The sequence below is a fragment of the Hyla sarda genome, chromosome 2 (genome assembly GCF_029499605.1).
Source record: "Hyla sarda isolate aHylSar1 chromosome 2, aHylSar1.hap1, whole genome shotgun sequence".
Classification (NCBI taxonomy): Eukaryota; Metazoa; Chordata; class Amphibia; order Anura; family Hylidae; genus Hyla; species Hyla sarda.
Genome location: NC_079190.1, coordinates 498,541,269 through 498,613,357, shown reverse-complemented (window position 1 = coordinate 498,613,357; position 72,089 = coordinate 498,541,269). Strand labels below are relative to the sequence as shown.

At 42.4% G+C, this 72,089-nt stretch overlaps 1 protein-coding gene and 1 non-coding gene across 3 annotated transcripts; one reads left to right on the top strand and one right to left on the bottom strand.

The window, feature by feature from the left end:
* The first annotated feature begins 32,702 nt into the window (after positions 1-32,702).
* Positions 32,703-32,895, top strand: LOC130359828 (U2 spliceosomal RNA). The gene has a single exon (XR_008890476.1). It is a non-coding gene; the product is annotated as a U2 spliceosomal RNA (small nuclear RNA).
* Positions 32,896-38,905: 6,010 nt separating this feature from the next.
* Positions 38,906-69,856, bottom strand: LOC130358105 (uncharacterized). Of its 2 annotated transcripts, none has more exons than XM_056560921.1 (6): positions 69,560-69,856; positions 44,777-45,112; positions 42,134-42,181; positions 41,476-41,607; positions 39,984-40,027; positions 38,906-39,328 (listed from the first exon to the last, which is right to left on the bottom strand). In XM_056560921.1, exons 1-6 carry the CDS (start codon positions 69,645-69,647, stop codon positions 39,050-39,052), a joined length of 927 nt encoding a protein of 308 aa, XP_056416896.1. In that variant the 5' UTR covers positions 69,648-69,856; the 3' UTR covers positions 38,906-39,049. The 2 variants fall into 2 exon arrangements, with proteins under 2 accessions (XP_056416896.1, XP_056416897.1); XM_056560922.1 differs by having other exon boundaries at positions 42,134-42,178.
* Between the last annotated feature and the right edge of the window lie 2,233 nt (positions 69,857-72,089).

The following is a 72,089-nucleotide window of genomic DNA, read 5'->3' as shown; positions in this document are numbered from 1 at the left end:
AGCAAGACATCGATCCCAAACATACGGCCAAGGAAACTCAAATGGTTTAACGGAAAGAAAATAAAGCTGCTAGAATGGCCGATCACATTAATTATACCCATTGAAAATCTATGAAGAACTGAAGAGCATGATTCATAGAAAAGACCCACAGAACCTTCAGGATTTTAAGACTGTGTGCAAGAATGGGCCAAGAACCCCACCCAGAGCAAAGCCTGCACTTTTTTCCTTTTGTCATTTCACATTTCCTTGTGTCATTTCTAAACGTATTTGTTGTGGCTCCTTCTTTGCATGTAAGGATTACTTAGATTGTTACCAACATCTGGTGAAAATGTCTTGTCAATAGCACCTGGAAATATATTTTGTGAGAAAAACGGTGACGTGTTCAATACTTATTTCCCCACTGTAGGTCCCCCTATAGGTAGTTTCTCATCCCCATAGAGAGTTACCCCCTGTGTATAGGTCCCCACATAGGTAGCCCCCTCTGTAGGTTGTTTTCCTCTGTATAAAGGTTCCCCTATAGATAGTTTCTACTCCTCACTCACCCTTGCCAAGGTTGACAAACAAAAATAAATCACTCACCAAGACTTCTACTCTCCTTTTTTCCCCCATTTAGTAGGTGCATGCTGATGATGTCATCACGTTGCAGAGCGCAGGTAAAGACATGCTCCAGACCTATAGTGACGGAGGGAGGAGCCAGGGGTTCTTCTATCCATTGGAGCTGACGGAGTGCTGCTGTATTTAGCTAGAAGTGTGTCAAACAGAAGGGCTTATAGATAAACACAATGGTGCTGGGGGCTTTTGGTGTTGCGCTTGGGGTGATTAGGATGAGCTCACCTGTCACACCCTGTGCGCATGCCTATGTGTATATGTTTTGTTAATTGCATTGTAATCTTTGTTGTTTTCATTGAAAACACAGGACAGATCTTAAATGAGTTAACCTTTTCTGGCCCATCGCATATTAAATAAACCCTATAGGTAAGTAACTAGATACAAAATAACTCCCAGTGAGGTTGTCTTCTGCTGGACCTTTGTGGCTGATTTATTGCTGGCCACTTAGTAAACCCCATCCCCCTTCCATTATATGAGAGGGGTTGAAGGTTAAGAAGGTATAGTGGGAGATAGAGTTGACTGAATTCCTGGCTAGACTGCACCACAGGAGATGATAACATAGCAACCTAATACATTGCTTTTTAAATTTGCTGGGTTCCTTTTTGTGAATTTTTCATTATATTGGAGCCTCAAATAATCCAGTTAGAGCAAAATCTGTTCTAATGAAGCCAAATGGCGTTCCTGACAGCAGTTTACAATCACATATGGAGTATTGTCATATTTAAAAAAAACTTGTGTAACTAATTTTGGGGTACTTTCTTTCTTTCCTATTACCCATATTGAAAACATAAAATTGGAGTTAGAGCTACAAAATATTTGACTTTTTTTTTTTTTTTCACAGCAAAGCAAATAAATTCTATGAATCTCCTGTGGAATCAAAAATGTTTACTACAAACCTAAATTTATTCCCTAAGGGATGTTGTTTCCAAAATGCCATATGTTTTGGGGTGTTTCATATTTTATGGAAAGTCAAGGCCTCTGCAAACTTAAAATGGTGCCATGATTATAAAAAGAAGGCCTCCAAATCCTCCGGGTGCACCTTCATGCCTGAGGCCTCGGTGTGAGTCAAGTAGTACACTAGTGACACATATAAAATACTAAAAAACTAAATTAGTTAAATAAATATTGAATTGCATTTCTCTGTTAACACTTGTTTTGATACAGAATAATTAATGAAGACTACATCTGCAAAAATAAGGAAATCTAAAATTTTACTTCCACTTTGCTTTACTTTCTGTGAAACACCTAAAGAATTTGCAAGTTGCTTTAATGTCATTTAGACATTTTTTGAGGGATGCAGTTTTCACAATGGGGTGATTTTATGGGGTTTTCCTCAAATCCACTTTAGAACTGAATAGGTCCCTAAGAAAATCAAATTTGGAATTTTTCTTGGAAATGTTTAAAATCTGTTGCTAAATGTATATGCTGTTTAACATTTTGAAAAAGTAAAAGAATGCTTTTTAAAATGACGACAACGTATGCTAAATCTGAATTATAAATTAAATGAAGAGCTAATGTGTGTGACATGACTGTTAGTCTTACAAGCTGAGAAATAACATTTTGGAAAATGGTAAATGTTTTTATAAGTGTAGCAGCAAAGAGGACATTATAGAGCAGTACTGAGCAGTCTAATATGTGATTCCTGATTCCAGCCCTGGGATAAGTTGTAATACATACTAAAAGCATTAATTGTCTCTGTTTGGTCTCTATTTTCCCCTGTCTCTCCAGCCACTCCCCATACTTTCCTCCTTTCTTCTCCCTTTTCCATAGACTGCTATGGGCAGCTGTTACCTGATCCCTCATTGAACTGATGTTAAATTCGCTCCCTTAAGATAGACCTGATCTGATTTGTACAATAAATCATAACTTTGGGGGAGGATCCTGATGAGAGAAAAAAAGAGGCAGTGTTTTCTTATCAGATACATTCCAATATTTCTTATATTTGCCATAGACTTCTATAAACAGCTGCAATCTGATCCCTTAATGAGATGATGTTATGCCTCCTCTATCAAGAAGGGCTTGAGCTGATAGTGAGCAATGAGCTTGAAGGAGGAGCCTGATAAGAGAAGAAATAGGCCATTTTCTCTGATAAGATACATTACAAAATTTCTAATCTTTGCTTGTACAATTGATTTAAATTTGCAAAGTTTGCAGAAATGATAATGACCATTTAAATATGTGACTTTGTAATAGTTATAACTGGTCTAGAGGCCATGTCTTGTGCTTCAATCACATCCAAAGCTACATTCATAATTCTTTTGGCTGTCACTTGGAAACCGTCAACCATGAGATCACAAACTCATTTTAGAGGAGGAGCAGTTCTTCTACAATCTGGGAGTTTTAAAGGGGTACTCCACTCCTAGACATCTTATCCTCTATCCAAAGGACCCCCGTGATCTCGGCTGCGGCACCCCAGACATCCAGTGCACGGAGAGAACTTTGCTCTGTGCCAGATGACTGGCTATGCGGGGTGGAGAATAGTGACATCACGGCCACGCCGCACTCATGACGTCATGGCCATGCCTCCTCAATGCAAGTCTATGGGAGGGGGAGTGACGGCCGTCGAGAGCGCTGCACTCAACACTCTTAACGAATGCTGGGTGCAGCAGGGAAGATCGCAGAGGTCCCCAGCGGCGGGACCCCCGCGATCAGACATCTTATCCCCTATGCTTTGGATAGGGGATAAGATGTCTAGGGGTGGAGTATCTCTTTAACCCCTTAAGGACCCAGCCATTTTACACCTTAGGACCCGGCCATTTTTTGCACATCTGACCACTGTCACTTTAAACATTAATAACTCTGGAATGCTTTTAGTTATCATTCTGATTCCGAGATTGTTTTTTCGTGACATATTCTACTTTAACTTAGTGGTAAATTTTTTTGGTAACTTGCATCCTTTTTTGGTGAAAAATCCCAAAATTTTATGAAACATTTGAAAATTTTGCATTTTTCGAACTTTGAAGCTCTCTGCTTGTAAGGAAAATGGATATTCCAAATATATTTTTTTTTTATTCACATATACAATATGTCTACTTTATATTTGCATCATAAAATTGATGAGTTTTTACTTTTGGAAGACACCAGAGGGCTTCAAAGTTCAGCAGCAATTTTCCAATTTTTCACAAAATTTCAAAACTCACTATTTTTCAGGGACCAGTTCAGGTTTGAAGTGAATTTGAAGGGTCTTCATCTTAGAAATACCCCACAAATGACCCCATTATAAAAACTGCACCCCCAAAAGTATTCAAAATCACATTCAGTCAGCGTTTTAACCCTTTAGGTGTTTCACAGGAATAGCAGCAAAGTGAAGGAGAAAATTCACAATCTTCATTTTTTACACTCGCATGTTCTTGTAGACCCAATTTTTGCATTTTTACAAGGGGTAAAAGGAGAAAATGTATACTTATATTTGTAGCCCAATTTCTCTCGAGTAAGCACATACCTCATATGTCTATGTAAATTGTTCGGCAGGCGCAGTAGAGGGCTCAGAAGCGAAGGAGCGACAAGGGGATTTTGGAGAGTACGTTTTTCTGAAATGGTTTTTGGGGGGCATATTGCATTTAGGAAGCCCCTATGGTGCCAGAACAGCAAAAACACCCACATGGCATACCATTTTGGAAACTAGACCCCTTGAGGAACGTAACAAGGAATTAAGTGAGCCTTAATACCCCACAGGGGTTTCACGACTTTTCCATATGTACATTTTTTTTATTTTTTTTTTCACTAAAATGTGTGTTTCCCCCCAAATTTCACATTTTTGCAAGGGTTAATAGCAGAAAATACCCCCCAAAATGTGTAAACCCATCTCTTCTGAGTATGGAGGTACCCCATAAGTTCCCCTGAAGTGCACTACGGGCGAACTACAATGCTCAGAAGAGAAGGAGTAATATTTGGCTTTTTGAGAGCAAATTTTGCTAGGGGGGCATGTCGCATTTTGGAAGCCCCTATGGTGCCAGAACAGCAAAATAACCCCACATGGCATACCATTTTGGAAACTAGACCCCTTGAGGAACGTAACAAGGAATTAAGTGAGCCTTTATACCCCACAGGGGTTTCACGACTTTTCCATATGTAACATTTTTTTTTTCACTAAAATGTGTGTTTCCCCCTAAATTTCACATTTTTGAAAGGGTTAATATCAGAAAATACCCCCCAAAATTTGTAACCCCATCTCTTCTGAGTATGGAGGTACCCCATAGGTTCCCCTGAAGTGCACTTCGGGCGAATTACAATGCTCAGAAGAGAAGGAGTAATATTTGGCTTTTTGAGAGCAAATTTTGCTAGGGCGGCATGTCGCATTTAGGAAGCACCTATGGTGCCAGAACAGCAAAATAACCCCACATGGCATACCATTTTGGAAACTAGACCCCTTGAGGAATGTAACAAGGAATTAAGTGAGCCCCACAGGGGTTTCACAACTTTTCCATATGTAACATTTTTTTTTTCACTAAAATGTGTGTTTCCCCCCAAATTTCACATTTTTGCAAGGGTTAATATCAGAAAATACCCACCAAAATTTGTAACCCCATCTCTTCTGAGTATGGAGGTACCCCATAAGTTCCCCTGAAGTGCACTATGGGCGAACTACAATGCTCAGAAGAGGAGTAATATTTGGCTTTTTGAGAGCAAATTTTGCTAGGGGGGCATGTCGCATTTAGGAAGCCCCTATGGTGCCAGAACAGCAAAATAACCCCATATGGCATACCATTTTGGAAACTAGACCCCTTGAGGAAGGAATTAAGTGAGGCTTTGTTACGCTGAGTGCTCCGGGTCCCCGCTCCTCCCCGGAGCGCTCGCAGCATCCTCTCATTTGCAGCGCCCCGGTCAGATCTGCTGACCGGGTGCCCTGCAATATCACTCCCAGCCGGGATGCGATTCGCGACGCGGAAGGTGCCCGCTCGCGATGCGCGTCCCGGCTCCCGTACCTGACCCGTTCCCCGTCTGTCTTGTCCCGGCGCGCGCGACCCCGCTCCTTAGGGCGTGCGCGCGCCGGGTCTCTGCAATTTAAAGGGCCACTGTGCCACTGATTGGCGCAGCAGGCCTAATCAGTGTTATCACCTGTGCACTCCCTATTTATACCTCACTTCCCCTGCACTCCCTCGCCGGATCTTGTTGCCCTTGTGCCAGTGAAAGCGTTCCCTTGTGTGTTCCTAGCCTGTGTTCCAGACCTCCTGCCGTTGCCCCTGACTACGATCCTTGCTGCCTGCCCTGACCTTCTGCTACGTCCGACCTTGCTCTTGTCTACTCCCTTGTACCGCGCCTATCTTCAGCAGTCAGAGAGGTTGAGCCGTTGCTGGTGGATACGACCTGGTTGCTACCGCCGCTGCAAGACCATCCCGCTTTGCGGCGGGCTCTGGTGAATACCAGTAGCAACTTAGAACCGGTCCACCAACACGGTCCACGCCAATCCCTCTCTGGCACAGAGGATCCACCTCCAGCCAGCCGAATCGTGACAGTAGATCCGGCCATGGATCCCGTTGAAGTCCCGCTGCCAGTTGTCGCCGACCTCACTACGGTGGTCGCCCAGCAGTCGCAACAGATAGCGCGACAAGGCCACCAGCTATCTCAACTGACCGTGATGCTACAGCAGCTATTACCACAGCTCCAGCAATCTTCTCCTCCGCCAGCTCCTGCACCTCCTCCGCAGCGAGTGCCGCTTCCAGCCTTCGATTATCCTTGCCAGATAAATTTGATGGGGACTCTAAGTTTTGCCGTGGATTCCTTTTGCAATGTTCCCTGCACTTGGAGATGATGTCGGACCAGTTTCCTACTGAAAGGTCTAAGGTGGCTTTCTTAGTCAGCCTTCTGTCTGGGAAAGCTCTGTCATGGGCCACACCGCTCTGGGACCGCAATGACCCTGTCACTGCCTCTGTACACTCCTTCTTCACGGAGATTCGAAGTGTCTTTGAGGAACCTGCCCGAGCCTCTTCTGCTGAGACTGCCCTGCTGAACCTGGTCCAGGGTAATTCTTCTGTTGGCGAGTACGCCATCCAATTCCGTACTCTTGCCTCCGAGTTATCCTGGAATAACGAGGCCCTCTGCGCGACCTTTAAAAAAGGCCTATCCAGTAACATTAAAGATGTGCTGGCCGCACGAGAAATTCCTGCTAACCTGCATGAACTTATTCATCTTGCCACCCGCATTGACATGCGTTTTTCCGAAAGGCGTCAGGAGCTCCGCCAGGATATGGACTTTGTTCGCACGAGGCAGTTTCTCTCCCCGGCTCCTCCCTCCTCTGGTCCTCTGCAATCCGTTCCTGTGCCTCCCGCCGTGGATGCTATGCAAGTTGACCGGTCTCGCTTGACACCTCAAGAGAGGACACGATGCCGCATGGAGAATCTTTGCCTGTACTGTGCCGGTACCGAACATTTCTTGAAGGATTGTCCTATCCGTCCTCCCCGCCTGGAAAGACGTACGCTGACTCCGCACAAAGGTGAGACAGCTCTTGATGTGAACTCTGCTTCTCCACGCCTTACTGTGCCTGTGCGGATATCTTCTTCTATCTTCTCCTTCTCTGCTATGACCTTCTTGGATTCCGGATCTGCAGGAAATTTTATTTTGGCCTCTCTCATCAACAGGTTCAACATCCCGGTGACCAGTCTCGCCAGACCCCTCTACATCAATTCTGTTAACAATGAAAGATTGGACTGTACCGTGCGTTACCGCACGGAACCTCTCCTAATGTGCATCGGACCCCATCACGAAAAAATTGAATTTTTGGTCCTCTCTAACTGCACTTCAGAAATTCTTCTTGGATTACCGTGGCTTCAACGCCATTCCCCAACCCTTGATTGGTCCACAGGAGAAATCAAGAACTGGGGTACTTCTTGTCACAAGGACTGTCTTAAACCGGTTCCCAGTACTCACAGTCGTGACCCTGTGGTTCCCCCGGTATCTGGTCTTCCTAAGGCCTATCTGGACTATGCTGATGTTTTTTGCAAAAAACAAGCAGAGACTTTGCCTCCTCACAGGCCTTATGACTGTCCTATTGACCTCCTCCCGGGTACTACTCCACCCCGGGGCAGAATCTATCCTCTGTCTGCTCCAGAAACCCAAGCCATGTCGGAGTACATCCAGGGGAATTTAAAAAAAGGGGTTTATCCGCAAGTCCTCCTCTCCTGCCGGAGCTGGATTTTTTTTTTTGTGTCCAAAAAAGATGGCTCCCTACGCCCTTGCATTGATTACCGCGGACTTAATAAAATCACGGTAAAAAACCACTACCCCTTACCTCTTATCTCGGAACTCTTTGATCGCCTACAAGGCGCCCACATCTTTACCAAGCTGGACTTAAGAGGTGCTTATAATCTCATCCGCATCAGGGAGGGGGACGAATGGAAGACTGCATTCAACACCAGAGATGGACACTTTGAGTATCTGGTCATGCCCTTTGGCCTGTGCAACGCCCCTGCCGTCTTCCAAGACTTTGTTAATGAAATTTTTCGTGATCTCCTATATACCTGTGTTGTGGTTTACCTGGACGATATTCAGATTTTTTCTGCCAACTTAGAAGAACACCGCCAGCATGTCCGCATGGTTCTTCAGAGACTTCGGGACAATCAACTTTATGCCAAAATGGAAAAATGTCTCTTTGAATGTCAATCTCTTCCTTTCCTAGGATACTTGGTCTCTGGCCAGGGACTACAAATGGACCCAGATAAACTATCTGCCGTGTTAGATTGGCCACGCCCCTCCGGACTCCGTGCTATCCAACGTTTTTTGGGGTTCGCCAATTATTACAGACAATTCATTCCACACTTCTCCACTATTGTGGCCCCTATCGTGGCTCTAACCAAGAAAAATGCCAATCCTAAGTCCTGGTCTCCCCAAGCGGAAGACGCATTTAAACATCTCAAGTCTGCCTTTTCTTCTGCTCCCGTGCTCTCCAGACCTGACCCATCTAAACCCTTCCTATTGGAGGTAGATGCCTCCTCAGTGGGAGCTGGAGCAGTTCTTCTACAAAAAAATTCTTCCGGGCATGCTGTTACTTGTGGGGTTTTTTCTAGGACCTTCTCTCCAGCGGAGAAAAACTATTCCATTGGTGATCGAGAACTACTGGCCATTAAATTGGCGCTTGAGGAATGGAGGCACCTGCTGGAGGGATCAAAATATCCAGTTATTATATACACTGATCACAAGAATCTCTCCTATCTCCAGTCTGCCCAACGACTGAACCCTCGCCAGGCTAGGTGGTCGTTGTTCTTTGCCCGTTTTAACTTTGAAATCCATTTTCACCCTGCTGACAAGAACATTAGGGCCGATGCCCTCTCTCGTTCTTCTGATGCCTCTGAAGTAGAGGTCTCTCCGCAACACATCATTCCTCCGGACTGTCTGATCTCCACTTCTCCAGCTTCCATCAGGCAAACTCCTCCAGGGAAGACCTTCGTTTCTCCACGCCAGCGTCTCGGGATTCTCAAGTGGGGACACTCCTCCCACCTCGCAGGCCATGCGGGCATCAAAAAATCCTTTCAACTCATCTCTCGATTTTATTGGTGGCCGACTCTGGAGACTGATGTTGTTGATTTCGTGCGGGCCTGTACTGTCTGTGCCCGGGATAAGACTCCTCGCCAGAAGCCTGCTGGTCTCCTTCATCCTCTGCCTGTTCCTGAACAGCCTTGGTCACAGATTGGTATGGACTTTATTACGGACTTGCCCTCATCCCGTGGCAACACAGTTGTTTGGGTGGTCGTTGATCGATTTTCCAAGATGGCACATTTTATTCCTCTTCCTGGCCTTCCTTCAGCGCCTCAGTTGGCAAAGCAATTTTTTATACACATTTTTCGCCTTCACGGTTTGCCCACGCATATCGTCTCGGATCGAGGCGTCCAATTCGTGTCTAAATTCTGGAGGGCCCTCTGTAAACAGCTCAAGATCAAATTAAACTTCTCTTCTTCTTATCATCCCCAATCCAATGGGCAAGTAGAAAGAATTAATCAGGTCCTGGGTGACTATTTACGGCATTTTGTTTCCTCCCGCCAGGATGACTGGGCAGATCTTCTACCATGGGCCGAATTCTCATACAACTTCAGAGTCTCCGCATCTTCTGCTAAATCCCCATTTTTCGTGGTGTACGGCCGTCACCCTCTTCCTCCCCTCCCTACTCCCTTGCCCTCTGGTTTGCCCGCTGTGGATGAAGTGACTCGTGATCTTTCCACCATATGGAAAGAGACCCAAAATTCTCTTTTACAGGCTTCATCCCGGATGAAAAAATTTGCTGATAAAAAAAGAAGAACTCCCCCCATTTTTGCTCCCGGAGACAAGGTATGGCTCTCCGCTAAGTATGTCCGCTTTCGTGTCCCCAGTTACAAACTGGGACCACGCTATCTTGGTCCTTTCAAAATCTTGTGCCAGATTAACCCTGTCTCTTACAAACTCCTTCTTCCTCCTTCTCTCCGTATTCCCAATGCCTTCCATGTCTCTCTCCTTAAACCACTCATCCTTAACCGCTTCTCTCCCAAAGTTGTTTCTCCTACTCCTGTTTCCGGTTCGTCTGACGTCTTCTCTGTGAAGGAGATTCTAGCCTCCAAAATTGTCAGAGGTAAAAAAAAAATTTTGGTTGGACTGGGAGAACTGTGGCCCAGAGGAGAGACAAAACATCCTAGACAAAAGTCTTGTCCTCAGGTTCTCAGGCTCTAAGAAGAGGGGGAGACCCAAGGGGGGGGGTACTGTTACGCAGAGCGCTCCGGGTCCCCGATCCTCCCCGGAGCGCTCGCAGCATCCTCTCATTCGCAGCGCCTCGGTCAGATCTGCTGACCGGGTGCGCTGCAATATCACTCCCAGCCGGGATGCGATTCGCGACGCGGGAGGCGCCCGCTTGCGATGCGCGTCCCGGCTCCCGTACCTGACCCGTTCCCCGTCTGTCTTGTCCCGGCACGCGCGGCCCCGCTCCTTAGGGCGCCCGCGCGCCGGGTCTCTGCAATTTAAAGGGCCACTGTGCTACTGATTGGCGCAGCAGGCCTAATCAGTGTTATCACCTGTGCACTCCCTACTTATACCTCACTTTCCCTGCACTCCCTCGCCGGATCTTGTTGCCCTTGTGCCAGTGAAAGCATTCCCTTGTGTGTTCCTAGCCTGTGTTCCAGACCTCCTGCCGTTGACTACGATCCTTGCTGCCTGCCCTGACCTTCTGCTACGTCCGACCTTGCTCTTGTCTACTCCCTTGTACCGCGCCTATCTTCAGCAGTCAGAGAGGTTGAGCTGTTGCTGGTGGATACGACCTGGTTGCTACCGCCGCTGCAAGACCATCCCGCTTTGCGGCGGGCTCTGGTGAATACCAGTAGCAACTTAGAACCGGTCCACCAACACGGTCCACGCCAATCCCTCTCTGGCACAGAGGATCCACCTTCAGCCAGCCGAATCGTGACAGCCTTTATACCCCACAGGGGTTTCACGACTTTTCCATATGTAAATTTTTTTTATTTTTTTTTCACTAAAATGTGTGTTTCCCCCCAAATTTCACATTTTTCCAAGGGTTAATATCAGAAAATACCCCCCAAAATTTGTAATCCCATCTCTTCTGAGTATGGAGGTACCCCATAAGTGGACGTCAAGTGCACTGCAGGAGCGCCACAATGCTCAGAAGAGAAGGAGTTACATTTGCAAACTTTGCTGAAATGTGGGGGAACTTGTCGCATTTGGGAAGCCCCTATGGTGCCAGGACAGCAAAAAAAAAACACATGGCATCACATTTTGGAAACTAGACCCCTTGAGGAACGTAACAAGGGGTAAAGTAAGCCTTAATACCCCACAGGGGTTTCACGACTTTTGCATATGTAAAATAAAAAAATAAAAATTTCACTAAAATGTGTGTTTTCCCCAAAATTTTACATTTTTACAAGGGTTAATAGCAGAAAAGACACCCCAAAATTTGTAAATACATTTCTTTGGAATAAGGACATACCTTAATTTTTTATGATTTTCGCTCCGCGGGTGCACACCAGGTCTTGGAGTGGGAAGTCAGTCAGGGGTCTTGAGCTTATTATAGCAGCCAGGATGTAGGACCCCCCCTCAAGGAGCATTAATGGGGGGAACACTGAGCCCTAAAATAGGGGAACACTATGGGGGACAACGGGCCTTAACTGGGGTAGACAGGTGGGGTACAGAGGCCTGTAATATGGGGTACAGTGGGCCAGAAAACTATAAATCATAAAATAATAAAACAGGATATGTTCCCAGGATGATGACCCAGAGCATAGCCAAAACAAAAAAAAATATGCCCGCCCCAAACCCTATGCTCTGAGTCATCATTCTGGGAACGTGATGTGTGTGGCCGTCCCTAACCTGTTGCCTCAAATGCGCACCTGCTCAGGTGGAGAGAGAGCGCTGCACATTTGAGGCACCATAAAAAAAGTCCCTGATGATAGTGACTCAGTGACCTATGACCCATTTCTGAAAAAAACACCCCCAGAGGTCTTATCAGGTTTTTTTTTTTTTAGTTTTTTTGGGCAATTTAGTGGTTTATGGGGGTTAAAATTTGGAATGTACTCTGGACTTTGTACATTGGTCAAATTATGGAAAATTTTAATTTAAAGGGAAAATTTATTGCTCCATGGAAGTGTGATACTCCCTGAAGCAGCCTATGCAGAGGCCCGGATTATCTGGGCAAGTGTCACACTGATACGTGGTGTCCTTCCGTCTCCCCCTCCTGTTACACACTCTGCATCTTTTCTGGGATCGTCCCGACTTTCCACTGTGGGGGATCACACCTGGAAAGTGCTGGCCTGGGACGATCCTGGCGCCTACAACTCCAGACCCTTGGGAAGTCCGGCCTGCTCTTTCCCGGTCAGCAAAGATCAGGAACCTTAGGACTTCTTCTTGGTACTGGAGGAATGTCCCTGTGTTGCCAGCGTAATGGGATAGTACAAAAGCGTTGTACATGGCAACCTGTACCATGTAGACCGCAACTTTTTTATACCATGCCCGTGTTTTCCGCATGGCGTTGTATGGCTTGAGGACTTGATCTGAGAGATCAACTCCCCCCATATACCGATTGTAGTCCAGAATACAATCGGGCTTGAGGACCGGTCCCACGGTACCTCGCACAGGGACAGGGGTGCTGCCATTCCCATGAATAGTGGTGAGCATACGGACATCCCTCTTGTCCTTATACCGGACCAACAACAGGTTATCATGGTTGAGGGTACGGGACTCACCCTTGGGGATAGGCGTCTTAACAAAATTTAGAGGGAGGCCTCTCTGGTTCCTCCGCACGGTCCCACAAGCGGACGTGGATCTGGCGGCAAGGGATGTGAAGAGAGGGATGCTGGTATAAAAGTTGTCCACGTACAAGTGGTAACCCTTATCCAGCAATGGGTGCATAAGGTCCCAAACGATTTTCCCGCTAACACCCAGAGTGGGGGAACAATCTGGGGGTTCAATACGGGAATCTCGTCCCTCATACACTCTAAACTTGAGAGTGTACCCGGAGTGAGCGCGGAGACCAGGAAAAGACCATGACGTATGCATACGTCATGGGTCCTTAAGACCCAGGGTGTGATGACGTATGCATACGTCATGGGTCCTGAAGAGGTTAAGGAAACCAGCAGAACTGTGAAAGATGCCCTAGATACTTGTAGAGTATAGGACCCCATGTAACTCCAGATCAGTGCCCGAAACATACAGTAAATGGTTTAATACCACATTATACAAAAAGGTGACTTATTCAGAGAAACATAACATAAGTGTCATTGTGGGTGATAGATACAATATGATAACAGACATTGATGTGGTAAGTACCATCCTGGGGTAGTGGTGTGTATTTCAGCTTGTCTTTGTTAACTGCAGTGAGCACAGGTAACAGGAAGTCTATGTGGTTCATAAAGTTCCATTTACGTGCAAACTTTAACTTTTCCCTTAATTGTTCCCTTTGTTTAAGGTCAAATGATATTCTATCAACCATTTCTAAGTCACCACCACATGGTTTTGTGGTAAGCTGTAGGAGTGTAGGGTGAACAGGGGTGTTGCAGAGTAGTGATGCAGGGTGCGGGCTTCCTCGATGTATATGTCCTACCGCCACCCGTCCCAGGAACGATAGGGAGGAATAAAGGATTGTCCACAGCAGGGGTTATAGTAAACCAAGAACGAACTTTACTGCAGATTTTATGCAAGTGCAGATAATACACAGTCTATAAGAGGACCGTAATACAGGCTCCTCACAGGTTTGCCGGGACTTTGTAGTTAAATGAGGTTTGACTTTGCTGTCCGCTATGCCACTGAATTTAGGGGTAGTTTTAGGTTCAGTAATTATGCAGGATTTGTAGGTTTTTGAGCTGGATTAACTCACGCTTTAGATGGCTGCTGAAGTGGAAGGCTTCAGGCCTAGCTTGTCTTGAAGCTGTAATAACAGATCTGCTTTCTTTCATATCCAGGATACAAGAGATGTTACTGCTTTTGAGTTCAGCAGGAAGAGAGACAGAGATTAGTGGCAGCAGCCCCTTATATATTAAGGGGGCAGGCTCATTGGTTTGGCAAACCTGTCAGTCCTGACCTAAAGCATTATGGGCATGTCACATGACCCATCACATGACCCAAAGGTCCTTGAACCTTAGCCTAACACAATTATCAACGAGCACATGACCTAAGGTCCTGTACATTATTACACTATGACAAAATATATTAAATATATACAATACCATTGTGACTTCAAAAGTCCTAGGTCCTCAACCAGTGTTATGTGTCCCACCAGATGGTACATATCATGCCTCTAGGGATACTAGCAGTGCCCTTGTGGTCATTTTGGGTAGCAATGCACGCCTTAAAGGGGTACTCCAGTGGAAAACTTCAAATCAACTGGTGCCAGAAAATTAAACAGATTTGTAAATTACTTCTATTAAAAATTCTTAATCCTTCCAGTACTTATTAGCGGCTGTATGATACAGAGGAAATTATTTTCTTTTTGCATTTCTTTTCTGTCTGACCACAGTGCTCTCTGCTGACACCTCTGTCTGTGTCAGGATCTGTCCAGAGCAGGAGGAAATCCCCGTAGCAAACATATGCTGCACTGGACAAAAAAGAAAATAATTTCCTCTGTAGTATTCAGTAGCTGATAAGTGCTGGAAGGATTAAGATTTTTTAATGGAAGTAATTTACAAATCTGTTTAACTTTTTGGCACCAGTTGATTTAAAAAAAAAAAAAAAATGTTTTCCACCAGAGTACCCCTTTAAGCATTTCTTTAATTTGCACTTGGCTTAGACGCATTAAGGCCCAGTGCCCTGAGCTCCTGTAGTCACCATTGTCACCGCCTACATGTCACCAGTACATCCTGTGGGAAAAACGAAGTCTGCTGGTGGCTCATTGGCTTCCTGTGCTGGTATCTCACTGCTGTTATAAATAGACTCTCGTCTTACTTTTAGATTCTTAGCTTTCTTGGTTCTGTTAAATTTCTACCATTTTTTTGCATATTTTACTGTCTATTGTTTTGCGGCATATTTGGACAGAAGATATATATATATATATATATATATATATATATATATATATATATATAAACAGTGTGTAATATATATATATATATATATATATATATATATATATATATATATATAGTTATTTTATTTTAAATTACTATTCCTGAAAGATGTTTCTTTGTTTTTTAGAAAAGAAAAAAAAAAACTATTAAAGAAATCATAGAAGAGCGGCTGCAAAGTGTGTATCTGTCTGGAGGATCCAACATGTCCAGAAATTAGATGGACAGTCCATTGTTTAGGTTGGAATTGTGGAATGCTTAATTTCTCCTGTGGAGGCGCTGCAGGGAAATTGATCACTATTCAGCTGATCACTAATGGTCCCAGAAATGGTCATTTTCACACACATATATATATATATATATATATATATATATATATCAGTCATGGCCATAAATGTTGTCACCCCTGAATTTTTTCAATTAAAATGAAGTATTTCTCACAGAAAAGGATTGCAGTAACACATGTTTTGCTATACACATGTTTACTCCCTTTGTGTGTATTGGAGCTAAACCAAAAAAGGGAGGAAAAAAAGCAAATTGGACATAATGTCACCAAACTCCAAAAATGGTCTGGACAAAATTATTGGCACCCTTTCAAAATTGTGGAAAAATAAGATTGTCTCAAGCATGTGATGCTCCTTTAAACCTGGGGCAAGAAACAGGTGTAAGCTGTTTAAAAATCACATCTGAAAGCAGATAAAAAGGAGAGAAGTTCACTTAGTCTTTGCATTGTGTGTCTGTGTGTGCCACACTATGCATGGACAACAGAAAGAGGAGAAGAGAACTGTCTGAGGACTTGAGAACCAATATTGTGGAAAAATATCAACAATCTCAAGGTTACAAGTCCATCTCCAGAGATCTAGATTTGCCTTTGTCCACAGTGCGAAACATTATCAAGAAGTTTGCAATCCATGGCCCTGTAGCTAATCTCCCTGGGGTGGACGGAAGAGAAGAGTTGATGAAAGGTGTCAACGCAGGATAGTCCGGATGGTGGATATGCAGCCCCAAACAAGTTCCAAAGATATTCAAGTTGTCCTGCAGGCTCAGGGAGCATCAGTGTCAGCGCGGACTATCTGTCGAAATTTAAATTAAATGCTACGGAGGAGACCCAGGAGGACCCCACTGCTGACACAGAGACATAAAAAACCAAGACTACATTTTACCAAAATGAACTTGAGTAAGCCAAAATCCTTGTGGGAAAATGTTTTTGTGGACAGATGAGACCAAGATAGAGCTTTTTGGTAAAGCGCATCATTCTACTGTTTACCGAAAAAGGAATGAGTCCTACAAAGAAGAGAACACAGTACCTACAGTGAAATATGGGGGAGGGTCAATGATATTTTGGGTTGTTTTGCTGCCTCTGGCACTGGGGGCCTTGAATGTGTACAAGGCATCATGAAATCTGAGGATTACCAATGGATTTTGGGTCGCACTGTACAGCCCAGTGTCAGAAAGCTAGGTTTGCGTCCGAGATCTTGGGCCTTCCAGCAGGACAATGACCCCAAACATACGTCAAAAAGCCCCCAGAAATGGAGGGCAACAAAGCGCTGGAGAGTTCTGAAGTGGCAGCAATGAGTCCAGATCTAAATCCCATTGATCACCTGTGGAGAGATCTTATAATTACTGTTGGGAAAAGGCGCCTTCCAATAAGAGACCTGGAGCAGTTTATAAAGGAAGAGTGGTCCAACATTCCGGCTGAGAGGTGTAAGAAGCTTATTGATGGTTATAGGAAGCCACTGATTCCAGTTATTTTTTACAAAGGGTGTGCAACCAAATATTAAGTTAAGGGTGTCAATAATTATGTCCAGACCATTTTTGGAGTTTGGTGACATTATGTCCAATTTGCTTTTTTTCCTCCTTTTTTTTTGTTTTAGTTCCAATACACACAAAGGGAATAAACATGTGTATAGCAAAACATGTGTTACTGCAATCCTTTCCTGTGAGAAATACTTCATTTTCTAGAAACATTTCAGGGGTGCCAACATTTACGGCCACGACTATATATATTTTTAATACAACAGCGACGTTTCAGTCAGCTCAACCTGACCTTTCTCAAGCATCACACAACCAGTGCTAACCGTATCTTTATAGAGGCACCAATTACAAATGGTACCAATAAATGTGCAAAATCAATCATTAATAGTGTTGAGCGGCATAGGCCATATTCGAATTCGCGAATATTCGCGAATATATGGACGAATATTTGTCATATTCGCGAATATTCGCATATTCGTAATAGTCTCGTTTTATTTTCGCATATGCGAACATTCGCGAATGCGAAAATTAACATACACGAAAATTTGTACATACAAAAATTAACATATGCGCAAATTCGCATATGCGAAAATTAGCATATGCAAATGTTCGCATATGCGAATATTCGCACACCAGTCTCACACAGTAGTATTAGAGCCTTCTTACACCACACAAGCTGGAAGCAGAGAGGGATGATCACTGTGATGTGTACTGTGAAAAAAAAATAAAAATAATAAAAAAAAAAAAAAACGAATATTCGTAATTACGAATATATAGCGCTATATTCGCGAATATTCGCGAATTCGCGAATATGCGATATTCGCGAATAGAATTCGAACTGCGAATATTCGCGAGCAACACTAATCATTAAATAAAGTGCAAATGCATAGTGTAAAACAGTACAAAAATATATAAACATAAGTAGCAAAGTACAAAACCAAGAAAAATACATAAGTGAGACTTATACACAATATAGTGCAATAAATACATTAGGATAAACACTAATTGTGTTTAATTAATAAAGTGACACACATGTGTAGTAAAACATACAGGGTTAAAAAGGTGGGGGGAACACACACTCACCGGATGACAAAGTATATCCACGCTATTACAGTATTCGGCATCAGGAAGTAACAACAGCGCCTGCGCGCCTCGTTCTCAGAGTGTCTCGTGTGGCAAGTAGATCTAGGCCAATCAGCGGATGGCGTCCAGGTGTCCATGGCGACGCGCAGCGAAATCTAACGCATGCGTACATCACCACGAGACAACCTGCGCCATCTTGAGTGTGGGAAACAAGCCTCTACATATATCCAAGAGGACAAACTAAAAAAAGAATAATAAATCTCTATCCAGTACGACTACCAGGTAGCAATATAAGGTCCTAGTCCCCTACATCCATCGTACCATACAGACTCAGGGGGTCCGCATTCATGTGCATCGCCAGCATCCGGCTTTCGGAGGCTAGCAACGCACAGTGTGCACGCGACCCACATCCCCACACATCGTATGAAGGTGTGTGGTCACAGCACACAGTTTCACCGGCCACCCTAGGACCCTCTTGGTCCATAAACCACACACAGGATCACACAGTCAAGGACATTTGGACCAACCTGGAGTCTAGTATCAAAAATTACAATAACCAAAATGAACAGAACAAAAATATAAACAAAAATGGAAAATGAAAAATATAAAAATAAAAAATAAAAGTACAATAAAGAAAAATAAAAAATAATAATAATAACAAAAAATATATAAAAAGAAATTAAAATTTCAGGGTGGCCAGCAAAACTGTGTGCTGTGACCACACACCTTCATACGATGTGTGGGGATGTGGGTCGCGTGCACACTGTGCGTTGCTAGCCTCCGAAAGCCGGATGCTGGCGATGCACATGAATGCGGACCCCCTGAGTCTGTATGGTACGATGGATGTAGGGGACTAGGACCTTATATTGCTACCTGGTAGTCGTACTGGATAGAGATTTATTATTCTTTTTTTAGTTTGTCCTCTTGGATATATGTAGAGGCTTGTTTCCCACACTCAAGATGGCGCAGGCTGTCTCGTGGTGATGTACGCATGCGTTAGATTTCGCTGCGCGTCGCCATGGACACCTGGACGCCATCCGCTGATTGGCCTAGATCTACTTGCCACACGAGACACTCTGAGAACGAGGCGCGCAGGCGCTGTTGTTACTTCCTGATGCCGAATACTGTAATAGCGTGGATATACTTTGTCATCCGGTGAGTGTGTGTTCCCCCACCTTTTTAACCCTGTATGTTTTACTACACATGTGTGTCACTTTATTAATTAAACACAATTAGTGTTTATCCTAATGTATTTATTGCACTATATTGTGTATAAGTCTCACTCATGTATTTTTCTTGGTTTTGTACTTTGCTACTTATGTTTATATATTTTTTGTACTGTTTACACTATGCATTTGCACTTTATTTAATGATTGATTTTGCACATTTATTGGTACCATTTGTAATTGGTGCCTCTATAAAGATATGGTTAGCACTGGTTGTGTGATGCTTGAGAAAGGTCAGGTTGAGCTGACTGAAACGTCGCTGTTGTATTGACACCTTTTATGGAATAAAAACACACATTTTTTCATGAACTTTGGTGCTGTGGACAAGATTTTTTCTTCTGTTTGAAAGATGATCCCCTAACCAAGGATCCAGGAGCTGCGTGCACCCCCCTACAATAATTTTTTTTCTTCCATTGGCTGTGCTGTTCTTCTTCTACTACTATATATATTTTTATATATACATATATATATATATATATATATATATATATATATATATATATATATGAGACGGCACATTTTAGGACAGTCCTAGAGCGACATGTTATGCCGGCGCTCTGCATTCAAAGAACTACACAACTTCCTCTGGAGAATATAGCAGCTGATAAGTACTAGAAGGATTAAGATTTTTTTTATTGATTAATGAATTAGTTAATAAATATTAAGTAATTTACAAATTTGTTTAACTTTCTGGAGCCAGTTGATATATATATTTCCCTCTGGAGTACCCCTTTAAAACTGATGACTGGAAGTTAAACAGATTTGTAAATTACTTCTATTAAAAAATAAGTACTGGAAGGATTAAGATTTCTGCATAGAAGTAATTTACAAATCTGTTTAACTTTCTGGCAACAGTTGATTTAAAAAAAAAAATAATAATAATGTTTTCCAGCAGAGTAACCCTTTAAGTCCTGTATGAAACTCTACATAAATATACACATTTTCCATCAAGACGTGACCTGAATACTTGCACTTGCGTTGCCCTTACACATCAAAGGAATCTGTATTCGTTCAGTAGGTGTGAAGTGAGAGTTCTCTAAGATAAGGCGGATCGCTCCTTTACACCTCAGCCAGGGACGCCCATATGGAAGTTCTCATGTATTATGAATCATAATGTTTAGACTGTTCGTGCATCCTCCGCCCACCTACATTTACATCACAGGCATAACCTTAATACACTTTTGTTTTTTTAACATCACTCCTCTGCTTCCTATTAAGTGGCCATAGACATAACAAGTCCAAAAATGCTCTGATACATTGTAACTATCAGGACGTGGGAGAGTTTCGTGGTGAGTGTCAGACCCTACTGATCCATCATTAAAGGGGTACTCTGCCCCTAGACATCTTATCCCCTATCCGATCATGGGGGGCCGCCTCTGGGGACCCCAAGAACTCCCTGCTGCACCCAGCGTTCATTAAGAGTGTCAGGGGCAGCGCTGGAGGCTCGCGATGTCATGGCCACGAGCCCTCAATGCAAGTCTATGGGAGGGGGCACTCCGCTTTCACTATATATTGGGGAACTCTGCTGTCACTATAAACAGGTGTCATGTCCCGCGCTCCGGTCGGACACTCTGACTGGAAGCATTCTTTCCTGTCCCCCTCTGTCCCGCATGCGAACCCCGGACTCACCATTCTCTTCCTCCTCCTGTCATGTCCCTCGGTCCTATGCGGGGCGCGCTCGCTTGCAAGCCCTGCTTTCCTCCTGCCCATTCCTGTCGGCGCACGTCCCCACCTCCTAGGGCAAGCTTCATCAACACTTCTAAATTTAAAGGGCCAGTGCACCGATACAGTAATTGGTGCTTTGCAGAATCAGTCCCTATTTAGTTCCGGCACTTCTTTGTGCCCTAGTTGCCAAGAGAAAGCGTATTTTGTGTCTAGTCTTGCTGTGTATCTGATCCCCTGCTAGGTATACTGACCTTGCTCCTGTGCCAACTGCCTTCTGACCTCCTGCTTCGTGACCTGACCTTGCTCCTGTGCCGCCTGTCCTGACCTCCTGCCTGTCCTGACTACGTCTGAGTCTCATCCTACCTGCGCCACATTATACCTCGGCTGTCTGTGGGGACGAGTCGTATCAGGGGTAGTGACCTGGGTGCTGCCTGCCGCAGCAAGTCCATCCCGCTTTACGGGCCCTTAGATTCCATTCCCTGGTATGGCCGGCTTGGGCCTCAGCAGGTCAGTGGATCCCCCTACCACAGCCATTACAACAGGGTATTGTAATAGTACTTTAAATGGGGGGGGGGGGGGGGATTTGCTTACAAGGAGGGGGAGGGCACTCTTTGATTTAATGGGGCACTCTAATGACAATATTAAGGGGGAAACTATGATAACACTATAAATTGGGGACATTCTACTGTAATTATAAATGGGGTAAATTTGCTTATGATGGGACACTCTGGTGACAGTAATAGTGCTGACAATATTATCTATGGAGGAAGTGTGCTGACAACATTCATGGGGACACTTTGCGGACTCTATAAATATTGGGTACTTTGCTGTCTCTATAAATATGGAGCATTCTGTTGTCACTATAAATAGGGTAAGATAATGGCACTTTAATTTGCCTATGGTCGGAGCCCTCTGATCACAATAATGGTGCTGACAATATTTTTCATGGGCCTCTCTTCTGATAATGTCGATGGGGGCACTCCGCTGACACTATAATTGGAGTGCTACAATGGCACTATAAATAGGGACCATTCTGCTGGTATTTTCAATAGGTCATCTGTTATAACTCCAGTCCTCTAATGGTGCTTAGATGACTCTGCTAACACTGTCCCAGTCTGTACAGTAAAGCTACAGAAAATGTCATCCTCTTATGTGTGTCCCCGAAACACATTTAATTTTACTTTTTTTTTTTTCCTCACCCGTATATTGTGAATTAGATGAGAAGCTCTGATGACAATTGACAAGGATCCCCCCCCCCCTTAACATATACAGTCAAGTGAATAGGTTGAGTTGTATTAATTGTATGTCCTGTTTGTTGCTTTGAACCCCTAAAAAAAATGCCTGCCAGCAGCTGATACTCCCCTCTATAGCAATAACAATTTTGGTTATGTAATGTGTAATGTGTATGGCCAGCTTTAGGGGAAGCAGAGGAGTGGTGTTAGAGGGGTACTCCGGGGGGGGGGGGAGGGGTGTCAAATGAACTGGTGCCAGAAAGTTATACAGATTTGTAAATTACTTCTATTAAAGATCTTAATCCTTCCAGTACTTATCAGCTGCTGTATGCTCCAGAGGAAGTTGTGTAGTTCTTTTTTAGTCTGACCACATTGCTCTCTGCTGACACCTCTGTCCATATCAGGAACTGTCTAGAGGAGGAGGGGATTGCTATGGGGATTTGCTTCTACTCTGGACAGTTCCTAACACAGACAGAGGTGTCAGCAGAGAGCACTGTGGTCAGACAGAAAAGAACTACACAACTTCCTCTGGAGCGTACAGCAGCTGATAAGTACTGGAAGGATTAAGATTTTTTAATAGAAGTAATTTACAAATCTGTTTAACTTTCTGGCACCAGTTGATTAAAAAAGAAAAAAAAATGTTTTCTACCGGAGTACCCCTTTAAAAAAAAATGTAAGAAGATGTAGTGCCATCCATGTGATGTAAACGTAGGTCGACCTACTGCCCTGTGTCCTCAAGATGTGGCATTAACGTCAGCTCGGTAGACGTCCGATGCTCGTGTGTGTAGGGGGGGAGGATTCCCCTTTAGATAGGGAATATAATGTCTAGGGGTGGAGTACTCCTTTAAGGAATGGGCAATCTGACAGATAAACACTAAAGTGTGAAGTGATTTTATAATAGATGAAGCTTGTGGTGTCTGAGTTTCGCCATTATTCATGTATTTATGTCGTCTATGGCAGAAGCGATTGCAATGATGTCACAGAAATCTCCACAAACTCTACCGAAAAGCAAATATTTTCTCATAAAGTCGTGCCAAATTTTCAACTTGGGAAAGTCTACATTTACAAAAATAGCCAATGATTCATTTTTTATTTTATTTATTTTATTACTAAGATTGCTTTTATAGGGTCTATGAAATCTTTTTCCCTTAAAGGGGTACTCCGGTGAAAAACGTTTTTTTTTTTTTCTAAATCAACTGGTGCCACAAAGTTAAACAGATTTGTAAATTACTTCTATAAAAAAAAATCTTAATCCTTCCTGTACTTATTAGCTGCTGAATACTACAGAGGAAGTTCTTTCCTTTTTGAAACACAGAGCTCTCTGCTGACATCACGAGCACCGTGCGCTCTGCTGACATCTCTGTCCATTTTAGGAACTGTCCAGAGCAGCATATGTTTGCTATGGGGATTTCCTTTCACTCTGGACAGTTCCTAAAATGGACAGAGATGTCAGCAGAGAGCACTGTGCTCGTGATGTCAGCAGAAAGCTCTGTGTTTCAAACGGAAAATAATTTCCACTGTAGTATTCAGCAGCTAATAAGTACAGGAAGGATTAAGATTTTTTTTTTTTTTTTTATAGAAGTCATTTACAAATCTGTTTAACTTTGTGGCACCAGTTTTTCACCGGAGTACCCCTTTAATATTCAGTGGTTATGATTTTGTGAGCGTTCTTAAAGAAGCAAATTGTGTTTTATTTTTTTGTCTGTATAATGCAGCACAGGTTATTATGAGACAATAATGTAGAACAGTGGTCTTCAACCTGCGGACCTCCAGATGTTGCAAAACTACAACTCCCAGCATGCACGGACAGCCGTTGGCTGTCCGTGCATGCTGGGAGTTGTAGTTTTGCAACATCTGGAGGTCCGCAGGTTGAAGACCACTGATGTAGAACTTCTTGTACATGATTTTTGCCTACCTGTTTTTGCAGATGTGGCAGGCATGGGATAGGATCCATTTGGGATAGGCTCCATGGGAGAGATTTATCATTGATGGTGTGTGTTAGAAATCTTTTAAACCCTGTTAGTGGCTTCTATTTTAAGCACTGCGCAAAGTTTTACAGCGCAAACAAACAAAGTGCAGTTAAAGGGGTACTCCGGTGGAAAAGTTTTTTTTTTTTTTAAATCAACTGGTGCCAGAAAGTTAAACAGATTTGTAAATGACTTCTATTAAAAAATCTTAATCCTTCCAGTACTTATTAGCTGCTGAATACTACAGGGGAAATTATTTTCTTTTTGGATCACAGAGCTCTCTGCTGACATCACGATCACAGTGCTCTCTGCTGACATCTCTGTCCATTTTAGGAACTGTCCAGAGCATCATATGTTTTCTATGGGGATTTTCTCCTTCTCTGGACAGTTCTTAAAATGGGCAGAGATGTGAGAAGAGAGCTCTGTGGGTAATGATGTCAGCAGAGAGCTCTGTGTACCAAAAAGAAAATAATTTCCTCTGTAGTATTCAGCAGCTAATAAGTACTGGATGGATTAAGATTTTTTTTAAATAGAAGTAATTTACAAATCTAGTTGTTTCCGGCTCCAGTGACGTCACTATGGAGTGTGCTGAGGACCATAAAGCAATCCAACGCGTTTCTGATACATCGGTCTGCTTCATCGGGGGAAGCCGGAACCTGGAGCCGGAAACAACTGGCAAAAAAACTTTCAAGCTGGAGACGCTGCGGTAGAGACACCACCGGCCGGGGTGCACTCCCGCAATCTCCCCACTTTCTCTCTGTGCCTCTTACTAAGGTGAACACAGCGGAACTACAGGACGTATCCATCACGCTATAGCCACTACAGGACGGGACACGGACACCGATGTGGTGCATCGTGTAAAATGATAGTGGCTTAGCTTACTGTATACTGCTGCACATGCCATTGAATTGAGTTAAAGGACATCTGCAGCGTGATTAACACTTATCCCCCCACAGGATAGGGGATAAGTGTTTGATCGCGGGGGGTCCAACCGCTGGGACCCCCTGTGATCTCCTGTACGGGCCGTAGCTGTCCCATGCAGGGGGCGATCCGGCCGCAGCATGACGTTGCAGCCGACACGCCTCCTCCATACATCTCTATGGGAGAGGCGAGGAGGCAGCCTTCGTGCCTCCCCCATAGAACTGTATGGGGACGGGAGGAGACGGGGCGTCAACGTCGACCTCTAGGTTGACGCTACGCGCCTTAGCGCTCACCATGAGCGCTAATGCCGGCGCCCCGTTAGGGAGATCTCCGGGGGTCCCAGCGGTCAGACCCCCCGCGATCAAACACTTATCCCCTATCCTGTGGATAGGGGATAAGTGTCATACCGCTGCAGTCGTCCTTTAAGATATCACGCGCCGCATACACAGGGCTCCGCTGTAAACTTTAAACGGGACTCTGTGTGTATATTCCAGTTTATGCTGCGTCTAGAAATATAACAATTGAAACCTACAGTTTTTTTTACCTTGTAGGTTCAGGCAGCCTATCCCTACGCCTATTATACAGCAGCATACCGTGCACTTTATATGCCAGCTCTGCATTTATAATCATTATATAGGGGGAGATTTATCAAAACCTGTCCAGAGGAAAAGTTGCCCAGTTGCCCATAGCAACCAATCAGATCGCTGCTTTCATTTTCAACAAGGCCTCTGCAAAATGAAAGAAGCGATCTGATTGGTTGCTATGGGCAACTGGGCAACTTTTCCTATGGACAGGTTTTGATAAATCTCCGCCATAGTATATGCATATGTTTTAATTAACCCCTGTTTTCAGACTATATGGTCATTTCATATATACTTTTTCAGAAAGAGATCAAGATTTACATGCACCTTCTCTCCCCTTCTTGTTACACAGCTCAATATCCCTCTCAGGTGCGTTTTCATTGATACTTTATTTGCACCATAGGTTATAACCTCAACTATGAGAGACCGAATGAGAAAATCATCCATAAAATCACATTGTCTGATTTTTAAAGAATTTATTTGAAAATTATGGTGGAAAATAAGTATTTGGTCAATAAGAAAAGTTCATCTCAATACTTTGTTATATCCCCTTTGTTGGCAATGACAGAGGTCAAACGTTTTCTGTAAGTCTTCTCTAGTGTTGAGCGCGAATATTCGAAATGCTGTGTACTGGGTAAAAGAAAAAGTGATCATCCCTCCCGCCTTCCAGCTTGTGGTCCAAAGAAGGCTCCAATATTATTTAGTGTGTGAGTCGGTGTGGAGCGCAAATATTTTGTATATATGGGAATATTCACGAATATCGAAACTTCCAGAGGACACTGATATCTCCCTTCTTTTAGCTTGTGGGCCAATCAAATTATATAGTGAATTGATAGTGTTATATAGGGTAGATTAGTTTAGCGCATAGGTTCTAGTGTAGGGTATAGTGTTAGCTAGTTGAAAGATATAATCGCACATGCGCACTATACAAATTTCGTTACGATTTTTGCATGGAAAAACATATGAACATAGGGAATATGCGAATTTCGTGAACATTGGACAAATATTTGTCCATATATTCGCGAAATATTGTGAATTCGAATATGGCCCCTGCCACTCATCACTAGTCACACACTGTTTCTGGTATTTTGGCCCATTCCTCCACGAAGATCTCCTCTAGAGCAGTGATGTTTTGGGACTGTCGCTGGGCAACACGGACTCCAAAGGTTTTCTATAGGGGTTGAGATCTGGCGACTGGCTAGGCCACTCCAGGACCTTGAAATGCTTCTTACGAAGCCACTCCTTCGTTGCCCGGCAGTGTGTTTGGGATCATTGTCATTCTGAAAGACCCAGCCACGTTTCATCTTCAATGCCCTTGCTGATGGAAGGTTTTCACTTAAAATCTCACTATACATGGCCCCATTCATTCTTTCCTTTTACAAGGATCAGTCATCCTGGTCCCTTGGCAGAAAAACAGCCCCAAAGCATGATGTTTCCACCCCCATGCTTCACAGTAGGTATGGTGTTTTTTGGATGCACCCCAGAAATCTTCCTCCTCCAAACACTACAAGTTGAGTTTTTACCAAAAAGTTCTACTTTGGTTTCATCTGACCATATGACATTCTCCCAATCATCTTCTGGATCATCCAAATGCTCTCTAGCAAACTTCAGACAGGCCCGGACATGTACTGGCTTAAGCAGGGGAACACGTCTGGCACTGCATGATTTGAGTCCCTTGCGTCGTAGTGTGTTACTGTTGGTAGCCTTTGTTACTTTGATCCCAGCTCTCTGCAGGTCATTCACTAGGTCCCCATGTGTGGTTCTGGGATTTTTGCTCACCGTTCTTGTGATCATTTTGACACCACAGGGTGAGATCTTGCGTGGAGCCCCAGATCAAGGGAGATTATCAGTGGTCTTGTATGTCTTTCATATGATTGCTAATAAGTGCACCCACAGTTGATTTCTTCACACAAAGCTGCTTGCCTATTGCAGATTCCCAGCCTGATGCAGGTCTACAATTTTGTTTCTGGTGTCCCTCGACAGCTCTTTGGTCTTGGCCATAGTGGAGTTTGGAGTGTGATTGTTTGAGGTTGTGGACAGGTGTCTTTTATACTAATAACAAGTTCAAACAGGAGCCATTAATACAGGTAACGAGAAGGACAGAGGAGACTCTTAAAGAAGAAGTTACAGGTCTGTGAGAGCCAGAAATCTTGCTTGTTTGTCGGTGACCAAATAATTATTTTACCGAGGAATTTACCAATTAATTCATTTGAAATCCTACAATTTGATTTCATGTATTCTTTCCCCCCATTCTGTCTCTCGTAGTAGAGGTATATCTATAATGAAAATTACAGGCCTCTCTCATATTTTTAAGTGGGAGAACTTGCACAATTGGTGACTGACTAAATACTTTTTTTCCCTACTGTATGAACATTTAACATCTTTAGGCTATGTTCACATGTTGGATTTTTTACTGCATTTTAGCAGTTTTTGCAGCAATTTAGCAAAAAACTATTGTAGTACAATGCCCCTGATTTACTATTGAAAACCTTACTGCTTTTTTTTGGGGTTGTGCGCCAAAATGTTGCACAGTTCGCCACAAATTGTGTCTGCTCTAGATTTTTTGGTGTCTTTTGCCAAAAGAAACATTACAATCGCGAAAAAAGGGGTGTGGACGGTCGGAAAAGGGGAGCAGTCGGATGAAAAACTTTCCCAACTTGCAAGTCTTTGAATCTTCATAGTAAATAGAGAGAAATCCTATATGTCTGAATTTTTGTTTTACACTAGTAAAAATCCAACACTCTTAGTAAATCAGGACTTATATCTTAAATTCTTGCCATGATTTGGGAAAGTCACAGCAAAAAAAAAAAACAGAAAAAAGCCGCAACTATTGTATACCCTGATCTATAGAGATAGCAGCAGTATACAGATAGAGCTGGAGGGGAGGAGTATAACTACTATATATTCCGATCCCATAGAGATAGCTGCAGCAGTATACAGATAGAGCCGGAGTGGAAATATATAACTACTACATATTCTGATCTCATAGAGATAGCAGTAACATACAGATAGAGGTGGTGGAGACGTGTATAACTAGAATATACCCTGCTCCCATAGAAATAGCAGCAGAAGTATACAGATAGAGCTGGAGGGGAGGTGCATAACTACTATATATCCTGCTCCCATAGAGATAGCAGCAGCAGTATACAGATAGAGGGGGAGGGCAGGTGTGTACCTAGTATATAGATCCTGACCCTATACAGATAGCAGTAGCAGTATACAGATAGAGCTGGAGGAGAGGTGTATAACTGCTATGTATCCTGATACCATAGAGACAGCAGCAGTATACAGATAGAGCTGGAGGGGAGTTATATAACTGCTATATATCCTGATCCCATAGAGTTAGCAGCAGCAGCAGTATACAGCTACAGCTGGAGGGTAGGTGTGTAACTACAATGGATCCTGACCTCATACAGATAGCAGCAGCAGTATAAAGATAGAGCTGAAGGGGAGGGGTATGACTTCTCTATATTCTGATCCCATAGAGATAGCAGCAGAAGTATACAGACAGAGCTGGAGGGGAGGTGTATAACTTCTAAATTTCCTGATTGAATAGAGTTAGCAACAGCAGTATACAGCTAGAGCTGGAGGGGAGGTGTGTAACTACTATAGATCCTGACCCCACACAGATAGCAGTAGCAGTATACAGATAGAGCTGGAGGGGTATAACTACTATATATTTCCTGATCCCATAGAGATAGCAGCAGCAGTAGACAGATAGAGCTGGAGGGGAGTTATATAACTGCTATATATCCTGATCCCATAGAGCTAGCAGCAGCAGTATACAGCTAGAGCTGGAGGGCCGGTGTGTAACTACTAAAGATCCTGGAAAATAGAAGAATGTCCAGCACAAAAGCACGATGCAAGATGATAATTTATTGTGAATTCACACAGCAAATAGCAACACGGATCATGGAGTAAGGTGACGCGTTTCAGCAACCTTAGTCGCCTTAGTCATACCAAGGTATACTCGGATCCATCTGGCCCTTATAATGGCCAGCACCGCCCTCCCCCACCAGGTGAAAACACCTGAGTGGACCAGGGCGGCGCATATCCATACACAAGGACCAGACTGACGCCTCTGTTCACACTAGACAAAGAAGAACACTATAAACAAGGTTGATCACAAATAAAAACTAACTGTGGGAAATCACAGACAGACCAAAATACAATTAATATACCAAGGGATAAAGAATGACAAGCTTGTGTAAAAAACATAATAATAAATCAATGACTTAAAATTACACAGTAATATACATTGTCAGTCACACCCTTTATGTGTTCAAGTTTATCAATGCTGGACACAGTATAGAACCGATACCAGCATTAATAAAACATTATGGCAAGTCACCAAATACTTATAAATGATGTTAGTGTATTAGAAAAGAGGAGGGACTTGACACAAATAGGCTGGTAAGAATACTAAAAATTGTATGAATTAATTAAAAACTAATCCCGTGGATTTGGCCCACATCCAAAAAAGATAAATAAAAGAAAAATTCATGAGCTGATATTGATCTAAATGTAGATAGTAACAATCGGTATGAACGGGTGTGGGACAATCCATTAAAAAATATTTAGGTTCTATAGAAAAACATAATGGAGGAAAAGGCGAGGGCCAATAATCCAAAGTCTATATATCACAAAACCACATGTTATTAGATATGATACATTTATAATATTAAATTAAAAAACATATGTTGTGGTAGATATAAAACTAAGGAATATACCAACTAAGAGGACGAGAGGACTATTAGCTATAGAGAACTACATTTTTAAGCCTAATATGTAGGGGGGAACATCAGAGATTGCTATATTATATAATATAAGGAGCAGTAACGTCCTTATGTGTATAGGTTTAGCAAGGGGATAAGAACGGGGGCAGGACATCAAGTAACAAATTCAAAAATAAGATGAACTGTTAATACTTATGCCTTATCATGTATGAATCTAATAGTATAACATAGTGTCCTGCCTTTTGTTCAGACCCCTCGGAGACCTAGTATCAAGTTTTAAAATCCAAAAGACCTCGCGGTCAAGTAACTTTTTTCTATGGTCTCCGCCGCGCAAAGGCAGAGTAACTTTTTCTATGCCCTGAACATATAGGCTGCGAATTGACCCAGAGTGTTTCTCTGCACAGTGTCGGCTCACCATGGGGGATGTCCGACAGGTGCCTCCGAATTCTCACTTTCAGGGCACCCGTCGTGCACCCCACATATTGGATGTTACACTCCCGGCACGTGATGAGATATATGACATGGTGCGTATTGCAATTGACAAATTGTGTCATATTAAATTGCTCTCCATTGGATGCTGACACAAAGCTCGTGCTGTTGAACTACTAAAGATCCTGACCCCATACAGATAGCAGTAGCAGTAAAAAGATAGAGCTGAAGGGGAGGGGTATGACTTCTCTATATTCTGATCCCATAGAGATAGCAGCAGCAGCAGTATACAGACAGAGTTGGAGGGAAGGGGTATAAATACTATATATCCTTATCTCATAAAGATAGAGCTGGAGGGGGTGGGGTATAACTACTATATATCCTGATCCTATAGAGAGAGCAGCAGCAGTATACAGATAGAGCTGGAGGGGAGGTGTATAACTACTATATATCCCGATCCCATAGAGATAGCAGCAGCAGTATACAGACAGAGCTGGAGGGGAAGTGTTTAACTACTACATATCCTGATCCCATAGAGAGAGCAGCAGCAGTATACAGATAGAGCTGGAGGGGAGGTGTTTAACTACTATATATCCCGATCCCATAGAGATAGCAGCAGCAGCATACAGACAGAGCTGGAGGGGAAGTGTTTAACTACTACATATCCTGATCCCATAGAGATAGAAGCAGTATACAGATAGAGCTGGAGGGGAGGTGTTTAACTACTATATATCCTGATCCCATAGAGATAGCAGCAGTATACAGATAGAACTGGAGGGGAGGTGTTTAACTACTATATATCCTGATCCCATAGAGATAGCAGCAGTATACAGATAGAACTGGAGGGGAGGTGTTTAACTACTACATATCCTGATCCCATAGAGATAGCAGCAGTATACATTATTCAGCTGATGGGCATAGGTCCTCGGCATCAGACCTCCCAACGATTATTGATGTCCTATCCTAAGGACAAGAAAACTCTCTAATGTTTTATCTGCCGTTTCAATAGTGCAAACCAAAACAAGAAAAATAATGGAGTCCCTGAATAAACCATAAAAATATATTATTTTATTGATATACGTTAAAATAACACACTAAAAAAGGAAGAGACAGCATCAAAAATACAGCATCATCACAAATGTTTGGGAAATAAACTAATACACTCTGCACTTTAGTGGGTATTGTATAATAAATATCATGTACTGGGGTAAATTGCACTTTATTTTGCTTAGTGGCACTTTATACATGTGACACTTTATTCTACTGTGTACTGATGACTACATATGTTTAGTGTTGAGCGCGAATATTTGAAAAATGCAAAATTTTACCACGAATTTCGGCACTTCGCGATTTTGCGAATATTTTGAATATAGTGACATATATTCATAATGACGAATATATGCAAATATGCAAATATTCACGGATATTGGCACTTCCAGTCAGAAGACACTGTTCCTCCCTTCTTTTAGGTGAAAGATATAATTGCGCAGTCGCAATATACGAATTTCGCATTTTCGCATGAAATAAAAAGAGAACGAACATAGCGAATTTCACAAACATAGGTCTACATATTCACAAAATATTGTGAATTTGAATATGGCCCGTGCCACTCATCACTACTTATGTTATATCACGTGCCATCTTGCTGCCCTTCCATACATCACTATAGATTTATGTAATTACGACCCACGCACCATTATCTATTTCCCAAGCATTTGTGCAGGTGATGACGCTGTATTTTCGATACTGTCTCTCCCTTTTTTGTTGTGTTATTTTAACTTATGTCAAAAAAATTATATATTTTTATGGTTTATTGAGTGACTCCATTATTTTTCTTGTTTTGGTTTGTTTGGTTGTTGGAGCTCACACAGTACTATGCCCATATATACGGGGGTCAATATTACTATTGGTACTTCATTACGCACTTGCATTACCTTATAATATACCCCTGAGGTAAGTGTTCTTGTATTTTGGGTTAATGTCTTCAATAGTGATAGATTCTAAAACAATTCTACAAGGCTAGCATTGAAAGTCCAATCGCTTCTCGGCCTTTTGGCTAAGATCAAGTGTAGTATCTGTTCTTATCAGTGGTTTAGTCTCTGCCATTGATGTAGGATGGATGCTGCATGGAGGAGCAGGTGTACCGGGGCGTTCCGGGGCTGGTGCCACACAACCAGCTCAACGGCTGTCCTGATGTGACCTGTTTCCTCCGGGTCTCGCCATGAGGTAGAGGGGTGTAGAGCCGAGGTACTTCTGTGCCTCGGGGAGTGGTGACCCTGAGGTGCCGAAACTCACTGGGTGTTATAACTCACTGAGTTAAAGCTCTGCACCATTACTCTTCACCTTTGGCACTCACCCTTGGTATCCCGCCATTCTGGCTAGGATCCGGGAAATTTTTATAGATCCGGCTGGATGACCGGGCAGTATATCTGTACTTATCCACTTATTTATTTTTTGTGTTTTGTCACTGTGCCACTTTTACATGTTGTTTTGTACACAGGATTGGCAGCATGCGGTAGCCCTTCTGGGTGTCCCTCCTGGCGGTTTAGAGGAGGTGTGTGTGGCCATTAGGTTCCTCACCTCCCTGCAACCCCTGGGCATCTTGGCTTTGGTCAAGATGCTATCAGTATACGACTCCTCGGCTGATACCTTGGTTAACGCCTAGGTTGAAGCCAGGTGCATTTTCGGCCCCTTAGTAGCTTTGGCGAAAAGGGGCATCGAACCTGGATCCTTGCAGGTGCCTTTTGGCCCGGAGGTGAAGGGTAGGTTTGTTGGGGGGCCTCTCTCCTGTTGGATAAGGGCTTAGCGATAGACTGCATCTTTTGTGCATGTTTTTTTAGTGTCACACGTTTGCACTTTTTCTTGCACTTTGGGTGATAGAGAGCACTTGCCTCGGCTCTTAAAAAAAAAAAATAATAATAATAATTGAAAGTCCAACCATAAAATGGCTACCGACGGCTTTATTTCCTTAAAGGGGTACTCCACTGCTCAGCGTTTGGAACGAACTATTCCGAACGCTGGAGCCGGCGCCGGGAGCTCGTGACGTCATAGCTCCACCCCCTCATGATGTCATGCCCCGTCCCCTCAATGCATGTCTATGGGAGGGGGCGTGACGGCTGTCACGCCCCCTCCCATAGACTTACATTGAGGGGGCGGGGCGTGACATCAGGAGGGGGTGGGGCTATGATGTCACGAGCTCCCGGCACCAGCTCCAGCGATTGGAACAGTTTGTTCCAAACGCTGAGCAGCGGAGTACCCCTTTAAATATGAAGGATGACTGATTTATTTCTATTAAGATTTGAGAGTCCCTTGAAGAATTTCAAAACAACTCTTGGTCACAATAAAAATGACAAAAAGCAGTCATATTTTTAATGGATCTGAACATAATTCTGAATTATTTTATTCAATTCACATTAAGTTACAATCATTCGCCATCTCATTGATTATAGTTCACATAAAGAAATTATTTTATATATATATATATATATATATATATATATATATATATATATATAACAGTAATATGTGGTACCTCTAATCTCAGGATACAGCTGGACAATGAGGTCTATTGGCAACACTATATGGATGATACTGAGCAGCATACAGAAAATTTGACCAGCAGGTATCCGGTCATGGCTGAATTATAGAAAGGGAAAAGTGGAAAACTTCCTGGGACCTTCTCTATGCAATCCATGTGCAGGACTGGATCAAGAGGCCAGATAGTGGACCTCAACCATAGAGACACAATAGTAGACCTCAACCATAGAGACCCGATAGTGGACCTCAACCATAGAGACCGGATGGTGGACCTCAACCATAGAGACCCGATAGTAGACCTCAACCATAGAGACCGGATGGTGGACCTCAACCATAGAGACCCGATAGTAGACTTCAACCATAGAGACCCGATAGTAGACCTCAACCATAGAGACCGGATGGTGGACCTCAACCATAGAGACACAATAGTAGACCTCAACCATAGAGACCCGATAGTGGACCTCAACCATAGAGACCGGATGGTGGACCTCAACCATAGAGACCGGATGGTGGACCTCAACCATAGAGACCCGATAGTAGACTTCAACCATAGAGACCCGATAGTAGACCTCAACCATAGAGACCGGATGGTGGACCTCAACCATCGAGACCCGATAGTAGACCTCAACCATAGAAACCGGATGGTGGACCTCAACCATAGAGACCCGATAGTAGACTTCAACCATAGAGACCAGATAGTAGACCTCAACCATAGAGACCCGATAGTGGACCTCAACCATAGAGACCGGATGGTGGACCTCAACCATAGAGACCCGATAGTAGACTTCAACCATAGAGACCAGATAGTAGACCTCAACCATAGAGACCCGATAGTAGACTTCAACCATAGAGACACGATAGTAGAGCTCAACCATAGAGACCCGATAGTGGACCTCAACCATAGAGACACGATAGTAGACCTCAACCATAGAGACCCGATAGTAGACCTTAACCATAGAGACCCGATAGTAGACCTCAACCATAGAGACACGATAGTAGACTTTAACTATAGAGACCCGATAGTAGACCTCAACCATAGAGACCCGATAGTAGACCTCAACCATAGAGACCCGATAGTAGACCTCAACCATAGAAACACGATAGTAGACCTCAACCATAGAGACCCGATAGTTGACCTCAACCATAGAGACCGGATGGTGGACCTCAACCATAGAGACCCGATAGTAGACCTCAACCATAGAGACCGGATGGTGGACCTCAACCATAGAGACCAAATAGTAGACTTCAACCATAGAGACCCAATAGTTGACCTCAACCATAGAAACCCGATAGTAGACCTCAACTATAGAGACCCGATAGTTGACCTCAACCATAGAAACCCGATAGTGGACCTCAACCATAGCGACACAATAATGGACCTCAACCATACAGACCGGATAGTGGACCTCAACCATAGAGATCGGATGGTGGACCTTAACCATAGAGACCGGATAGCGAACCTCAACCGTAGAGACCAATGAGGCAAACTTCCATGTCACTTTGAATCATGATAAAATTATTTGGGGGCACCATAGTGATGATATCCCAGGCACTGGAATTAGGTTATCGCCTAATGGCTGGACACCTTGTCAATTGCCACCATCTGTCTCCAGCAATTTTTAGTAAAACTAAATCTCAGATCTCCAAAGTATCACCCAAAGTAGTACAAACAGTATGATAATGTCAAATGTAAACATTGTTTTCATGAGATGAGTCCGTACTCATATTTTTTCCCCTGGAGCCTCCACAGTCCTTGATCTGGTGTGGTCCAAGGTGTTCCTTCCTTGAACAATATATGTCAGGTAGACGTTGACTTTATCATTTCGAGGTGAATCTGAAATAGCTCATTTGATTGTTATGTACTGAACGTCTAACACTAGAGATCATTCTTGCACAGTTGGTGTACCTCTTTATGTCTTGATATGAACCTTCAGCAAAATATTTGTACTCCACGTGTTATAAAACATTTACATTCACTGTCTGTATTTCGATAAAGAAAGAAACGCTTTTAGAAACTTTTAGACAAGTTTAGAAATTTCTAGGACAGGACAGAGAAGAACATTGGTTTAATCCATGAGCGAGCATTTAAATAAAAAATATTGGTAGGATCAATGATGGAACCTCCAACCCAACATTAGTAGTTTCATGAGCTATGAGCATATAAGTTGGCTCCATAAGTTGGCGGGAACACTAAACTAAGATAACAGTAGTAGGGTTCATGAGCTGTAACCTCAAGCAAAGATAGTAATAGTTGGATCCATGAGCTAAAGCCTTATCCTATTTGAAGGGGTACTCCTGCCCTAAGTCCTCTTATCCCCTATCCGCCGCTAGGGACCTCCGCAATCTAGCATGCAGCACCCACCGGTGAGCACTTGTGGAAGCGCTGGAGGCTCCAAGTCTTATGCCTCCCAACTACGGGGACGGAGTATCGTGACGTCACGACTCCGCCCCAGTGTGACGTCCCCGCCCCCTCAATGCAAGGCCATTATGCCCCCTCCCATAGACTTGCATTCAGGGGGCGGGGCATGACGTCACACAGGGGCAGTGTCGTGACATCACGATACTCCGTCCCCTTGGCCTGGAGGCATGAGATTTGGATCCTCCAGCGCTTCCTGAAGTGCTCACAGGTGGGTGCTGCATGCTAGATTGCCGGGGTCCCCAGCAACGGGCCCCCCGCGATCAGACATCTCATCCCCTATCCTTTGGAAAGGTGATAAGATGTCTAAGGGTGGAGTACCCCTTTAAGCCACCAGGGTCACCCCCAGGGGCTTCTCCCTGCCCAACTACACTCGAGCGTTGGCCATCTTCCAAATAGGGACATTCAAGTCTGATAGGGCAGGGAGGAGAAGCCATTGTTCCTCACTGGTTTTAAAGCTTCATCATTTCACAGTAAATTATAGTTAATTCTAATAATAATAATATGAACAATAATAATGATAATTCTTTATGTAGAACACACAGATTCCGCAGGGTAAAAAGGAAGTCTGTCTCTGTTTTATGCTGCCAATGGTTTGGACAGAGGGAAATTTCTGATCACTTCCTTTTAATGGGGAAAGCTTTGTTTTTAGTTTTATTAGATGTGGTTCCCATTTACTATGTATATATCACTTCTCTGTTTACTGAGTCAGCCATGTGATGTTTTTAAATCTACTGAATAATATATATATAGATAGATATACAGTGGTCCCTCAACATATGATATTAATTGGTTCCAGGAGAACCATCATATGTTGAAACCATCATATGTCGAGTACATATGTCTATGTAAAAATGGTAATTGGTTCTGGGGCCTTGGAACCATTGTATGTTGAATACATATCTCTATGGGAAACTGCTAATTGGTTCTGGGATGACCATTGTATGTGGAGTGTATGGGGAGTGTTTAACAAACCAGGGTGCCTCCAGCTGTTGCACAACTACAACTCCCAGCATGCATGTACAGCCATTGACTGTCTGGGCATGCTGGGAGTTATAGTTTTGCAACAGCTGGAGGCACACTGATAGGGAAACATTGATGTATGGGGTGTATTGTGTGTATATGTATTGTATGTGATGTGTGACATCGCATACAGTACTGTACAGTTCTTTAAATACCTTCAGGGGGGACAGAATGTCCTCCATTACGATCCTGCCGACTACAGCTCTATAGGAAAGGAAGGGGAGGGCAGCCAGCAGCTCATTGGATGCCTGCAGCAAGATGCTTCAGGCTATTGGCTATGGCTGCACTGGGGGGCGGGGCTTACACGGAGCTCACAGTGGAAGCCTGCGTGAGTTAGCAGGACAGCATGTGAGTAACAGGAGGCAGAACGGGGCACACGGGGCACATTATACAACTATCTGTCAGTTGCTGAAGTTGTCAGCGCTGTCAGATAGCTGTTTGTACGATGGCCCCGACACACAGCAGCATCATATGTTGATGCTGCCTTCAACATACGATGGGCTCTGAGAGGCCATCATATGTTGAAATGATCATATGTCGGGGCCATCATAAGTCGGGGGTCACTGTATAGGCTTTTTAGTTGCAGGGATACTTTACAATTATAGAGGGAACACCTAGCAGCCCCAAAGGGGGAAAAGTCACAGGGACACCTTGTTTTGGTTATTGGTGAGGGCCTCGAGTTACAGCAACGCTACCCCCACCAAAGGAAACACTAGATGTCTGGGGTGCCGCAGCCGATCCTTTGGATAGGGGATAAGATGTCTTGAGGCGGAGTACCCCTTTAAGTCTTATGTAGGTGTTGAGAGTCGAATGCTCAATGCAAAATTAGAACACAATTTGGTACACTACGGCCTTGTTCTACCTCACCAAGAAAGCTTTTAGAAGGTCCGAGAGATGACCTGCCCTCATTTGTCCATGTACAATCGTTTAATAGTTGATTATTTTAGTTGCAAAACCAGGAACTTGTCATAACCATGGACATCTGTAGAATTTCACCAGGTCCAACAGTAGTGTAGGTCAAGGGAGGCCTTGTCATGTCTGAGGAGGTCATGTCTCACAGTAGACATCTTACAGGAGTATCATGAGTACTGGTAGACCAGAGCGATGGATGATCATTGATGGTAGACTCAGTAGAACAATTACAACACAAGGTGGGAGATTTATCGAAACCCGTCCAGAGGAAAAGTTGCTGAGTTGCCCTTAGCAACCAATCAGATCGCTGCTTTCATTTTTGAAAAGGCCTCTGAAAAATGAAAGCAGCGATCTGATTGGTTGCTATGGGCAACTCAACAACTTTTCCTCTGGACAGGTTGTGATAAATCTCCCCCAACATGTCTAACCTCATTGTCTAAAAATATAGGTGGTAGAGAAGCAAGGACGTCTGTAACACGTATAACAGTCCTCATCTCATTGGTTACATGTTATTTTATCATTCAGATGGACTGTGGCGTATTCCACCTCCCAGTTGTCCTCAAAATTAAAACCGGTCTGTTTGGCGTTGTAGTTTAGATCAGCGTAGACAATGGAGTCTTCTTCTTCTGTAACGGAATCTTTCTGCGTGGTGGGCTTGTGACCCAAATGGGCATTGTCATATGTGACCTCAATATTTGAATATGTGTCCATTGGAATTTGAGTGCCCCCTTCTATCTTGCACTTCGGACTTCCTGGCACGGCTACAAATTGAAGCTGGAGAAATAAGAAGAACACTTTTAGAACTAAATTTAGTGAACAGTAAAACATGATAAAGTGGCTCTCTATCAATATCATTGGGTCCTGCACCATGCAGCCCTGAGGGGGTGGGGCATTTTTAAGCTCCTCCCCCTCAGTCCCTGCACTGGGCACAATGTAACACTTTTGTCTATGCTCCTTTAAAGGGGTACTCCAGTGCCTAGACATCTTATCCCCTATCCAAAGGATAGGGGATAAGATGCCTGATCGCGGGTGTCCCGCAGCTGGGGACCCCCGGGATCATGCACGCGGCACCCCGTTTGTAATCAGTCCCCGGAGCGTGTTCGCTCCGGGATTGATTACGCTCGACCGCAGGGTCGGCGGCGTGTGACATCACGCCTCCACCCCATGTAACGTCAGGCTCCCCCTCAATGCAAGCCTACGGGAGGGGGACTGATTACAAGCGGGGTGCCGCGTGCATGATCCCGGGGGTCCCCAGCGGCAGGACTCCCGCGATCAGGCATCTTATCCCCTATCCCATGAATAGGGGATAAGATGTTTAGGCACCGGAGTACCCCTTTAAATTAAATGTTCAGTACCTTATACACTGTATATTTAACTGGACATTACATTACAGTATGTATGAAAAAGTGGTAAAATGGCATTCACTTACCTCTTCAGTAGGCGCAGGTTCTTGGTGGGATGAACTCTGCTTTGCTATAGATAAATAGAAGAAAATACAGTTTTGCGATATTATGCATTATCTTTTCCCCTTTTCTAATTAATGGATTATAGGAATACCATTGTAAAACACTATACAACAAATGCAACATATCTCAATAGTCATTGTACTCTGCAGTTTTAAATTATAGGAGTATATAGATCAGGCAACTAGGATTGTATTTATATGCTGTGTTTGGGTTTTGCTATTTTTCTTGATTATTTTGTAAATATTTTAGTATAATAACATATCAAGTAGACACTTGGGGTACAGGAAGATAACACATGGGGTACAGGATGATAACACTTGGGGTACAGGATGATATCACTTGGGGTACAGGATGATATCACTTGGGGTACAGGATGATATCACTTGGGGTACAGGATGATATCACTTGGGGTACAGGATGATATCACTTGGGGTACAGGATGATATCACTTGGGGTACAGGATGATGACACTTGGGGTACAGGATAATAACACTTGGGGTACAGGATAATAACACTTGGGGTACAGGATGATAACACTTGGGGTACAGGATAATGACACTTTGTGTATAGGCTGATGACACTTGGGGTACAGGATGATAACACTTGGGGTACAGGATAATAACACTTGGAGTACAGGATGATAACACTTGGGGTACAGGATGATAACACTTGGGGTACAGGATAATGACACTTTGTGTACAGGATGATGACACTTGGGGTACAGGATGATAACACTTGGGGTACAGGATAATAACACTTGGAGTACAGGATGATAACACTTGGGGTACAGGATAATAACACTTGGGGTACAGGATGATAACACTTGAGGTACAGGATGATAACACTTAGGGTACAGGATGATAACACTTGGGGTACAGGATAATAACACTTGGAGTACAGGATGATAACACTTGGGGTACAGGATAATAACACTTGGGGTACAGGATAATAACACTTTGTGTACAGGATGATGACACTTGGGGTACAGGATGATAACACTTGGGGTACAGGATAATAACACTTGGGGTACAGGATGATAACACTTGGGGTACAGGATGATGACACTTGGGGTACAGGATGATGACACTTGGGGTACAGGATAATAACACTTGGGGTACAGGATAATAACACTTGGGGTACAGGATGATAACACTTGGGGTACAGGATAATAACACTTGGGGTACAGGATGATGACACTTGGGGTACAGGATGATGACACTTGGGGTACAGGATGATAACACTTGGGGTACAGGATAATAACACGGGGTACAGGATGATGACACTTGGGGTACAGGATGATGACACTTGGGGTACAGGATGATAACACTTGGGGTACAGGATGATAACACTTGGGGTACAGGATGATGACACTTGGTGTACAGGACAATAACACTTGGGGTACAGGATAAGGACATGCTGGCGATAGGGGTGCAGAGTGCTTACAAGACAACTTACCTTTCAAATGTTTTTGACAGTAAATTACCAATGAGACGATGATAATAAGAATACAGACTCCTCCCATGGACGGTATAATATATAACAGCCACTTAAAAATCGGAAACGTATCAGTAGAACCTGTAGTATTGTCTGAAAAGCAGAATAACATTATTACTTACTACTACGAGTAATAGTATCCATATTATTATGTGAGACCCATTTTATCTTATAGTGCAGTGTTTCCCAACCAAGGTGGCTCCAGCTGTTGCAAAACTGCAACTTCCAGCATGCCCGGACAGCCTTCGGCTGTCCGGGCATGCTGGGAGTTGTAGTTTTGCAACAGCTGGTTGGGAAAATCACATCATCTTATAACTAAAAGATCTAGAAGGGCATAATAATAATAACATTAATATTTTATTATTATTATATTTTATTATATTTTATTATTATTTATTATTTTTTTATTTATTTATTCATTTATGGATATAGGATCTTCGTAATTTGCAGCTTTTTACAAAACAGAGAATTGAAGTTGAGAACTTCATTTTATTTTTTTTTTTATTTTTTTTTGGTACTTAAAAAAGAATATCCGCTTAAAGGGAATTTCCAAAATAATAACAAAAATCACCCCAAAATTACCTGCAGGTATTTCTGATAAAAAAAAAAAAGGATTTACCTGTTTTTGTGTTGTTTACCGCGGTCACATTTTCAACCACATTTTCTGCTGGAAACGAAGTGAAAAACAGAAGAAATGTATCACATCCTTTTTACCGAGCTCAAAGCATTACTGTCATCTAAAGAAATAATGCTGCACAGACATCTCAAAAGTTTAGATGGGTCGGGAGCTTAGTGCTGAGACCCAACCCCCCCCCCCCCACTGATCATTAGATATATCAAAACCGGGTGAAGCGCTGAGCTGTGAGCTTCACTCCCCAGCTTAGTCCATCTCATTGCGGAATACTATAGTTATATTGGTGCCCACCTCCTGCTCAATGATTGAGCACTGAGCTGGGGAGTGAAGCGCACGGCCACACGCTTCACCCTGCTATATCTAATGGAGACCATGACCAATCGAAACTTTTGACATGTCTGTGTAAAAAATGTGATGCTGCTGCAGCAGAATTTGAAAGCGCGATTACCTTGCCAGGCTTTGCCCGTTGCTCTCTGGTCAGGTAAGAGTTACAGTCTTGGACAATCGGCAGCTAGGAGGGGGTATTAAAGGCCTCCAGAGCCTTACAGCCCATGGCTTATTAGTTTGGTCTTGTTTAGCTTTTACTATGTTCTGTTTCTCAAGTTATTTCTCAGTACTCGTCTAAATTTGTATCTGTATTAGTAACTTGTTCCTTGTATTTTGGCTTGTGTTCGCACCTGTTTTAGAGAATCCTGAATTTTGACCCGTTTTTGACCTGTTTTGTGTTTTGTATTCCTTCATGTTTTGAGTTTTGAAGTTTATTCTGTTTCTCTTATATGGTTAGTTTTGTTCTTGAGCTTTGTTATGTTTCTAACCTAGAAATCAGTTTGGTCCGTGTTCAGACCTGTTGGTCTTTGTGCATTTTTGTATCTGTTCTTGTTATCCAGTATTTGCTTATCCTTGATACTGTCTGACTTCAGTTATTGTGTCCATCCCCTGCATTTCTGGTTATTCCTGCCAATATCATTTTTGGTTTCCAGTCTTGTTGATATATATATTTTAGCCTGCTTTGTTTTAAAACATTTGTTGGGTTTTACTTTTGTATTGTTCGTTCTCCATTTACCTTGATATATCTTAGTCCGTGTTCACACTGTGCGTTATATCAGTCCTGTTTCTACCTTGTTCATTCCTGCTACTCCTGGGATAGAATCCTGTTCTGAGCCTTGTGCTATCCGTATCTCTAGGAGTGAGGAGTCTTGTACCTTTACCCGTGTTTGCTTGTATTTAGGATTATTGTTTCCTCCTAGGCCAGTGTCATGATCACTCGGTGGAGAGTGCCCGCTGGCTAGGAGTCTATTTGGCTTTGGTATTGATGTCCCTTCATGCTTGGAGTGGGATGTCTAGTGTGTTCTTTGTTCTGAGTCCAGTGTGAGCAGTGCCCTTGATTTCCTGACCCGTTTTATGTTAGTATGTTATATCCTGCCTTGTTTGTATTTATATATCTGTAAGTTGGTTATTTAATTCTGTTATGTCCTTGACCTGTTCCCCGACTTTGTACAGCTCCGTTTGTATTGTTGACTTCGACGCCCATGCACTTTGGCCCTAGGAAGGGACCGTCTCCTAGTTGTTGATCCGTCATTTAGGGCTCATGGGCAAGTAGGCAGGGAGAGTGGTTTTAGGGACAGCTTAGGGCTCACTTCTCTCTGCCCACACTTTCCTTGTTAGCTTGTTACCTTTTGTATCCTGACTTACTACCCTAACCTCATACAGTTTCTGTTCATTATTTTGACCATGATGTCCCTGCGCTTTAGTTAGTGTATGGACTGTCTCCAGGTTGTAGAGCCACTATTTAATGCGGCTATGCAAGTAGGCAGAGAAAGGTGTTCTGGGATATGCTCAGGGCGCACTCTTCCCTGCCCTTCGTGGGAATGGGCCCTAACCCCAAAGAACTTTGAAACATTTATGGAATGTACAGTACTTCTTAGACAATTGTCTTTTTTTTCTTTAGCTACTTTGTAATTGTATTAAAGAAGCAAAATGTAAAGAAAAATAATAATATGTACATAGTGTGTGTATGTATATACAATTTTTTTGTGTATATTTATATATAATATTTATTGTATGTGTGTGTGTATGTGTATATATATATATATATATATATAATAATTTATTGTATATATGTGTGTGTGTATATGTGTATATATATATGTGTATATATATATATATATATTATATATATACACACACACATATTGCGCAATACCTGAGGTCACCCTTCACTTCTAGAAGTCAATCCAAAAAATTTTGTGAAAATAAAAAGCAAAAGGATAAGGGGAGGAGTTAAATCAAATCCTAAAAAGACTAAATTAGCATTTATGTAAATTGATCTATTTTTATGTATTTATGTCAGTTTTGAATGTTTGTTAAATATGCAGCACATAACAAAGGCATTTGAACTCACAGGGGAGGGTTGGCTCATATATTTTTGCTGCCAAACAACGAATATAAATGCATAAAACATAAAATGATTATAAAGTATATAAACTTTTAGTGAAATCACGGGTAAGGCCACGTGTACCAGACAATGCACTGTAACTCCCATACCAGTATTAAATGTAAAGTAAGTAAAAACACATCTTTAAAAAAAATTATATAAAAAAAATAAAATCAGAATAATCCAAGACTCACCAGATATAACAACCTGTACGGTGCTGCCCACTATCTGCATCTTGTCCTCAGTGATGGCTTTACATTGATAATATCCAGTGTCGTTCATTTGTATGGACACAAACTCCAGGACATACACAGCTCGGCCTTCTCCCTGTTCCTCCATAGCAGAATGGATCCCTTCTCCGGATCTCACAGAATCACACTGATCTCCGCTTATTTTACACCAAGTAACATTGGGTAATCCCGCTCGACAAAGCCGCACCTGGCACTTCAAGATAAGATATTGTCCTAGTGGAGTGCCAATGTTTTGTTGTCCTGCCATGTCTATTTTAGGTGTACATGATGAACTGTCTCCTAGGGGAAAGACCAAAAAGGACATTGGTTACCATACTGGTGACAAGAAACTACTTTCATACCTACCAAGATGGACATTGTGAGAGTGATTGGAAGGAACAACATGTCTAGTATCTGGTGTTATCAGTGGGTAACACCAGGGCCACTAAGATGGAATTGATCTACAGACGGAGTGAAAGCTTCTGGTAACAGTTGACCTGAAGACTACCCAAAGGTGGGACCAAACCCACCTGATCTGGCCATTAGATGCAGGTATGGAGAGAGCTTGGAGTGCAGAGGTGCCCTGGGAGTGGTGACCCTGGGGTGCAAGAACTCACTGGGGGCAGGATGGTACCTTCCATGCCCTTCACTTTCACCCTTCTGAGCCCACACCTCTAACTGCCTGACCTGGCTGCTGGCTATTATAAGGAAACTCCACAGATTCAGAAAGATGTCCGGGGTGTCAGGACCCAGCGCACTTTTGTAGGCCTGCTGGAGGTGTTTGTGGCCATCAGGTTCCTCACCTCCTTGCATCCATTGCTCCCCTTTTGGAGGAAGTAATCAGTTTTTAGGACTTCATGGTGGATCCTGGTTTGGAAGTCCAGGTGGGAGTTTGGAGCAAGTTGGGCTTTCCCTGAGCTTTATAAATGGGTGACCATAGGTCCTAGACCTTTGTGGCCTGAGGGAGGAGGGAATACTGGTTTCTTGGGAGGTCGCTCTCTTTTTAGAGCTTGTCTGCGATAGACCCCATCCTTGTGCACTTTTTTATGTAACACTTTTGCCTTTTTATGAACATACTTTGCGCGCATTAAAACCTTTAAAGGGATACTCCGCCCCTAAACATCTTATCCCCTATCCAAAGCATAGGGGATAAAATGTCTGATCGCAGGGGTCCTTCCGCTGGGGACCTCCACTATCTTGGCTGCGGCACCCCAGACATCCAGTGCACGGAGCGAACTTCCCTGCATGCGGGTTGACTGGCGATGCTGGGCGGAGGCTAGTGATGTCACGGTGATGCCCCGCTCGTGATGTCACGGCCACGCCCCCTCAAGGCAAGTCTATGGGAGGGGGCGTGACTAACCCTCCCATAGACTTGCATGGAGGGGCATGGCCATGACGTCACGAGCTTGGCTGTGACATCACTAGCCTCCGGCGCTGCACCCGATGCTCAAAACTAATGCCGGGTGCAGCAGAGAGATCGCAGGGGTCCCGAGCGGCAGGACCCCCAACGATCAGATATCTCATCCCTTTTCCCTTGGATAAGGGATAAGATGTCTAGGGGCGGAGTAGCCCTTTAAGGACACAGCCAGGTTTAAGTTTTGCGCTTTTGTTTTTTCCTCCTTGCCTTTTAAGAGCAACAACCATTTTATTTTTCCAACCACAAAGAAATATGAGGGCATTTTTTGTGGGACCAATTGCTCTTTGTAATGACACCTTTAATTTTAATATAAAATGTAAGGCAAAGCAAAAATCGTATTGCATTTTATTCATTTTACATCCAACATGTGACCAAAAATCTGCAGCAATTTCCGTGTTTAGTATTATTTTACGTTTATGCCGTTCACTGTGTGGGATCATAAACATAGTATACATTTTCACATGTGACAATGCTTAATATGTGGTGTGTTTTAAAAAAAAATCTAAATTTTTTTTCAACTTTTTTTATTTATTTATTATTAACCCCTTAAGGACTCAGCCCATTTTGGCATTAAGGACTCAGACAATTAAATTTTTACGTTTTCATTTTTTCCTCCTCGCCTTCTAAAAATCATAACTCTTTTATATTTTCATCCACAGACTAGTATGAGGGCTTGTTTTTTGCGCGACCAGTTGTCCTTTGTAATGACATCACTCATTATATCATAAAATGTATGGCGCAACCAAAAAACACTATTTTTGTGGGGAAATTAAAACGAAAAACGCAATTTTGCTAATTTTGGAAGGTTTCGTTTTCACGCCGTACAATTTATGGTAAAAATGACATGTGTTCTTTATTCTGAGGGTCAATACGATTAAAATGATACCCATTATTACATACTTTTATATTATTGTTGCGCTTAAAAAAAATCACAAACTTTTTAACCAAATTAGTGCGTTTATAATCCCTTTATTTTGATGACCTATAACTTTTTTATTTTTCCGTATAAGCGGCGGTATGGGGGCTAATTTTTTGCGCCATGATCTGTACTTTTTTTTGATACCACATTTGCATATAAAAAACTTTTAATAAATTTTTTATAATTTTTTTTAATAAAATGTATTAAAAAAGTAGGAATTTTGGCCTTTTTTTTTTTTTCGTTCACGCCGTTAACCGTACGGGATCATTAACATTTTATTTTAATAGTTCGGACATTAACACACGCGGTGATACCAAATATGTCTATAAAAAAAAATTTTTACACTTTTTGGGGGTAAAATAGGAAAAAACTAACGTTTTACTTTTTTATTGGAGGAGGGGATTTTTCACTTTTTTTTTACTTTTAAATTTTTTTACATTTTTTTTTACACTTCGCGGGCGTCGGCCATTGCCGGCGGGTCCCTGGCTGCGATCAGCAGCCGGGATCAGCCGCGCATGACACGGGCATCGCTCCGATGCCCGCGGTTATGCTTAGGACGTAAATGTACGTCCTGGTGCGTTAAGTACCACCGCACCATGACGTACATTTACGTCCTGCGTCCTTAAGGGGTTAAGAGAGGGTATTTTTATATTAAAAAAAACGAAACTTTTTAATACATTTATTTTACACTTTTTAAGTCCCCATAGGGTATTATTAATAGCAATCATTCGATTATGTACTTTTAAAGGACATCTGCAGCGTTACAAACACTTATCCCCTATCCTCAAGATAGGTGATAAGTGTTTGATCGCAGGGGGTCCGAACGCTGGGGCCCCGGGCGATCTCCTGTACGGGGCTGCGGCTCTCCCATGCAGGGGGTGTGCCAGCCGCAGCATGATGTTGAGGCCGGCACACCTCCTCCATACATCTCCATAGAACTGGATGGGGACGGGGAGGAGATGGAGCATCACCGTCGACCTCTAGGTCGATGCTATACGCCTTAGCGCTCACCAAAAGCGCTTATGGCGGCCCCCTGTTAGGGAGATCGGGGGGGGTCCCAGCCGTCAGACCACCCGCGATCAAACACTTATCCCCTATCCTGTGGATAGGGGATAAGTGTAATGCCGCTGCATTAGTACTGATTAGTACTTTCAACAATCTTCTTGTACAGCCTGGCTCTGCAGGCTGCACAACAAGATCACCCATCCTGCACACTTGAGGCTGGTAACAGAACTCCAGCAGCCATTTGCGATCATTGGACCCCCCGAGAATGCACCTTAGGGATCCGATGAGCTCACATGAACCCACCTGCATCTTTATTTTCTCTTTAGGTGCTGTGATCGGCATTGATCACAGCATCTATAGGGTTAATGAGCATGATCATTGATGCCGTTATTGGTGATTCCCCGGCTGCGGAAAGCAACTGGTCCTCACCTGCTATGAAGTGACCATGTCTCATAGACTTTTATAGGCTCATAGTCTATAAATTGGGGTTAGGGAAGAAAAAATAAATAAGTAAAAGAAATATCTGCACAAAAAAATACATTAAAGGGGTTATCCAGGAAAAAACTTTTTTATATATATCAACTGGCTCCAGAAAATTAAACAGATTTGTAAATTACTTCCATTAAAAAATCTTAATCCTTTCAGTACTTATGAGCTTCTGAAGTTAAGGCTGTTCTTTTCTGTCTAAGTGCTCTCTGATGACACCTGTCTTGGGAAACGCCCAGTTTAGAAGAGGTTTGCTATGGGGATTTGCTTCTAAACTGGGCGGCTCCCGACACATGTGTCATCAGAGAGCACTTAAACAGAAAAGAACAACCTTAACTTCAGAAGCTCATAAGTACTGAAAGGATTAAGATTTTTTAATAGAAGTAATTTACAAATCTGTTTAACTTTCTGGAGCCAGTTGAGATATATATATATATATATATATATATATATATATATATATATATATATAAAAAAATTTCCTGGATAATCCCTTTAAAGAATTTCAGGTCAATAAATGCTCTGTTTTATTTAATCTGACAGAAAAATTCTAAAATAATTCATAGGACAAACCCTTTCAGTTATCACTTACTAGAATATAAAATTAAATCAATTAGATTTTTGACTGTTTCTACAGTACTTATAGGGGGAGATTTATCCAAACTCATCCAGAGGAATAGTTGCTCAATTTGAATATTCATATTGAGCCGGCGTGCCCACCTCCAGAGCGCAATTCACTGAAGATGGAAGAAGAAAGGAAGGACAGATCTCCGGAGTGCAGGTACGTATTTAACCCATTAACCCCTCATCGGTCTCCTGTTCACCCACAATTTAACACCGTGTATTAGGTTTGGTGTGGATGAACAGATGACCGCTTTCCTTTTAAAGGGGTACTCCGCTGCTCAGCGTTTGGAACAAACTGTTCCGAACGCTGGAGCCGACACAGAGCTTGTGACGTCATAGCCCTGCCCCCTCATGACATCATGTCACGCCCCCACAATGCAAGTCTATGGGAGGGGGCGTGACAGCCGGCACGCCCCCTCCCATAGACTCGCATTGAGGGGGCGGGGCGTGACACCGTGAGGGGGTGGAGCTATGACATCACGAGCTCCCGGCTCCAGCGTTCGGAACAGTTTGTTAGTACCCCTTTAACTTCTTCATCCCGTACTCACCTTGAAAAGACTCTGCTGACCCTTTTCCAGTCTATACAACAAAGCAGAAGAGTAAACTGCAGATGACAAAAACTGTCACAGTATTCTGACTGCCCCAGGACCCAGTGCGAAAACTGCTAAACTTCAGGATTTTTTTTTTAATGTATATTACAGCTGTAAAGTTTACTATTTTACCCCGTGTCTTGCTGACATCATTTGTGGTTTTACATACTGTAGTAAACATATAAACTTGATGTAAACAGTAAAAAGTGAAATGTAAAATTCCGCTGTAAATTCCACATAAAGTTCAGGGAGTTCCTCATAATTCCAGAGTGACTCACCGTCCTACAGTACAGTATGTTGTGCACAGTATTTCGGTAGCTTTGTCTACTTTTGTTTCTTTTGTAAAGAACATATTTGACCCATTTTTTTTGTTAGCATTTTTGTTTTAGGTGGGAAATTTTCCAACCGCAGCATCCTCCCCATATACTTGGTACTGTCAGGGCTGCACACTTACCCTCGTATGTTTTACCATCATTTCTCAATGTCACCATTTGATGCAGTAAATAAACTCCCTTATTAAAATTCTGTAATTTTTTTTTAATGAAATTTTTTGTTTATCTGGGCCAAACAGATATGGGTCATGTCTTAAAGAGGCGGCGTGTGTAATCTACTGATGGGGTGAGAGGGATGAACTTTTGGCCCGAGTATAAGCTAAAGAATAGTGTTGCTCGCGAATATTCGCAATGCGAATTTTATTCGCGAATATCGCATATTCGCGAATATTCGCCAATATAGCGCTATATATTCGTAATTACGAATATTCTTTTTTTTTTTTTTATCACAGTGATCACCCCTCTCTGCTTCCAGCTTGTGTGGTGTAAAGAAGGCTCTAATACTACTGTGTGAGACTGGCGTGCGAATTTTCGCTTATGCTAATTATTGTGTGTTCGAATTTTCGCATAAGCGAATTTTCGCATATGCGAAAAGAAAATGCGAATATTACGAATATGCGAATTTAGCGACTATATGACGAATATTCGTCCATATATTTGCGAAATATCGCGAATTCGAATATGGCCTATGCCGCTCAACACTACTAAAGAACGGAGCTTTTGTAGGTTATAGGCCACATTCACATTCAAGCTACACAAAATATTAACCCTATGCTATTCTATGCTGTATAGTTACTGTCCTATGCTGTATCTATAACAAGGGGGCATTCTCTACGTCTAGAGGAAAGAAGGTTTCTACACCAGCACAGACAGGGGTTCCTTACTGTAAGAGCAGTGGGACTGTGGAATTCTCTCCCGGAGGAGGTGGTCATGGGGAACTCTGTAAAATAGTTCAAAAAGGGGTCTGGATGTATTTTTGGAGAATAATAAAAATCGCTGGTTATGTATACTAGATTTATAGGGGCAGAACGTTGATCCAGGGATTTATTCTGATGCCATATTTGGAGTCAGGAAGGAATTCTTACCTCTAGTATGAGGTTTTTTTGCCTTCCTCTGGATCAACTCAACTCAGTAGGGTCTCATTAAGGTTATAGGTTGAACTTGATGGACTCTGGTCTTTTTTCAACCGTATAAACTATTTTACTATGTTACTATAAACAGGAATGCATTAATGGGAAATTATGTATATTTACGTCATGTCACGTAAAATGTTTATAAAGCAAGTGCTCACTCAGACGGTGAGAAACGGCTGCTTTCAGCAGCCGTTTCTCACCGTCTAAGTGAACACTTGCTTTGGGTCCCACAATCAAAGTCCATTGCGAGATCTAAAAGTGAAAATTACTCGGGCCAATGGGTTTCAGAGGGCTAATCGGGACCTCTGTGGGATGATTGCAGGGTCCCGATCAGGTGGGATGACGGCAGTAGGGTACCTACCTGCCTTCATGCTGTCTGATTGGCAATCAAAGTTTACAAGCAGCCTCAGCAGCCTGTACAAATGGAGTGCCGATAACACTGATCAATGCTATGCCTATGGCAGAGCAATGAACAGTGTATGCAATCAAAAGATTATGTGTAATAGTCCCCTATGGTGACAAAAAAAATAGTAAATAAATAGTAGATAAATAATACCGTATTTATGGGGGTATACCACGCACCGTGCAGCGCATAGCAACGACGCAGGGGACGCACGCTGGAGGCCTGCAGCAGCGCGGAACCGACCCAGGCAACAGGTAATTATGCCACCGGGGATGGGGGGAAGCAACGGGGCAGCGGCGCCGGCAATGGGTGCCGCTGCCCCTTCTCTCCCCCTGGCTGTCGGCGCCACTTCTCTCCCCCTGGCTATCGGCGCCGGCAATGGGGCGCTGGCACCGATAGTCAGGGGGACAGAACGGACAGCAGCGCCGATAGCCAGGGGAGAGAAGGGCCGGCAGCAGGACTCTAGACCCCAGGAAAGGCAGGGGCAGCGACGGCCTCTCTCCCCCTGCCTTTCCTGGGGTTGTATCGGGATATAACACGCACATAGACTTTAGGCTAAAAATTTTAGCCTAAAAAGTGCGTGTTATACGCCGATAAATACGGTACATGCAGGAAAATTAATACGTTTAAAATTGTCATCTTCTGACCCCTATAACTTTTTTATTTTTCCGTGTATGGGGTGGTATGAGGGCTCATTTTTTGCGCCGTGATCTGAAGTTTTTAACGGTACCATTTTTGCATTGATAGGACTTATTGATCGCTTTTTATTCATTTTGAAATGATATAAAAAGTGACCAAAAATGCACTATTTTGGACTTTGGAATTTTTTTGCGCGCACGCCATTGACCGAGCGGTTTAATTAATGATATATTTTTATAATTCGGACATTTCTGCACGCAGTGATACCATATATGTTTATTTTTATTTTTATTTACACTGTGTTTTTTTTTTTATTGGAAAAGGGGGGTGATTCAAACTTTTAATAGGGGAGGAGTTAAATGATCTTTATTCACTTTTTTTTTCACTTTTTTTTTGCAGTGTTATAGGTCCCAAAGGGACCTATAACACTGCACACAATGATCTCTTATACTGATCATTGTTATCCCATAGGGACCTATAACACTGCACACACTGATCATTGTTATCCCATAGGGACCTATAACACTGCACACACTGATCATTGTTATCCCATAAGGACCTATAACACTGCACACACTGATCATTGTTATCCCATAGGGACCTATAACACTGCACACACTGATCATTGTTATCCCATAGGGACCTATAACACTGCACACACTGATCTTCATCATTGATCACTGGTTTCTCATAAAAAAACAGTTAAAAAATGTATCAAATAATCCCCTCTACTAATAAAAGTTTAAATCACCCCCCGTTATTCCCATTTTTTCAAATAAAATAATCTTAATAAACATAAACGTATTTAGCATTTGACGTTCAGAAACGTCTGATTTATTAAAGGGGTACTCCACTGGAAAACATTCGTTTTTTTTTTTTTTTTAAATCAACTGGTGCCAGAAAGTTAAACAGATTTGTAAATGACTTCTATTAAAAAATCTTAATCCTTCCAGTACTTATCAGCTGCTGTTATGATCCACAGGAAGTTCTTTTCTTTTTGAATTTCCTTTCTGCCTGACCACAGTGCTCTCTGCTGACACCCCTGTCCATTTTAGGAACTGTCCAGAGCAGGAGAGGTTTTCTATGGGGATTTACTCCTACTCTTGACAATTCCTAAAATGGACAGAGGTGTCAGCAGAGAGCACTGTGGTCAGGCAGAGAGGAAATTCAAAAAGATAAAAACTTCCTGTGGATCATACAGCAGCTGATAAATACTGGATTAAGATTTTGTAATAGAAGTAATTTACAAATCTCTTTAAATTTCTGGCACCAGTTGATTTAAGTAAAAATGTTTTCCAGTGGAGTACCCCTTTAAAATATAAGGTTAGTGAAACCACACGGTAAATGGTGTTAACGTAAAAAAAGAACTAAAGTTCAGAATTGCTGATTTTTGGTCACTTCATATTGCAAAAAAAAAAAAAAAAGAATAAAAAGTGATCAAAAAGTCTAAAAAAAATGGTACCGATAAAAACTACAGATCATAGTGCAAAGAATGAACCCCATATAGCCCCGTATACAGAAAAATAATAAAATTATAGGAGTCGGAATAGGAAAACTTAAAGGGGTACTCCGCCCCTAGACATCTTATCCCCTATCCAAAGGATAGGGGATAAGATGTCAGATCGCCGGGGTCCCGCTGCTGGGGACCCCTGGGATCGCTGCTGCAGCACCCCGCTATCATTACTGCACAGAACGAGTTCGCTCTGTGCGTAATGACGGGCGATACAGGGGACGGAGCCGCGTGACGTCATGGCTCCGCCCCTCATGACATCATGGCCCATCCCCTTAATGCAAGTCTATGGCAGGGGGCGTGACGACCGCCACGCCCCCTCCCATAGACTTGTATTGACGGGGCGGGCCATAACATAACGAGGGGTGGAGCCCTGATGTAACGATGCTCCGGCCCCTGTATTGCCCGTCATTACGTGCAGAGTGATCTCGCTCTGCGCAGTAATGATAGCGGGGTGCTGCAGCAGCGATCCCAGGGGTCCACAGCAGCGGGACCCTGGCGATCTGACATCTTATCCCCTATCCTTTGGATAGGGGATAAGATGTCTAGGGGCGGAGTACCCCTTTAAAGCATACTTAATTTGATAAAAGGTTTTTAACTAACAAACGTGTAACCATGGGTATCATTTTAATCATATTGGCCCACAGAATAATGGACTGCAGTTTTCTTTTCAATGTCCTGCCGCAAAAAATATTTTTTGGGTAAATTAAAAGGTGTCATCAATAAGTAAAATTGGTTGCATAAATATGGGTCTGGAGATGGAAAAATTAAAGAGATATGTCTTTTAAAAGGGGAGGAGGCAAAATACAAAATGTAAAAATGTTAATTGTCCCAGTCATTAACCCCTGAAAGACACAGGGTTTTTTCATGTTTGCACTTTGTTTTTTTCCACCTCACCTTTTAAAAATCATAACGCTTTACATTTTCCACCTACAGACCTACATGATTATTCTTTGCGTCACCGATTTTACTTTGTAATAACATCAATCATTTCACCACAAAATGTACTATGAAACAAAAAAAAATAAAAAAATTTGTGGGGCAAAAAAAAATTTAATAAATAAAAAACGCCATTTTGTAAATTTTGGGGGCTCCTGCTTCTACGCAGTACACTTTTCAGTAACAATTACATCTTATCTTTATTTTGTAGGTCCATACGATTAAAATGATACCATTATATAGGTTTATTACATAAATTACGGTAGGTGCATTACTGTGGTAGATGTAAACACGCTGGCTGTGAGCGCTCTCTTGTCATGCGCCCGGATGCGAATCCCAGCCCGTCACTCGCCTCCCTGGTCTTCCTGTTCTCACAGCCCCAGCGCACATGCCCCCTCTTACATTTAAAGGGACAGTACTCATTTAATTAAGTGTTTACACCTGCTCCCTGTCTTTAAGTATCAGCTCCTCCCTTTGTTCTCTGCCGGATCTTTGTTGCCTTGTGCCCTAGTGAAAGCTACTGTGTTCTTGATATCCTTGTTCCGTTACCTGACCCTGCACCTGTGCCACCTGCCCTGACCTACTGCTTCCTTGACCTCGTCTTGCCAGTTTCCTTTTGTGCCACGCCACATACCAGCAACCTGTGTGGATGAGTCGTGCCAGGGGTAGCAACCTGGGTGCCGCCTACTGCAGCAAGACCCTCCCGCTTTACGGCGGGCTCTGGTGAAAACTAGTGGCACCTTAGACTCTGCTCCCTGGTTCGGCTCACGTCATCATCCACACAGGCCCATAGGATCCACCACCTGCCGTGACCCTAACACAGTGACATATGACTAACCCTCAAACTGATGTTAAAATTGAGACATTCGCCAGTATATGCTTATATGAAGGACATACCTGAACCCGCACACCAATGCCAAGGTTTCTCAAGTGGCACGGGACATAACACTAAACCTACCTGTGCCGTATGGGCAATACCAGGGGCCAATGGGCAATTAGAGTGGCATTAGGTCCGACTCACAGCCTGCTCCCAGTTCACTCCAGTGTGGCTGAGCACACATACAACGAGAGGAGGAGTGAAGAAGGCTATGAGCCCCACCCAAGTACACTGATATGTTGCCGGCCTCACAGGTGAACTTAATTGCTGCCTATAATAGTGATTATGGCACATTAGGTTCACCTGTGAGGCTGGCAGCATATCAGTGTACTTGGGTGGGGCTCATAGCCTTCCTCCCTCCTCCCATTGTATGTGTGCTTAGCCACACTGGAGTGAACTGGGAGCAGGCTGTGAGTCGGACCTAATGCCGCTGTAATTGCCCACTGGCCCCTGGTATTGCCTATACGGCACAGGTAGAGTTAGTGTTAGGTTCCGTGCCACTTGAGAAACCTTGGCATTGGTGTTCGGGCTCTGGTGTGTCCTTCATCTAAGGATATACTGGCGAATGTCTCAATTTTAACATCAGTGTTGAGGGATAGCCAACGTCATTGTTACATCTACCAAAGTAGTGCACCTAAATGTATGTATTATTCCCATTGTGACACTGCTGCAAGCATCCCCCATTGTATGCATTTTATGCTGGGGATCACCCATAGCAACAGACCACAAGCGCAGGATCTGCTCCCCCAACATAAATGCACAACTGCATATGGGGTTGAGCATTATATAGGTTTGATTTTGTTTTACTTCTTTTCAAAAATTATAACTTTTTGTATGAAAATTAGCATGTTTGAAAGATGTGTGATGGTTCATTTTTTGCACCGTGTTCTGTAGTTTTTATCGGTACCATTTTTGTTTTGACCGCTTTTTGATCGCTTTTTATTAAAAAAATTATGGTAAACAAAGTGGGAAAAAAAACGGTTATATTTTATTTATAGTTCGGACATTTACGCACGCAGCGATACCACGCATGTTTACGTTTATTTTTGTTTACTTTTTTTTATGTGAAAAAGGGGTGATCAAAACTTTTATTAGGGAAGGGGTTAAATTAAATATTTTTTTTTTTACTTTTTAACACTATTTTTTAGTCCCCATAGGAGACTAAAAATACACTGTTTAATGCTTTGCCATAGCATAGCAGTGATCAGTGTTACCGGTGCTCGATTGCTCCAGCCTGCCATGGCTGACTAAAGCACAGGAGCACCAATGAGATGGCGAGGAGGCAATTAAGGGCCCTTCCGCGGTCCTCTCAGCTGATCTGGACACCAAGTTTTCACCATGGTGGTCCCAATCAGTACTGCTGAGCAACTGGGATGATTTTTTTTTACATTTACAATTTTTTAATTTTTTTTTACTTTTTAGATGTCGCAATCAAGTTTGATCTAAGGGGTTTATGCCAAGTATCACCGCAATGTCCACATCACAGTGATGTCCGTCATTAGCCACGGGTCCCGGTGGCTCATAGCTTCCGGGATCATCCCACTATGATGCATGCTCAGCTCCTAGAAGGGGAGCGGGCGCAGGGCATACATGTACGCCCTTCGTCCTTAAGAGGTTAAGACTAAGGCAAGGCTGAGTCATTAAGGGGTAAAAAAGAGAAGAAGCTCATTAAAGTAGTGACTACAGGATGTGGCTTATGATATGACATTTCTGGCGCCACAAACAAATTTGTTACTCTAAACGGTCACTGTTTTTTTAAGCAACTTCTCTCAATGTGATTCCTAGAATATTTGTAAATCCTTTAAAGGGGTATTCCAGTAAAAAACTGGCTCCAGAAAGTTAAAAAGATTTGTAAATTACTTCTATAAAAAAATCTTAATCCTTTCAGTACTTACGAGCTTCTGAAGTTGAGTTGTTCTTTTCTGTCTAAATGCTCTCTGATGACACCTTTCTCGGGAAACGCCCAGTTTAGAAGCAAATCCCCATAGCAAACCTCTTCTAAACTGGGTGTTTCCCGAGACAGGTGTCATCAGAGAGGATTTAGACAGAAAAGAACAACCTTAACTTCAGAAGCTCATAAGTACTGAAAGGATTAAGATTTTTTAATAGAAGTAATTTACAAATCTGTTTAACTTTCTGGAGCCAGTTGATATATATAAAAACGTTTTTTCCTGGAATACCCCTTTAATTACTAAAAATGACTCTTTACAAACAGAAAAATGAAAGTCTTGGCCACTAGGTGTCTCACTTCTTCTTACTGCAATGTGCTGGTTACTGCCTGTTATTAGGGTCATTCTGTCTCTAGGCGTTTAGCATGTGCTATGTGGAGGAGAGAGAGGGAGAGGGTCTGAGAGAACCTGGACTGTGTAGCTGCGAGCTGAGTCAATCTGCCTGATAAAGATGATTCATACTGTTTCCCTCTCATGTCTCACCATTCATAAAGTTCAGGGCAGCTGTGTCTTGTGAAAACACCAGTGTACCTACTGCTGAATGTCCACAGTGCTGCAGGGTAATCCCCCCACCCCCATCCCTTTTGCCTCTCAGCAGCAGCAGTGAATCAGTGCTTAGTATAACCCTTTCCTTGCTGTGATCCTGCTGCTGCTCTTTCTTTCCTTTTTGCTCGCACAGCACCCTGCAAACCCAATGCACCAGTAACCCCCTTCTCGTTGTGTTGTGTGTAGAAGCCTCAAGGGAAGGTGCAGATCACATTTAATCAATCCGGCCATTCTGCAAGGATCTCCCGTATGGTGGAAGTTCATGCCCTGGCGGAGAAGGCTACAAGACCTTGACAGAACCCTACCTACCAGGATTAATCTACCCATATTTCAAGTCAGTATCAATCAATTGGGTGAAAGCTCCAGCAAGTCCCAGCAAGGTAACAGGGCTCCCAAGGGGTTACGCTGCATCCTCTCACTCTGAACCAGACAGTACGTGTTTAACCATCTGCACCCAGCTCAGTAAAGACAGTTATCTGTAACCTGATGTCGGTGTGTTCATTTACTCCCTGTGTCTGGCCCAAGAGAAGCTGTCTCCAACCTCGGACCGTGTATAGGATAACGGTACCCTGGCGTCACGAAATGATAAGGTATTTCCCTACACCACCCGCGGTACCACATTATAATATAACTAAACAATGAAAACAATGTAATCTAATCTACACAGATGCAAAAAGTTCAACAAAAAGTCCAGTTTTATTCAAACGAAATAAATAATAACTAATATAATAAATAATGTAGGTAATTTCATAAATTAGATGTCTTGAGAGGCTTTCTTATGGTACATGAAATGGCCTGATGTCAGACGGCGTCAGAACCTTATGTATAGATCAGGAGTCTAAATTATTTTGGAGATGCCTCCTACTTTGCTTTGGGGTTAAATGTCGCCTACATTGCTTTGAGGTTAGATGCCTCCTACATTGCTTCGGGGTTAGAGGCCTCCAACACCCCCATCCGGCATTTTTCTTCTCAAATGCTTGATGGTGTATATACATGCCCTGATCATTATTCAAGTCATGCTGAGATTTGTAGTTTTACGAGAGTTGTGATACCACTATAGTCCTAAAAAGAAAGCTAATGAGTTCTTGGCAAGGTGGTAGGGACTATAAAAATATTGCTATTGCCCTTTTCCTTACGGCCCCAACCATTTCTACTTACCCCACCTCTTTAAGAATGTCAATTAATCTTAAATTTAAAAAAAAGTTGGATACCTGCCATAAGTTTTTATATCCCAAGAATAAGCCGGGAGAAACGCTCGCTTTGTGATTTCTCTCCTTGTTCTGTGTCTGAGACCTGAACGACGGCCCCATAGACGTACATTATGGGGCTGTCATGTGACGCATATCCCAATTGTCTACAACATTAGTGTTGCTCGCGAATATTCACAATGCGAATTTTATTTGCGAATATCGAATATTCGCGAATTCGTGAATATTCGCGAATATAGCACTATATATTTGCAATTAAGAATATTCGTTTCTTTTCCCCCACAGTACACATCACAGTGATCATCCCTCTCTGCTTCCAGCTTGTGTGGTGAACAGAAGGCTCTAATACTACTGTGTGAGACTGGCGTGCGAATTTTCACATATGCGAAAACTAGCATATGCAAATTTTCGCATATCCCGATTTTTGTATATGCAAATTTTCGCATATGCAAATTTCCGCATATGCGATTTTTCCCACATGCAAATTTTTGTATATGCGGATTTTCGCATATGCAAAAATAAAGCGTGAATATTACGAATATGCAAATTTTGCGAATATATGACGAATATTCGTCCATATATTCGCGAAATATCGCAAATTCGAATATGGCCTACGCCGCTCAACACTATACAACATATCAAAAGTTTTTTTGTTTTTTCATGACTCAATCTTTTTTTTTTTTTAAATCAACTGGTGCCAGAAAGTAAAACAGATTTGTATATTACTTCTATTAAAAAATATTAAAGGGGTTATCCAGGAAAAAACTTTTTTTATATATATATATATATATATATATATATATATATATATATATATAAACTGGCTCCAGAAAGTTAAACAGATTTGTAAATTACTTCCATTAAAAAATCTTAATCCTTTCAGTACTTATGACCTTCTGAAGTTAAGGTTGTCCTTTTTTGTCTAAGTCCTCTCTGATGACACCTGTCTCGGGAACCGCCCAGTTTAGAAGCAAATCCCCATAGAAAACCTCTTCTAAACTGGGCGTTTCCCGAGACAGGTGTCATCAGAGAGCACTTAGACAGAAAAGAACAACCTTAACTTCAGAAGCTCATAAGTACTGGAAGTATTAAGATTTTTTAATAGAAGTAATTTACAAATCTGTTTAACTTTCTGGAGCCAGTTGATATATATATAAAAAAGTTTTTTCCTGGAATACCCCTTTAATCCTTCCAGTACTTAATAGATGCTGAATACTACAGAGAAAATTATTTTCTTTTTGGAACACAGAGCTCTCTGCTGACATCTCTGTCCATTTTAGGAACTGTCCTGAGCAGCATAGGTTTGCTATGGGGATTTTCTCCTACTCTGGACAGTTCTTAAAATGGACAGAGATGTCAGCAGAGAGCACTGTGCTCATGATGTCAGCAGAGAGCTCTGTGTTCCAAAAAGAAAAGAATTTCCTCTGTAGTATTCAGCAGCTAATAAGTACTGGAAGGATTAATATTTTTTAATGGAAGTAATTTACAAATCTGTTTAACTTTCTGGCACCAGTTGATTTAAAAAAAAAAAAAAGTTTTCCACCGGAGTACCCCTTTAACAATGGCTTTAGGTTTAAACTCAAGGGTTGTAACAGCATGAGGGCTGTGCCAGGTAGCCTACATGGCCACCTGCTGTGCGGAGAACTCCCATTGACTTGAATAGCGTTCCTGCAGTTCTCGCATAGCTATGATCGGACCACACACTCAAACTGGGTTCACATCTGCGTCAAAGGTCTGTTCGGGGCCTCCATTGCACAGATTCTGTCCTGGAAGAGTGGGCGGAGCTAAATGGTCAACTACAAGATGGATAACAACAGATCGAGAGAGACTTCTTTGACTTCAATGGGGTCAAATGTGTTTCCATCTGGTGCTACGGCCAAGGATTTTCCCAATCAGTGCGCCTCCAGCTGTTGCAAAACTGCAACTTCCAGCATGCCCGGACAGCCTTTGGCTGTCCGGGCATGCTGGAAGTTGCAGTTTGCAACAGCTGGAGGCACGCTGGTTGGGAAACATTGATCTAGATCCACAGCAGGACTCTAGGAACAGATTCGTCGAACAAGATTCATCAAACTAGATGAACAAGACAAGGTCAAAATGTTCTTGTTTAGGACTGCTTTGCTACATCATGGACACTTTGAGATCATAAGTAGGTCAGCAGAAAGTCGACCCCTACTACCTGACAATGACCCTAGTCATACCACTAACTCCCCTGAGGAAGCCTTGAAGCAGAAGAAATAGAGGATTATCGAAAGGGCAAGTCACAGTCCAGATCTAAATCCCATGCTGATGCTGCAGGGGGGTTGTGAAACCCGCTGTGCATGAAGAAATCTCTCCAAAAACTGCAAAGCTGGAAAAAATGTATTCCATTATAGTAATGGATATTGCTACAGTCATATAATAACCATAAAAACCAAATGAACTTATTGTAGAAGTAATTTATAATTTGTGCAACTTCCACAGTACAGGAAGCCACATGATACCAGAAATGACTGATATGGTCCATTGTGCTCTTGTGTTAGCCTAGTGACCGCACTATTGTCCATTACTAACCCTGACTTGACCAGACGTGGTTAGATTAAAGTAAATAAAAATCCACTCAGATAAAAATATCTTGGTTAGTGGTATATGACCACAATGTGTAGGTGAAGACGGAGAAGCTTTCTAAGATCTTCAGCAGCAGGAATTAGAGTATCTTCTCTATGATGCCCAGAGCAAGTGTAAGTGTTACATCTATTGTACACATACAGTGGGGATCAAAAGTTTGGGCAGCCCAGGTAAAAATTTGTATTAATGTGCATAAAGAAACCAAGGAAATGTGGAAAAATCTCCAAAAGGCATCAAATTACAGATTAGACATTCTTATAATATGTCAACAAAAGTTAGATTTTATTTCCATCATTTACACTTTCAAAATAACAGAAAACAAAAAAATGGCGTCTGCAAAAGTTTGGGCACCCTGCAGAGTTAATATCTTGTACTGCCCCCTTTGGCAAGTATCACAGCTTGTAAATGCTTTTTGTAGCCAGCCAAGAGTCTTTCAATTCTTGTTTGAGGTATCTTTGCCCATTCATCCTTACAAAAGTCTTCCAGTTCTTTGAGATTTCTGGGCTGTCTGTCACGCACTGCTCTTTTAAGGTCTATCCACAGATTTTTAATTATGTTGAGGTCAGGAGATTGTGAAGGCCATGGCAAAACCTTCAGTTTACGCCTCTTGATGTAATCTCCCATGGATTTCGAGGTGTGTTTAGGATCATTATCCATTTGTAGAAGCCATCCTCTCTTTAACTTTAGCTTTTTCACAGATGGCATCAAGTTAGCATCCAAAATTTGCTGAAATTTTATTGAATCCATTTTTCCTTCTACTCGTGAGATGTTCCATGTGCCACTGGCTGCAATACAACCCCAAAGCATGATTGATCCACCCCCATGCTTAACAGTTGGACAGAGATTCTTTTCATTAAATTCTGTTCCCCTTCTTCTCCAAACGTACCTTTGCTCATTCCAGCCAAAAAGTTCGATTTTAGCCTCATCGTTCCACAGAACTTGTTTCCAAAATGCATCAGGCTTGTCTATATGTTCATTTGCAAAGTTCAAATGCTGATTTTTGTGGTGAGGACATAGAAGAGGTTTTCTTCTGATGACTCTTTCATGAAGACCATATTTGTACAAGTATCTCTTTATATTGGAATAGTGTACCACAACTCCAGTGTCTGCCAGATCTTTTTGGAGAGATTGTGCAGTTAAACGTAGGTTTTGAATTGTTTTTCTCACAATCCTGCGAGCTGTTCTGTCTGATATTTTTCTTGGTCTTCCAGATCTTGCTTTACCTTCCACTGTTCCTGATGACTGCCATTTCTTAATTACATTCCGAACAGAGGATATTGACATCTGAAAACGTTTTGCTATCTTCTTATAGCCTTCTCCAGCTTTGTGAGCGTCAACTATTTTCACTTTCAGATTTCTAGACACCTGCTTAGAAGGACCCATGGTGCTGATTGTTGGGGCAAGGTCAGATGAGTCTGGGCATTTAAAACCTTTAAGATTGACATCAACTGGTCTTCCCAGATGATGATTGAGAACAATCCATGACACTAGCAGGTCTCAGCTTTGCAAAGGGGGCAGTGCATGCTATAAATTCTGCAGGGTGCCCAAACGTTTGCAGACGCAATTTTTTTGTTTTCTGTTATTTTGAAAGTGTAAATGATGGAAATAAAATCTTTAACTTTTGTTGACATATTATAAGAATGTCTAATCTGTAATTTGATGCCTTTTGGAAATGTTACCATCTTTCCTTGGCTTCTTTATGCACATTAATACAATTTTTTACCTGGAGTGACCAAACTTTTGATCCCCACCGTATGATGCCCACTTCTGGTTGGCATAAAATGTGGTGTTAAATGGGTACTTTTTTTTTTTTAAATCAACTGGTGCCAGAAAGTGAAACAGATTTGTAAATTACTTCTATTAAAAAATCTTAATCCTTCCAGTACTTTTTAGGGGCTGTATACTACAGAGGAAATGCTTTTCTTTTTGGATTTCTCTTCTGTCATCTCTTGTACGGTCTTTAGGCATAATGTAAACACACTACTTCTCCATGTTGGCAGCCACCGGGCATCACGGGCTGTCTTCTCCCAATGGGGCCAGCGCCAGCCAACTATGGATATGGTTACAATATCGACCTACCTGTCCTAATGATGCTCCAACTGAATCAGCCAGACAGTGAATGGATCTACTGTCGTCTTTTTTCAGATGTGATTAATTAATTTTACATGTGTATTAACCCCTTAAGGACCCAGTCATTTTACGCCTTAGGACCTGGCCATTTTTTGCACATCTGACCACTGTCACTTTAAACATTAATAACTCTGGAATGCTTTTACTTATCAATCTGATTCCGAGATTGTTTTTTCGTGACATATTCTACTTTAACTTAGTGGTAAAAATTTTTGGTAACTTGCATCCTTTCTTGGTGAAAAATCCCCAAATTTGATGAAAAATTTGAAAATTTTGCATTTTTCTAACTTTGAAGCTCTCTGCTTGTAATGAAAATGGATATTCCAAATATTATTTTATTCACATACACAATATGTCTACTTTATATTTGCATCATAAAATTGACGAGCTTTTACTTTTGGAAGATACCAGAGGGCTACAAAGTTCAGCAGCAATTTTCCAATTTTTCTCAAAATTTCCAAAATCACAGTTTTTCAGGGACCAGTTCAGGTTTGAAGTGGATTTGAAGGGTCTTCATCTTAGAAATACCCCAAAAATTACCCCATTATAAAAACTGCACCCCCCAAAATATTCAAAATGACATCCAGTCAGCATTTTAACCCTTTAGGTGTTTCACAGGAATAGCAGCAAAGTGAAGGAGAAAATTCACAATTTTCATTTTTTTTCGCATGTTCTTGTAGACCCAATTTTTGAATTTTTACAAGGGGTAAAAGGAGAAAATGTATACTTCTATTTGTAGCCCAATTTCTCTTGAGTAAGCACATATCTCATATGTCTATGTAAAGTGTTCGGCGGGCACAGTAGAGGGCTCAGAAGGGAAGGAGCAACAAGGGGATTCTGGAGCGTACGTTTTTCTGAAATGGTTTTTGGGGGGCATGTTGCATTTAGGAAGCCCCTATGGTGCCAGAACAGGAAAAAAAAACACATGGCATACAATTTTGGAAACTAGACCCCTTGAGGAATGTAACAAGGAATAAAGTGAGCCTTAATACCCCACAGGTGTTTCACGACTTTTGCATATGTAAAAAAAATGTAAAAAAATTTCAATAAAATGTGTGTTTCCCCCCAAATTTCACATTTTTGCAAGGGTTAATAGCAGAAAATAGCCCCCAAAATTTGTAACCCCATCTCTTCTGAGTATGGAGGTACCCCATAAGTTGACATGAAGTGCACTATGGGCAAACTACAATGCTCAGAAGAGAAGGAGTCATATTTGGCTTTTTGAGAGCAAATTTTGCTCGGGGGCATGTCGCATTTAGGAAGCCCCTATGGTGCCAGAACAGCAAAAAATACCCACATGCCATACAATTTTGGAAACTAGACCCCTTGAGGAACGTAACAAGGAATAAAGTGAGCCTTAATACCCCACAGGGGTTTCACGACTTTTGCATACGTAAAAAAAAAAAAAATATTTCACTAAAATGTGTGTTTCCCCCCCCAAATTTCACATTTTTGCAAGTGTTAATAGCAGAAAATACCCCCCAAAATTTGTAACCCCATCTCTTCCGAGTATGGAGGTACCCCATAAGTTGACCTGAAGCGCACTACGGGCGAACTACAATGCTCAGAAGAGAAGGAGTCATATTTGGCTTTTTGAGAGCAAATTTTGCTCGGGGGGCTTGTCGCATTTAGGAAGCCCCAATGGTGCCAGAATAGCAAAATAACCCCCACATGGCATACCATTTTGGAAACTAGACCCCTTGAGGAATGTAACAAGGGGTACAGTGAGCATTTACCCCCCACTGGTGTCTGTCAGATCTTTGGAACAGTGGGCTGTACAAAATTTTTAATTTGCACAGCCCACTGTTCCAAAGATCTGTCAGACACCAGTGGGGTATAAATTCTCACTGCACCCCTCATTACATTCCGTGAGGGGTGTAGTTTCCGAAATGGGGTCACATGTGTTTTTTTTTTTTTTTTGCGTTTGTCAAAACCGCTGTAACAATCAGCCATCCCTGTGCAAATCACCTCAAATGTACATGGTGCACTCTCCCTTCTGAGCCTTGTTGTGCGCCCCCAGAGCACTTTGCGCCCACATATGGGGTATCTCCGTAGTCGGGAGAAGTTGCATTACAAATTTTGGGGGGCTTTTTTCCCTTTTACCTCTTGTCAAAATGAAAAGTATAGGGCAACACCAGCATGTTAGTGTAAAAAATTTATTTTTTTACACTAACATGCTGGTGTAGACCCCAATTTCACCTTTTCATAAGGGGTGAAAGGAGAAAAAGCCCCCCAAAATTTGTAAGGCAATTTCTCCCGAGTACGGCGATACCCCATATGTGACCCTGAACTGTTGCCTTGAAATACGACAGGGCTCCAAAGTGAGAGAGCGCCATGCGCATTTGAGGCCTAAATTAGGGATTTGCATTGGGGTGGACATAGGGATATTCTACGCCAGTGATTCCCAAACAGGGTGCCTCCAGCTGTTGCAAAACTCCCAGCATGCTTGGACAGTCAACGGCTGTCCGGCAATACTGGGAGTTGTTGTTTTGCAACAGCTGGAGGCTCCATTTTGGAAACAGTGGCGTACCAGACGTTTTTCATTTTTATTGGGGAGGGGGGCTGTGTAGGGGTATGTGTATATGTAGTGTTTTTTACTTTTTATTTTATTTTGTGTTAGTGTAGTGTAGTGTTTTTAGGGTACAGTCACACGGGCAGGGGTGGTTACAGCGATTTTCCCACTGCGAGTTTGAGCTGCCGCGCAAAATTTGCTGCATTGCAAACTTGCAGCCTGATACTCACTGTAAGCCCCCTGCCCATGTGAATGTACCCTGTACATTCACAAGGGGGGGACCTCCAGCTGTTGCAAAACTACAACTCCCAGCATGCACAGTCTATCAGTGCATGCTGGTAGTTATAGTTTTGCAACAGCTGGAGGCACACAGGTTGGGAAACACTGAGTTAGGAAACAGACAATGTTTCCCAACCAGTGTGTCTCCAGTTGTTGCAAAACCACAACTCCCAAACATTCTCAGGCATGCTGGGAGTAGTAGTTCGGCAACATCTTTAGAGCCAGATGTTGCCGAACTACAACTCCCAGCATGCTTGGAGTTGTAGTTTGCAACATCTGGAGGACTACAGTTTGCAGACCACTAATACAGTGGTTCCCAATCTATGCCCTTCCAGATGTTGCAAAACTACAACTCCCAGTATGCCAAAACTGTCCAGGCATGCTGGGAGTTGTAGTTCTGCAACATCTGAAGGGCCAGATGTTACAGAACTACAACTCCCAGCATGCCTGGACAGTAAGGGCATGCTGAGAATGTGTAGTTTTGCAACATCTGGAAGGGCACAGTGGTCTCCAAACTGTGGACCTCCAGATGTTGCAAAACTACAACTCCCAGCATGCCCAGATGCCAAGGGCTATCTGGGCATGCTGGGAGTTGTAGTATATAGGGTCCCAATACAGCAATGCATGTCGCTTTACGGCGACGTGCATTGCTGTAAAGGTCCCGACCGCGGCTGAAGATCTACTCACCTGTCGCCGCCGCCGCCATCTTCCTCGCCGGGATCCGGGTCTTCAGGGACGAGGTAAGTACCGGGGCCGGTCCCCAGCACTCCCCCGTCCCCCGCCGCATCCTCCGGTCTTCCTCCCGTCCTATCCGGACTTCAAGGGGCCGGGCAGGACGGGAGGAAGTAACCGCCCCCCCTCCTGCGATTGGTCGGTTAACTAACCGACAGATCGCAGGGTATAGGAGGAGGTGGCCGGCTTGCCACCTCGCTCCTAGTCTTCAGCATGGTCCTGGCTGTCTGTGACAGCCGGGATCATGCGAAATTACCAGGCGGTCGGGTCCCAGTGACCCGATCAGCCCGGTATCGCCGCAGATCGCAAGGGCGATTTCCCTTGCGATTTGCGGCGATCGCCGACATGGGGGGCCTACATGGCCCCCCTCGGCGTTTGCCCTGGATCCCTGCTGAAGGATTTCAGCAGGGATCCGCTTCCGATCTCCGCCAGGTGAGCGGCGGAGACCAGGAAAAGACATGACGTATGCATACGTCATGGGTCCTGAAGAGGTTAAAGGGGTACTCCGGTGGAATTTTTTTTTTTTTTTTAAATCAACATGTTCCAGAAAGTTAAAAAAATAAAAAAATTCCACCGTAAATGACTTCTATTAAAAAATCTTAATCCTTCCAGTACTTATTAGAGGCTGTATACTACAGAGGAAATTCTGTTCTTTTGGATTTCTATTCTGTCACAACCACAGTGCTCTCTGCTGACCTCTGCTGTCCATTTTAGGAACTGTCCAGAGCAGCATATGTTTGCTATGGGGATTTTCTCCTGCTCTGGACAGTTCCTAAAATGGACAGCAGAGGTCAGCAGAGAGCACTGTGGTTGTGACAGAATAGAAATCCAAAAGATGGAAGTCAAATTTAGACATGGAACTAGAATGTCTAAATCTGGCCTTACGTGTAATGTCTATGTAATGTTTGTCATTTAACGCTTTTCGGCGGTGCATTATACTGCACACAATGGGGGAGATTTATCAAAATCTGTGAGAGGAAAAGTTGCCCAGCTTGAATACCCCCATATGTGTTCCATCTCGCTCCCCTGCATATGAACCCGAATTGTATTGAAATGCAATAAAGAAGCCCCTGATTCAAGTACATGGTGAGTGCTCTGCTAAATCTACTTCACTGTACTACATTGCACGGTGAGTCCCGAACAGGTAGCAGGTGCGGCTTCTAGGGACTGTGCTCACTTGTTGGAAACAGTGTCCTATCTACATAGCAGTATATGGATGGTGCCGAGATCACTTCTCCTCTCTCGTGTTTCTGTCATCTGTTCTCTCATTAAACGTTCTATGTTACATATATATATATATATATATATATATATATATATATATATAATTTTTTTATATTAATTCAAATTTTTCTTCATTTTATATTTTTTTTTCTGTATTTCTTCTGTACAAATTATGGGGAAAAAAATATATATATACACATACATACATATATAGATTTATTTATTTATTTATTTTTTTTCATTTTTTTATTCTTAATTTTTTTTCTGTATTTCTTCTGTTACAAATTATGGGGGAAAAGATATATATATATATTTGTTTTTTTATTCTTCATTTATATATTTTTTTTTATTTCTGTATTTCTTCTATTTCTGTATTTCTTCTGTTACAAATTATGGGGGGGGGGGGAAATAAACAGTTATAAAAAAAAAAAAGATCATATACTGTACCAACACCCAAATGTAGCAGAGTTGAGATCGCCCTTGATGTGTTTCTGTTATGCACCCTCTGAAGTCTTGGTAGGTTTCATAGAAAACCATTTCTAACACATCGATACATAGAACATTACTAAATGACAAATTCAGCCTCGCTACATCCGCTGCTTGTGCCAAACCCAGTTCCGCAACATCTGTACGGCGGTGGTAATAATGGGTCTTGTGGGTGTCATAGAATCTACAGCATTGGTACTCACCCTCCACCAAGCTCATCGCGAGGGATAAAGTGACCGCCATGCACAATAGGACTTGGCCTCTCCAAGGAGCTGGCGCCAATGTTTCCATGGTGAACAACAGGTTTATATGTAGCGATTGTCAGCAGTGCTGCGACATTTCATCATTTCTCCAAATATACGGTAAGGACGAGGCGCAGACCTGGAGGTGAGGAAGTCATCTTCTTGGGATGACGGTCCCGAGAACAATGTGGTGAGCGGAGTCTGAAGTTCTCACATTCCTGTCTCTTGCAGGTAGGTGGCTGCTGTAGAGAAGACGACTCTTCCCCTCCTGTCACCCGCAGATCATCTTATAAGGAACAGAGCGATTTATCGTCATCGTCATCTCACACCCGGCTTCCTGTTCATATTCCTCTGCAACTCTTGTCTATTATTCAGAATAGCTGAAGTCTCTCATTTCTATTGTCAGAACAGGTGATAACTGGGCATAGTCTGGCTGCAGAAATGGATCACGACTTTTTATTTTATGTATTATATTTTAACTTATTTTATTTAATATGTACAGTATGTATTTTCTCATTTTTTATTTTATTTACTATCTACATACTTTTTAACATTTTCATTTATGTTTTACATCTGTATGTTTTTACATTTACACTTTTTTTTATTATTTTTGTGTCACATATTATGTCAGATACATATATTTATTTTTTCAGTTTACTCTTGTTTTACATGCAATAGGTCTACATTTCACATCTTTTTAATTTAGATATAGAAACAAAGAATTTGTCGGCAGATAAGAACCATTTAGCCCATCTAGTCTGCCCAATAATCTGAATCCTATCAAATGTCCCTGGCCCTATCTTATATGAAGGATAGCCTTATACCTATCTCTATCTTATATGAAGGATAGCCTTATGCCAATCTCTATCTTATATGAAGGATAGCCTTATGCTTATCTCTATCTTATATGATGGATAACCTTATACCTATCTCTATCTTATATGAAGAATAGCCTTATGCCTATCTCTATCTTATATGAAGGATAGCCTTATGCTTATCTCTATCTTATATGAAGGATAGCCTTATGCTTATCTCTATCTTATATGAAGGATAGCCTTATGCTTATATCTATCTTATATGAAGGATAGCCTTATGCTTATCTCTCTCTTATAGGAAGGATAGCCTTATGCCTATCTCTATCTTATATGAAGGATAGCCTTATACATATCTCTATCTTATATGAAGAACAGCCTTATATTCCTATCTTACATGAAGGATAGACTTATGCCTATCCCTATCTTATATGAAGGATAGCCTTATATCTATCTCTATCTTATATGAAGGATAGCCTTATGCTTATCTCTATCTTATATGAAGGATAGCCTTATGCCTATCCCTATCTTATATGAAGGATAGCCTTATGCTTATCTCTATCTTATATGATGGATAACCTTATACCTATCTCTATCTTATATGAAGAATAGCCTTATGCCTATCTCTATCTTATATGAAGGATAGCCTTATACCTATCCCTATCTTATATGAAGGATAGCCTTATGCTTATATCTATCTTATATGAAGGATAGCCTTATGCTTATCTCTATCTTATATGATGGATAACCTTATACCTATCTCTATCTTATATGAAGAATAGCCTTATGCCTATCTCTATCTTATATGAAGGATAGCCTTATACCTATCTCTATGTTATATGAAGGATAGCCTTATGCTTATCTCTATCTTATATGAAGGATAGCCTTATGCCTATCCCTATCTTATATGAAGGATAGCCTTATGCTTATCTCTATCTTATATGAAGGATAGCCTTATGCCTATCCCTATCTTATATGAAGGATAGCCTTATACCTATCTCTATCTTATATGAAGGATAGCCTTATGCTTATCTCTATCTTATATGAAGGATAGCCTTATGCCTATCCCTATCTTATATGAAGGATAGCCTTATGCTTATCTCTCTCTTATAGGAAGGATAGCCTTATGCCTATCTCTATCTTATATAAAGGATAGCCTTATACCTATCTCTATCTTATATGAAGAATAGCCTTATGCCTATCCCTATCTTATATGAAGGATAGCCTTATACCTATCCCTATCTTATATGAAGGATAGCCTTATACCTATCCCTATCTTATATGAAGGATAGCCTTATACCTATCCCTATCTCATATGAAGGATAGCTTTATACCTATCCCTATCTTATATGAAGAATAGCCTTATGCATATCCCTATCTTATATGAAGGATAGCCTTATGCCTATCCCTATCTTATATGAAGGATAGCCTTATACCTATCCCTATCTTATATGAAGGATAGCCTTATACCTATCCCTATCTTATATGAAGGATAGCCTTATGCTTATCTCTATCTTATAGGAAGGATAGCCTTATGCTTATCTCTCTCTTATAGGAAGGATAGCCTTATGCCTATCTCTATCTTATATAAAGGATAGCCTTATACATATCTCTATCTTATATGAAGAACAGCCTTATATCCCTATCTTACATGAAGGATAGACTTATGCCTATCCCTA

Excerpts from the sequence above, each read along its gene's own strand:
- LOC130358105 (XM_056560921.1), bottom strand. The coding sequence starts at position 69,647 with ATGGAAACATTGGCGCCAGCTCCTTGGAGAGGCCAAGTCCTATTGTGC. Across the intron at positions 42,182-44,776 it reads CGTACAGGTTGTTATATCTG|CAGAAAATGTGGTTGAAAAT; the intron begins GTGAGTCTTGGA and ends CTTCGTTTCCAG. Across the intron at positions 41,608-42,133 it reads GGTAAACAACACAAAAACAG|ACAATACTACAGGTTCTACT; the intron begins GTAAATCCTTTT and ends TCTGCTTTTCAG.